This window comes from Bidens hawaiensis, unplaced genomic scaffold, assembly GCF_021521415.1.
Source record: "Bidens hawaiensis isolate Kalapana, Puna unplaced genomic scaffold, B.hawaiensis_p1.1 tig00020895_1, whole genome shotgun sequence".
NCBI classification, from domain to species: domain Eukaryota; kingdom Viridiplantae; phylum Streptophyta; class Magnoliopsida; order Asterales; family Asteraceae; genus Bidens; species Bidens hawaiensis.
The window spans coordinates 159,584-231,672 of NW_027493219.1; the positions used below are offsets into that span (position 1 = coordinate 159,584).

General features: G+C 34.6%; 1 pseudogene; it reads left to right on the plus strand.

The window, feature by feature from the left end:
• Positions 1 to 32,657: 32,657 nt before the first annotated feature.
• LOC143562044 (protein FAR1-RELATED SEQUENCE 5-like) lies at positions 32,658 to 35,090 on the plus strand (annotated as a pseudogene).
• Positions 35,091 to 72,089: the final 36,999 nt, after the last annotated feature.

The following is a 72,089-nucleotide window of genomic DNA, read 5'->3' on the forward strand; positions in this document are numbered from 1 at the left end:
GGTATTGTTTGAATCAGTCTCCTATCATCTTGAATACACCATCTTCACCACAACAAATTTCGAAGCTCAAATATTTAGGGGGCATCGGTTATGTTTCAAGGTTCTGGAAATGTTATTGTTTTTTCGAATAGTAAAAAAGTTCGAAAAAATCACTAACGTAGTCTTTTCTATATCCATGTCAAAACACTCATGTTAGTAACACGACTTACACAAATTAATAACTCTTGCTCATGTATCAAACTTTACTCTCGCTAACACATAAGTAATTATGCATGTACTAGCTCGATGACTATATGTCGCATATCAATCCTCCTTCATTAATCACGAAGTACTTCAATATATATTTGACATCAACTGTGAGTAGAACCCACCAAACTATTCGGACACGAGTAGAGTAAAATGGTTATGGGTGACCGCTAATTTAATATACAATGCATTTATTTATATGTAAATGTAAGTAAAGTCTAATACACGAGTTATATGTTGATAAGCGACTCGAGTATTGTCACGCAACTCATACATGAATTTTATCTAATATGATCATTGAGGTATATAACTCCAAGATAAATAGTTACTTCTGTAATTGTTTTATACAATAAATTATCCCTTCAAAATTCATGAATCATGATAATCTAAAAAAGTTATTATTTCCAAGACGACATAAATACATGACATAGGACAAAAATGTATTAACTTTAGACGCAGAACATATTATGACAAAAGCTTGAATAATAGAGATGGTATAATAGATTTGATTTGAGCAGGCAAAAAGACAAAAGAACGATCTTGGCCGGTCACTTGGGGCAGCAGCATCTGGTTTTGTAGGCTAGTATACATATTGCAATGGTCTAACCATCATAGGGTTCATATATAGCATGCAGTTTGATGACAAGTTTATTCAGAGTGGCTAAATGAGGCCCCCCGGTTGTTTGCCTGGAGAAAATTTAGAGCAGGATTTGGTCAAGTCTTGTCTACGTTGTCTAGTTCACTTTCCAGACCTCAGTTTACTTAGTTCAGTAATAGTACAGCTTATATAAACCATGAGATACATGTGGTTACTGGATGTTTGCTCTGGATATTATCATGTTTAGCTCTGAAAAAAGAATCTGTAAAATGTGTTGTAGGGGGATTTTGGTCAAACATATTGTATCCATCAGAGTTTTTTTTTCAGATAGTCTTTTTTTGAACTTGGATAAAATACAATAACAGAATCAAAGAACTATAGAAGAGTTAAAGTTGTTTAATCGTTGAAAACTAACACATAAAGAAAAAAAAGAAATGAAGCAGGGAAATAAATTTTTTTATCTCAAACTGAAAATTACATCAAAACAACAAAGAACATTATATATAGACAAACATATACGGGTGTATATGTCATACGAAATGTAAGTTACATGCCGTATAACATATACGGCGTATATGTTTCAGCGTATAAGTATATACGCTCACATCCCCCCTGAAGTTAGAGGTTGAGAAAACTCCAACTTGCATAACAGCGAGTGAAAATGATGCCCTTGTAAGCTCTTAGTAAAAATGTCAGCAAGCTGATCCTTCGTGTTCTTATGCACAAAAGTGACCGATCCCTCTTGCAACTTTTCGCGAACAAAATGACAAGTCAATTACAATGTGTTTTGTTCGCTCTTGAAACACAGAATCCTTGGCAATATAAATTGCAGCTTGACTATCACATTTAAGCATGACAGGAGTAATGTTAGGAAATTGAACCCCGAAAGTAATCTTGTCAACCAAGCAAGTTTAGTAGTCACCCGTCGAAGAGAGCGGTACTCGGCTTCAGCCGAGCTCAAAGACACAATTGGTTGTTTTAGATTTCCAAGAAATCGGAGAGGCCCCAAGAGAAAAATTAAACCCACTAACTGATCGACGAGTATTAGGACGAGCTTCCCAGTCTGAATCACATAATGATTGTAGATCAAATGAAGGATTAGTATTGAAGAATAATCCTTGAGATAAAGTTTCTTTGGCATAAGAGAGAGTATGAAGCGCGTGTAAGGCTCCGATCCCGGTGCCCTACTTTGACGTTGAATTTATTCATAAAGACAGTTTTAAATATCAGAGTAAATTAAAACTTTCGCGGAATAAATAAAACTTCAAACATTCATTACCATCATTCGATATTTGTCTTAAAACAAAACATAAATAGTTTATCTGGATCATTATGACAAAACTTCTTTAGATGTCAGTCCCCTCAATCCTGCCATGTGTCCTTCCCTCAAGTCAACTGCTTCAATCTATTCACCTGCGTGCATACTAAAAGTCAGTTACGCTGAGTGAGTTCTAGTTAATACAGGCAACATACAATACATTCACATACTTACATACATACGCATCTTAATATACATCTACATACTTAGCTTTTTACATTTCTTCATACTTTCATACATACATACATACATACATTTCGTCCTATAACATTCGCAGATATTATTAGGGTCTGTTCCCTTCATTCGCAGATATTATTAGGGTATATTCCATACATTCGCAGATATTATTAGGGCATGTTCCCTTCATTCGCATATATTGTTAGGGCATCTTCGCTACATTCGCAGATATTATTAGGGTCTGTTCCCTACCTTCGCTCTACCATACTTTCATACTAACATTCATTCAATTTCATACATAACCTAGCTTTATCATTCATTCATACACAATTAGATATTCTGACACTTACCTCCCTTGGCGATACGTGCAATATCTGAAGATCGTTCACGTACCGACAAGCTTTCATCCATATTCACATTATAATATCTATCACATATATCATCCATGCATACATTTACCACTCAAGGTAAGTATATTAACTAATCACATTGAGTATGCACACAGCCCCGAAAACATAACAAGGAAATGGGGCTAGAAACTCACTTCACCGTTAATGGTTATTCATTTCTTTAGCTGTGCGCGGCTAACTGTATAACAATTACACGCATCAACTAACTAACACTACCCATATCGTGTTTCTAGTTTAATTATAACCCTCAATAAACGGGGGTATGGGGCAGCGCCCCTGGCAGCAGGGTTCTAGGGCGGCAGCCCCTAGCAGGGTCCAAGGGGCAGAGCTCTTGGCTGGGGTCGAGCTGTAGGTCAGCTTGGAAAATTTTTATTTCCATTAACTGCCTTAACACAATTTTAATTAGGATTCTTAATTTATTATATTATTTGCTAACTCATAAAGTTCTAGAGCTTCTTTGTAATTAATCCATTTTATTTCAAGTCCAGGGACCTTTATGTCATTCCTTCAAACTCTAATTCGTTATTCAGTTCCTTTAACGAATGGAGCTCATTCGTTACTTCTTGACGATTGGACCTTTATAACGAATGAACCTTTTTAACGAATAAGGGTCCATTCGTTAGTTCTCCGTTAACGAATGACAGTTCATTCGTTATTCTTTCTTAACGAATTGTCATAGCGAATGATCCTAACGAATGAGGGCTCATTCGTTAATTCTTCATAACTAATTGCTTAACGAATTCGTTACACGCGCTTAGGGTTAGGTCAGAGAATGTCAGAAACATTCTCTGACATTCCCTTACCTCGTACGCCGCCTTTCCGACGCCGCCATGCCGGAAAAACGGGCGGTGGCCGAAAAAACGTGTTTCTACACCGTCTTTCGTCCCGATCGTTCTGGATCCGAGCTAGGGTGACCCCTAAGCTCGTCTTTCGATCGGTTTATACCCGATTCCATCCGGATCTTGTGACTTTAATGGTTGAGGGTGTCGGTTCTTCGTTTCGCGACTAGATCTAACGGGTTTGGATCCATATAAGGTCATACTATCATTAACTCGGGTCGGGATCGGTTCTTCTCCTTGGTTTCGGTTAGAGAAAGAGAGAAATATGAGAGAGAGCTTAAGTGTGTGTTTTGGATGGTGTATGGAATGGGTGAAACATGGATGGATTAATGACAATTATGGTGCCCATGGTCTTTCTTCTTTCCTTATTAATCCAAGTCCATTACCCATTTTTATTTAACCCAACACTAGTCCAACTCATAATAACTCATATTATTATTTTATTAATCGAAACGGGGTGTTGCAGGGCGACATGCCAATGAGGAATTCTCAGATATTGCATGAATTGACTTAAAAACTGAACAACAAAAGCAAGATCAAGTCTTGTGTGAGTGAGGTAATTAAGTTTGCCAACAATCTTCTTGTATTGTAAAAGGCCAGCAAGAACAAGACCCTCAAATGATGAGGCAACGGAGAGATTGTGACAGGAAGATTGGAAGTATCTAATTCAGAAAGCATATCCTTAGCGAACTTCCTTTGGCACATGATAACACCTTTAGGAGTGTAAAGAACTTCCATACCCAATAAATAATTGAGACTTCCCAGATATTTGATATTGAAAGTTGAGTCCAGGAAATTCTTGAGATTGTTGATCTCTTCCAAATTGTTCCCAGTAACTAATATGTCATCACGTATACACCAACATATACCACTGAGGATCCCATTGACTTTAAAAACAAATAATGATCATTCTAAGAACCCACCCTCTTGACTTTAATACATAAGACAATTTTCCATACCATTGTCTAGAAGTCTGTTTTAAACCATATAAGGATTTATGAAGTTTCAGCACTTGATTATTAAGAAGCTGCATAGCAGGTGGTAGCAGCATATAGATATCTTCATCTAAATGCTCATAAAGAAAAACATAAATAACATCAAGCTGAAATAGAGGCAAATTTCTTTTTGCAGCGACAACTACAAGGCTTCTGATAATGGTTATCTTGAAAACAAGAGAAAAAGTTTCATTGTAATCAATCTCTTCTTTTTGAGTATCTCCTCTCACCATCAATCTAGCTGTACAACGTTCAACTGTCCCATTTGCTTTGTGTTTAACTTTAAACACCCATTTGCATTTAATAGCTTTCTTTCCAGGGGAAGATCAATAACAGCCTAGTATTATTGTTTTCTAGAGCTTTAATTCCGCTATTATGGCATCTTGCCATTCAGAAATGCTGGCAGCTTCCTTATAAGAATTAGGCTCACGTAAAACAGAGATTGCTTAGGTGAGAGACTGTCTAGAAGGAAGAAGATGAGAAGGAGAGCAAGAAATAGGAGAGGAACTCGAATTAGTGATAGTGTGGAAACAATTATGAGAAGATTCGAGTTATACAAATATAGTCATCTAAGTATGAGGGTGGAACAAAAGTTCTCGAAGATTGTCAAACATGATGGGGGATAGGAATAGAAGATGAAGGATCGGGAACACGATTAAGAGTGGGAGCAGTGAGAATGTGAAGGATTAGGAGCAGGATTAGTTATGGGAGTAGACAAGGGATCATAAAAAAATGATTGTTGCACCAACGACAATCACATGCTTACATCAAGCACATAAAAAATAGGGTTTAGATTTGGGGATAAGTAGGTTTGTGTGTGTGGTGGTGAACGTCGTTGAAGGTGTGGTGTAGTTAATTGGCGGAAGACAATGGTGGCTGATTTGGTGAAAGAATGGGAGATGGTGGTGGTTTCAGACTTCAGTGGCTGCCAGAGGTCGAATGGTGGCAAGTGGTGGTGGTTGATGAATTGTAGCGAAAGAGAGAATTATTAATATATATATTCTTCTAGTTTTAATTATTAAATTATTTTTAAAATAAATGGGTAAAATTACCAATTTGCTCTCATGTGCAAGGCACGTGACCAGACTTAACGATAAAAACTAACTGGGTTAGGGCCAAAGAACAAACGATGTAGCATTCGGAAACGTAAGGTATAAATTAGGTCCATTTTAAAGATAAAGAACAACTGAAATTAGATACAAACATAAAGAATAACTGTTGTAATTCTGTCAAATATTATCAATGTTAATAATATTTAAATGCTAAATCGTTTTAGGATAGTTAGCTTTATTTAGGATCTTGGTGCATCATAGATCCTTGAGCACCATTGTAAGTAGAGGTGTTCAAAAAAACCGGTTACGGAACCGGTTTGGGCGGTTAACCGGAAAACCGGTTTTTTAAAAACCGGTTTTTTTAAAAACCGGTTTGACCGGTTTACGTAACCGGTTTACGTATCGGTTATACTTTTTGGAGCCAAAACCGGTTTTATAACCGGTTATAAAAAAAACCGGTTTTTTTTAATAACCGGTTATTAAAAAACCGGTTAACCGGTTTTTAAAATAACCGGTTTATAGCCGTTATAAAAAAAACCGGTTAACCGGTTTTTTAATAACCGGTTAACCGGTTAAACCGGTTTTCGAACGTTACCAAACGGCTTTATAGCCGTTTTTTTTTTTTTTTGCCCGTTTTTTTAGCCGTTTTTTTGGTTTTTTTACCCCCACAAACATCTATATATAGTTTAGGTTGGGTATTGGTTAGATCACACTTGATTATACAACTCCAAAAGCTCTAAACGTTTATTTCATACGCGATTATAACTCCAAACGCTCTTCTTTCGTAGTCGTTTATTTCATACTCGAGTATACCACTCTTAATTCGTAGTCGATTATCATGGCCTCCCAAAGTGCTGCTTCATCGGTCAACATGGGTGCCTCGAACACGGGAGAAACCGTCGTTCGGGTCATCCCCACGAAACGAAACCAAGATATTTGGCAACATTTCGACCTATGCGAAATGTCTAACGGAACCCAAAAAGCTAGATGCAAACATTGTTTGAAGTTTTATAACAAAGAAGCAAACTCCAGTTTAAAAGCTCATGTAGAAAGGCCCTCTTGCAAGGTCTTGAAGGACGAATCCGGAAGTAGTTCGCAGCCGGAGATGACGAATCAAGGAACGGTGTTTACGTACGACCTTGAAGCGGTACGTCAACAGTTTGGCAACTTTGTGATTCAACAATCACTTCCTTTCAACCACTTCGACAACCCTCAATTCACGGAGATGATGCAAAAGTATGTTCAACCACGCTACCAACACGTAAGTCGTTCGACCCTTAGAAGAGATATGCTTAAAGCATGGAAAAACGCTAAATCCGAACTAATTTCATACTTTTCAAACTTACAAACTGGTGTGAACTTAACAACGGATGTGTGGTCGGTACCTAATGGTTCGCCCGACTCATACATTTGTGTGACGGCTCATTGGGTTGACCCCCGGTCGTGGCAAATGATGAAACGAACCGTTGCGTTTCAATTGTTTGATTACCCGCACACGGGTAGAAATATTTTTAAACTCTTGGATAAAGTCATTCGACAATACAAGATTGAAGATAAAATCTTTTCAATATCGTTTGATAACGCGTCCAACAATACGGCCGCGGTTGGCCATTTAAAATTAAAGTATAAACCTATTTGTGATGGAGCGTTTTTTCATAGCCGATGCATTGCACATATTATCAACTTGGCCGTGCAAGATGGGTTAAACGTGATCGAAACGCAAAGAAACAATTTTAAAAGAATGTTACGAGATGTTTTTAGCAACAATAAAACATTTTCAAGATACAAAAAATTTTGTGATGAAGCTAATTGTCAATGGTTGGGGCCCAATTGGGATTGTCCAACAAGATGGAACTCGACTTGTGATATGTTTGAGAAAGCCATCCAACAAAAAGAATCACTAGTTGCGTTTCATCAAATAATGTCAAGTAGGGGTAAATGTGCACCGTACGATCCTAGAAACTGGTTATTGATTGAGATCGTTACGGAGGTTCTTCAAATTTTTAAATCTTGCACAACTAGTTTATCCGGGGTTTACTATCCAACAAGCCCCATTGCTTTACCAAAAATTGCTGTCATGTGCACAAAGTTGACTGAAATTCATTGTAGGGGTGCATCTTATTTTGATATGGGTGCAAAAATGAAAGAAAAATTTATAAAATATTTTCAACAACTACCCGCTGTTTTGACCTGTGCGGCTGCGTTAAACCCTTGCATCAATGTTGGTGGTGTTGAAGCTTTAATAGAAAAAATTTGTGATGAGCTAGGGTTAAACGACGATCAAAACCCCTATTATAGCCAAACTTTAAAGAATGATTTCAACACCACATTGGCAAACATGTATGATGTTTACCTTACAAAACACGGGTCGTCTTCCCAAATTCATGACTCGTTAAGAGCTGTTGCCCAATCCCAATCCCAAACCGACCTTGAAATGGGGATGTACTACATGATTTGGGAAGACGCCGGTAAACGTCAAAGGGTAAACACCCCAAGCAGTGAACTTGGAAGGTATGGTGGTACCAACTTTGTGAAACACATGACTCCGGATGAATTTAGAAGTCTTGATTTGCTGGCTTGGTGGAGAGGTAAGGAGGATGAGTTTCCGATCCTCGCCGCCATGGCCAAAGATTTACTAACGGTCCAAGCTTCCACGGTAGCTTCGGAGTCTGCTTTTTCTGTTTCTGGCAGGGTTATATCGATTAGGAGGACTCGACTCACTCCAGCAGCTGTAGAGATGTCGATTTGCTACAAGGATTACTTGGACTCTTTAGACAGGGCACAACATCAACGCTCACTCGAGGGGGAAATGGACTATGAGGCGGCCTTGTATGAAGACGAGGTCAATCAAGGACACATTCAACCAATGACCGATGAAGAAGCCGCGTACGACGATTACCTAAGGAATAGCTCGGGATCGGGTAGCGAAGAAAATGAGTAACAAACATCAACTTGTTAATGTAATCGTGTCTAAGCATTCTTTAATGTTTGTATTTTTGAGTTACGAATATGCGATAACGATTTAATGTTTGTATTTTTAATGTAAAAGCTATAAATGAAAGTTATGTGTTTTTAATCTTCCAAGCAAAGAATGCTAACAACGAAACCCTAAACCCTAAACCCTAAAGAAAAAAAAAAAAAAAAAAAAAAAAAAAAAAAAAAAAAAAAAAACCGGTTAACCGGTTAGACCGGTTATTAAAAACCGGTTATAAAAAACCGGTTTAATAACCGGTTCTAACCGGTTTTTAAACCGGTCCAAACCGGTTTGGCCGGTTTGAGTTTTCAGCAATAAAAACCGGTTAATAACCGGTCCGGTTATTAACCGAACCGGTTTTTTTCTGGATAAAAAAAACCGGTCCGGTTAATAACCGAACCGGTTTTTTCAAAAAAACCGATTTGTGCACCTCTAATTGTAAGGATCCTTAAGTTATTCTCCATATCCTTGAAATTTTGCCCACAATTGTATAGAGGTTGACAAACAACCCCAAAATCTAAATAAGTAACTGTAAATATATCTATTATCATTTTAATGTTCTAAATGAAAAGAATATTATATTACTATTAAAGGAAATCTTACTTATTTAATAATAGAGAGAAATGTTCATAAAGTACAGTGATGAGACAAAAATAGGTATGAATGGAGTGTCTTAATCATGTGCAGAAATACAAGGCAAGGGCAGTTGCTGGAAATAAATAGATACCAACTCAAAATATTCAAAAAACCTAGGACCCCGTTCAATTTTCAATTCATTCAATACCCTTCATCTAAAACACTGCTTGCTTGCCAATTCCATTTGTTTTACTCATTTATTGTACAAATGTACCTTTGTTTTTATTGTTGGCTTTAACATTTTTTTTGTTACAATGAACTTTTTACAATAAAAGGTAACAAAGCAAAACTTTATGGTTTAAGGGTTGTTTGGCACCGGTGGGAACACACTCCCTTTCGGTAACGACACATGATTACACAAAAATCATGTTGTTTATATTATTATAATATCATTCGCTTTGTTATTGTTTGTTTAGTTTATTATTATTTTTATTAACTAAACATGTCAATTCCACTTCTTTATATTATTATATTATTCACTTTATTATTATGTTATTTAGTTTATTATTATTTCTATCGGTATTCATTAGAGTCACTATTGTATCGGTATTGTTGCGAATTAAACGGATTCTAACCAAACAACATTAATACATGCATATGTGACTTAATTTATATATATACTTAGTACAAATATTACATTCTTTTTAACAAACTATTGTATATTATGCTCTAAAATAAGACAATTTGTATTTCTTGGTGAAACGTGTTAACTTCTATCGTTTTTTCTATAAATTCATTAGACTTTTGTAGTTAATGTGTTATTTGATAAATTTGTAGTTATTGGTAAAGATATGGATGGCTTATAAGGAAGTTTGGATGGAAACATGAAGTCGATGGTCAAAACACAACAACACGGGCTGATTACAAACACTAAAAGCATAAAACGAAAATCTCTCGGCTAAAAAAGGAGTTAAGGGGTCCATGATATATGGATTCCACCTATCTCGACAGAAGGAATCCAAATATGAACTTAGTTTCCCGACGGACGACCACGAAACGCAGGACGGACCGTCGGCGCTCCATCGACACTGATTGACATTTTGCGACACCCCTGCGAACCATAGGTAAATCCACAACTATTAGTGGCCAACCAATTGCAACAAGAACCCTAAAAATCAATATAAAATGCATTTTGATAGCTTTATTCACCATTCTTTAACCCGGGACGACTTGGAACACTGAAGAACACCTAGGGGAGCCCCCTAGAACCACGAGATTGATCGAAGGCCCTAGAACTGAATATCAAAGCGTATTCGATTTGTCTATCATTCAGTATATGTTCTTATAATTGTTTATTTGTTCATGAGATGTTTGCTACTGCTATGGATCTTAATTGTGTTTGTTTTATAATTATAAGTAGCTAATATTATTGAACTCCCTATACGAGAATTATTGATTATGTTGTTTGATTAGTTTTCGAGTTTTGACGAGTATCTGACATGTTTGAAATATTTTTATGCCTTACATAATAAAATATAATGTTTACATCAAGACAAAAGGCAAATGGGCAACAAGTTGCGCCGCTAGCCATTTTGAATTGCAAAAATCAATATTTTGAAGACTGCATTGATAGATCTTGGAATAATAACATTACTATGCATTACCTGTTGGACTCGCCTAAGTAGCTCCACAACTTCAGGTGAGAGGAAACCAAAAGTGTCAAAAACAAAAAAGTATAAATACATTTTGATTGTAAAGACAAGTCTTCTCATGTTTAGTCACCTTGCATGAAACAACTTTTAGACCAGCAAGCCCGGTCGTGAAACCACTACTCCCTCAGCCTACCAACGGGGAAACCCCTATTAAATCCACACACACATGTTTCCCCCTACTCCATTCAAAGACCAAAACGCCAGCCGAGCAAAGAGTTAAATGCCCATCCAACGGGCCAGTTTAGAATTCACATGTGCTTCTTTCTTAATAGAAATCCTAGCACGCCTAAATATGTCAAAGAACACATCCATAACCAAATTGTGTCGGTACTTAAACCCGTGGAGCTCTCTACAATGTACCGCATGCTCCCCATACGAGTTCAAACATGCCTTGTGACAAACCGGACATAATTCATCAACCGGGAATAAATGAATCATGAGATGTGTTTGCTATTGAAATTATGAGTTTTTATTAATCTGATATGTGTTTACATGTTGCCTATTATATTGATTTCATATTTGAATTCTATATTTGTTTATTGCATGATTGTGTTCGTGTTGGTTAGGTGACATGTAAATCGATTACTCAGTATTTTTTGTTATTTTGTGGAATGATCAACCATAGGATATGAACTAATTTTCAATTAGGTGGTTAGTGCTTGCACTTTCCTTGTTTGATCAAGTGATACGTGTAACAACTCGGGTTTTCGTATTTGAATTCGTATTAGTTTACCCGAATCGGAAATATATTTCGGATCTTTCAAATTATTAAAATCTTATATTTATTAGTATTTAAATTTCTTAGACTTATTTTATATTCATATAACTTTCAAACTCGTAAATGCTTAAAAACCTTAAATCACTTAAAACGGCTAAAAGTCGCATTTATAGAACTACCTGGACTAGTTTTGCATATTTTTGACTAAATTAAAAAAACTTAAGCTCAAAGATATCTAAATTAATGTTTTAAATCAGCCCAAACCGTTTTCTTGTTGTCCAAGCCAAATTTTGTTAGCTATTATACTCAATTTTCTCATTAATAGCTTATTTTGTTTCCTAATCGAGTGGATTCATTCATAAATGCATTATAATACTCAATATTAAATCAAAACACCTATAAACCCTAAAAACTACTGAAGTCCACCCATCCTCCCTATATCCCACGAAAGTTCCCTTCTACATTGTCGGTTTCTTCAAGATTAATCAAGTTCTTCAAGCTGTCGTTGACTTTCAAGCTTCAAGACCTCGTTGACCACAATTTCTCCTAGTTCCAATCCTCATTTGCGTAAGTTTTCTTCTTCAATATTGTAGGTTTTCATCTCCTTACAAAAGCCCTCAATCAATTCTTGAGATTGAGGGGATTTACCGTGTCAATTGGATACCGACCCGTTTAAGGGCAAAATAGTCAACAAGATTGATTATTTGATTTTTCTATTTTCTGGTCAAAATTAGATTTCGGTCTAGAAAATTTTTTTGTTTGTTTTGAAATTTGAGTGTACTAACCATAACCCGACTCCCAACACGTTGTTCGGATTCTGGTAAGTACCAGCTCGCTTATTTGCTGAAATTCTCATAACCGGAGTTCTATACATCCGTTTGGATTGATTCCAACGGCTATGTTATCGGTTTTGACTCTATTTTCTTATGTATAAGTTTCAGGCCTGTTTGGGTAAGATCACTCATCACTTGAACTATACTCGTTTAATCATTTTCTCGGTTTACTCGCTTAATCATCGAGGTGAGTAATCACTCCCCTTTTTTCCTTATTTTAAATCTTTTGGGGACATATGCGCACTTTATCTATTTACCTATTATTTAAAACTCAACTTGCAGCTGTTAGTCTTGTGTGTTTAACGATTTATACCTAACGTGTTATATGCTTATATGCTTTACTTGAATACATGTCGGAGAGGTTCAACATATTCTCAGTCTAGTATGATCATACGCCCATCGTGTTAGCTATCTTTCAGTTCATCTGACATCGAGCTTACTGGCAACTTATTTTTGGTAACTAATGCCCATCCGCATGGCTACGGTTAACCCTTGCTTTATATTTGTGTGATTTGTTTATATGCTATGGTTTAAATTGCTTATACCACTTGACACAGTTTGTATTTTTCTTTATTTATTATTTATTATATTATATCTCACTTAACTAGTGTTTTACATACTCAACATGTGTTGTTGACAAAACTTTCTATTTTATACGCATATGCAGGTTATCATAGGAATTTAATGCAAGTTGGTGAAGACTTACTGAAGAATTAAGTTAGAAGAATATTTTAATCAATATCATTAGAAATATAAAATTGTACTGTTGTATTTATGGATTATGTACTTGTTTGTATTTGATTTATTTGAAAATTGAATTTAATTAATAGATATTGTCATTTAAATATTACGTGATAGTACCTTGAGAGTTGTGAGCAATCAGCTCAAGCCCCGACATTTCCGTCGTAGGTTGGGGTGTGACAATACGAGGTTTAACTGTCTAGTTTTTTTATCCACCTAAGTGTTCTGTCACGTAACAATCGACCGGTCCTTAGTTCGGTTTAAGATATCCTACTGCTTGGGTTTTTAGAGAGATTTAGGCTTAGTTATCTCAACTATCTTTTTAGTTGCTAAGATCAACTTTAACATGTTAGTTGTGACATTGAGACTGACCATACTAGTTTTGGAGGACTGATGAGTCTGACCATGTGATCTAGTTACCCTTAGCATTGCTGCCTTTAGAAATCCGGTGTCACAGAGTTCGTGAGATTCCCGAGGCTAGTTAGTCGTTTTCAGGATTTCGAGTCTAGATAGTCTCATTCTTATATCTGGAAGTTCGTGTGTGTGTTTCCATTGTTCGTTTAGTTTATAAGTTTGTTGCTACTAGTTTAGTTAATTTAGTTAAATAAATGGTTTTCAAAATAAAAATAAAAAATCAATTGTTGGTAAGGACTTAGCGAGGGTTCAGTAACAAGATCCGTCACAGCATGCCATCGAATTTGATATACGAGCTTACTCTGGGCCACTTTACGTCTAGTACACTTGTCGTTGTGTGAAACATGGTTTGGTGAATCACTTTTTAAAACTTAAGTTGTGAATCGGTTTTAATTTATATATATATATATATATATATATATATATATATATATATATGATTGATTTCTTTTGAGAACCACTTTGAGTGTTTTACACACATGTAATACGTAAGTGTAAGTAACGTAAAAAAATAACAGTATTTTTTTACACACGGAGTGGAGTTATTACACATGTGTAACTAACATTTAAACTTGTGTAATAATCAAAAATATTTATCCTCTCTCCTGATTAATTTTTTAATCAGATTTATTCTTAGCTACATATTCAATACCCATTTAATTGATTGTGTGGCTCATATTGAGTTCTTAAAGTTTTTACAACTCATCAAGTTATCAAAAGATCATTCCCCTATATATATGTGTGTGTGTGTTTGTGTGTGTGTGTGTATAGACACACACACACACACAATTTCACACAACAATATCTTTCGAGTCATTTCACTATTTTTATTTTTTATGTTTTTTTGTTGTTAGAACAAGTGCTAATACTGTAATCAGTGTTGTAAAAGTCGCCCCCTACCTTGAAGACTTTCTTCAAGTTGCCCTGGATTAGTCGGGGGCGGTTATAGTCGGTCAAAACTTGGGCTAGGCGGGAAAAGTCGGGCTAGGATTCTCTAAAAGTCTGTTAAAACTCGTCAAAATTCGGGCCAAGTTGTCAAAATTTGGGTGAAGCGGTTAAAAGTCGGCTAGGCTACCTTTTTGGTAGGAATAATGCTTTTTTTAACATATATAACATCTAAAAAATAATTTTATTGATATTTGTCATGTCCAAGTACTCTTCGTGTTCTCCGACTACTCTCAAATCCCAGTCCACCGCCTAAAGTGTCACACCCCGACTTAGGGCCTAGGCGTGTGACCACAAGTTGGTACTTGCTTTGTAAATGTATCAGAGTTTATGGGTTAATTTTAGCGGAAGACGTTAGGTTTGAATATAATATTAATTTACATTGAAAAAGTTACTCGGGAATTAAATACCCGAGTATTGGTTTACAAAATATAAGTTTCATATTACAAGGATTTTGTTTATAAAAAACGGAGCCATCTTGTACGCGTTTCTATCTTCATTTAAGACTCCAATCCTTGTTACTGCTACTTATGCCTAATTACCTGCAATGGGCTGGAAAAACACATCAGCTATATGCTGGTGAACACGTATGACTCGATAAAACATTTTGAATGACGATTACAATACAAACATAGTTTTCTCGACAACTCAGCGGAAGCATTACTACTTCCGGTATATGTACCACTGCCCTACACACATAACGGTATTCTCCGAGCAAAACGGCTCTGAACAGAGAACTGGTCATGACCATTTCGCCTGTGGCTTCATTGCCTCTGATTGATTGATTGGGCTTAACGATTATGTATGGATCCAGACACATGCGTATTCGGTCTGAGTTGATTTTATTTTCTACTTTGTATTATAACGTTTTAGAGATTACTCGATCTCATGTAGACATTGATTGACTCGTTAAGACAAACACCCGTTCGTCTCATTGAGTATAAATATGTTTTAACTGATTGAAAAGGTTAACGTATTCACCTGTACCATCGGTGTTGAAAACCTTGACTGATTGATTGATTGTGAATGATATTAACCTATACATAAGTAGGTTTGTATGAATGTTTTGAATGATATTAAGCTATGATTGTAAGCTTAACCTTGAAATCGTTTATCTTTGATTGATTGAATGAAAACACTTGTTTTATGTGACGTTTGATATAGCATGCTTTGGCCTAATAGGTTCAACACGTTGGTATGTTTCTCCAGGTAAGTAAACGGGTCCCTCGGTTGATTGGGATTTGTACGAATAACTTTTCCTCAGGCAAGAAACTTACTACTAGTGATATCCCCCTTACAGTTACTACATGCCCGTCAAATATATCTTTTATTTAACATTACTTAATCGGTGAAGTAACGTGTTATGAAAACTTGATTGTGAATGAATGTTTGTAAAATACGATCAAGGTTAAAGACCATAGCCTCGATTGATAGTCTAAGCTATAATGTAAATAACTTAAACGTAACCCCTACCTTAATGCGGATACTTAGATTAATAATAAGAGAAAGGCAGGGTCTTGATCTACTCGATTATATGATTGCTACTTGATTTATAACTTCGTTCCTTACACGAACTTCGAGAAAATGGTACGTCAGCTTGTTACGGTAATGGGGAACGCCTTTCGATGCTAAATGTGTGAATGTAGAGGTGTGTTTGGGATGAATGGAGTTCAATCCCGTCACCTCCCCTTTATAGGCGATTTTGGACCCCGTCGCGGTACGCGAGGGGTTCTTGTGACCCTTCGCGTACCGCGGCGTCGCAATTTTACGCCGCCTTATGCGGTGGTGACACGTGGCCTGTCACAACGTGCCACGTGTTGACACGTGGTTGGACACGTGTCCACTGACTCAGTAATTCCATCGCGCTACGCGATGGGTTGAGTGTTACCCCGTCGCGTACCGCGATGGGAGAAGATTTTTAGAATTTGCAGTTATGGTCCTTATACTTTCTAGGTTGGTGTATAGAGCCTAAATTGAAGAGGGTAAATGATGTGGTGTTACATAAAGGCCGCCTACCGACTTTTGTAACCTTTACTATAATAAACTGAAAAGATACCGACCAATTCCCAAGATATCACACAAAGAATCCCATAAATTCAATGTTAACCTTTATAGAATAAACAAACTATCTTGTTTGTTTCAGTAGCTAAATGTTGTACTTTATAAGGATTAAATTATTGACATCCTATATTATATCATCACCATCTTATCACCTCACCAAAGTCGGAATGACATAAAAACAAATTGCATTCATTAAATCAGTATTTATATAACAAGTTATTCAATAATTATATAATCAATATTTATTCATTTAATTAGTTAGGGGAAAATTCCCAAATAAGCGTTTATGAAAAACGTTTTTCAGGTATTAAGTGTCATTTGCAAGAAATTCTCAAAATTGGTATTATAATATAGTCGTGACGAGTAGTTTGTATAACCAATTAAAATTTGACACGTGTATTTAAACTAACCATAACGAGCAGGTTTACTAACCATTTACTCGTCACGACTAAATAAGTTTTATGCATCGTAATCAACGCTCACGAGTAATTCATAAGTTCTTTAGTCGCGATGAGTAGATTGTAAGGTTAAACTAGTCGCGAAGAGTCAACTACTAATAAACTACTCGTGTAGGGAATGCAACCACGTAAACTAGTCGCCGCGACTAAAGGACTTATGAATTACTTGTGGGTGTTGATTACGAGGCATGGAACTTATTTAGTCGTGACGACTAAATGACTAGTGAACATGCTCGTTGCAGTTAGTTTAAGGGTACGTGGCAAATTTTAACTGGTTCTACAAACTACTAGTGTGTAATCATAAACTATTCGTCACGACTAGTTTATAATACATATCTTGGGAATTTCTTGCAAATGACACATAAAACCTGAAAAACGTTTTCATAAACGCCTATTTTGGGAATTTTCCAATTAGTTAGGTTTGTCAAGAATTTAAATTGTATAATTCTGCCGAGAACAAAATACATGTTGGCTGTTGGGCTAATAACTATTTTGTGGCAGAATGCAGTTGGCCCAAAGAGTAGGCAACTAGGCCCTAAGAGTTTTTTAAACATTATTGTTACTAAATAATAATTGTAACTAATAATAATCATAATAATTATACTTCAACAACCAAGTTAAACCGTCACTAGTTTTAACTTTTTAACATATTCGTATTTGTAAGACAATGGTTAATTTATTGATTTCATTTCATGTTACAATATACAGAAAATACAAAACATAAATACCTAGCAAGCTTGTAGGCTCATAATAATAAACCTAATATCCAATACTTTTCACAGTCAAATCGGCAGATAATCGCTGCAAACAATAAAAAAAGATAGAAACATAAAACAAAGAACAGTAATAATACAAAATATATAAACTAGTCTCAATCTTAGTTCTTGACTTGTAGGTTCAAATCTTTTGTCAACAAATCCAAACTATATTGTTGGTCTTTAAAAGGTTGACCTTCAAAAAAGTATCTCTAAATTCGTTGGGACAATGTGGTTGTAGTTCATTGATTCACAGTTTATGATTTTATATGTGAGTCCACTAAAATGCTTTTATTTCTCAATTCTTGATATACAATTTGAGAACATTAAATCTCAAAGACTTGTTTTTATGTTGTATTTATATTAAGTTATTATTTTGTTTTTCATTATAGTACCATATGTTGTTACTAAAATATCTTTTAAATATAGATTCATATATAGTATATATGAACCTATTTTTTTATAAGAATGATAAGCATAGGCGGTCTCTTAGATCCATAGGTCAAGAAAATAGAATGTATTGTTAGAATGAAAACAATACTGGTGACGTGGTCAGGTGGCTCTTTGATCCGTAGATCAAGAGATGAGGTCAGTCGATCTAATAAGAAAAACCAAAGTTGCAAAAATCGTTAGACGGACCCTAGGCGGTTGATTGGGGAGTTGGGAGTACTCGACCTTAGTCGGTGAAATCTCGGCCCTAGTCGGAGTGTACTCGGGGATGGCTCACCAAGAACTCGGCCTAGACGTGGACTACTCAGGGATTACTAGTTGATTACTTGGCGCCTAGGCACGATTTTTACAACCATGAGAAAAACTAATCTAATAATATAAATGAAAAGAAGAAAATAGAAAGAAATAAACTGACAACTTGCGGTGTGTCAAATTCGAAGGTAGGTAAAGTGAAAATGGTCGGCTTATCAACCATAAGGAGAACCGAGCAAACCGAAAAAAGGAACGATGTCTGACGTTAAATAAACGAAAAAGATCTGTAAAGCCTGTTCGAGTTAGGAGGTGGCAAAGTGATTGATATATTTATGTGGTATGTAAAGGAGATCGAAGCATGAGTTGGTGGCAAATCAAAGAAATTATTTAGTGTAAGGAAAAACTAAAAGCAAAGAATGAGAATGGATAAGGTGGCCGCAACGGTGGCACACGCCACCCTGTATAGGGATTGAACACGGTGATGATGGCTAGGGTTCGTTTGTGAGTAGGTCAGTAAAGTGGTTGAGAGCTTTGGTGGCTCTGATCCCGTGAAGACAATGATGAAACTGACTGATTATTTCATTAGGTACGGTTACAATATATAGAGAAGATAATGCACGCTAAATACTTAACGAGCACGTGACTAATAATGATATTCAATAGTATTGCCTCTTGGATCACAATCACATTTCATGAATTGTTTTTCTTGTTTTGTTTTGTTTTGTTTTGTTAGCTGTAATTTCTTTCTCTCTTTCGATTACATTATCTATCACCTTCATACACCACATCAAAGTATCTCCATTCAAGATATAAATTTTGTAACAACTTAGAATTTTAATTTATTATTTTGTTAACCGTGACCCGACCCGTTTTTGTGCTTGGGTTATTTTATCAATAAAACATCGCAATTAACGGGTATTCTTATTTTATTAATATTGTTATTATATTTAATTGATTTTTAAAAATATAACTTTCAAACTTATGCATTTTTAACCCTAAACTATAATTTAACCCCATATGGTTTCCTCCAAGAAGTCAAAGGATTAGAATGCAAAATCTGTATAATAATTGTATTAATATATTTATACCCCAAACCCACACCAACCCGAACCCGTTCTTAAGCCAACCCGTTTACCGGACCATTTGTTTGCTTGCACCTTAATTCTCGTAACATCATTGGAATTGATTCACTAAATCAATGGTATTGCCTAAAACGAGTTGTATCGGCGTTGTAATTAAAGAAAAATGATCAATAATATACAGATTACATTATTAACTAAGGGTATGTTTGGCAGGAAGCTTTTAAGAGCTTCAAGCTTCAAACTTTTAAGAAAAAGCTCCTACTCAATTAAAAGTCTTGTTTGGTTCAAGGAGCTTACAGATTAACATTATTAACTAAGGGTATTTTGGCAGAAAGCTTTTAGGAGCTTCAAGCTTCAAGCTTTTAAGAAAAAGCTCCTACTCAATTAAAAGTCTTGTTTGGTTCAAGGAGCTTGAAGCTTTTAGGTCAGGAGAAAAAACTAAAGCTTAAAGCTTCTACTAGTAGCGTTTAGAAAAAGTTCAAGCTTTTAGTATTTTAATTTACTTAAATAACCTTCCAACATAAATATATTTACTATTATTGTTTTTAGTTATGCCTATTTTAGCAATCTTATACATTTTATTAAGAGCTCCAGCTACTCTGTCAAACATCTAAATATATCCAAAAAGCTACAGCTACCAGCTACAACTTCCAGCCACTAGCTACCAGCTAGTTTTGCCAAACATACCCTAAGTCTTCAATAACCTAATCTCAATATATCATCTAACATTGTTTAGATACAATCAAACGCTCATGCACCATATTATGAACCCAGCGACCAAACACCGAAGAGGAATAGAATTATTTTGACATGTGGATAGGCGTTCTAATCTCGTTTAGGGCCGTCGGTGTTCATTCGTCGTTCATAATCAATTCGTCATGGTTTGAGGTAATTAAACCATGAATCATGTTCGTTGCAATCCATTTATCAATAGCCCTAACTTTAATTAAACAATTGTAAAGTGGTTTGATCGATTGTGGATTTTAGGGTTCTTAATAAAATATGGGTAATCTGGATATTGCATTTAAGTTATTATTCTCATTGTTTCACCAACTGACACCCCAGCTCAGCTCAGCTCAGCTGGTGGGTGTGTGTGTTCAACCCTTTGAACCGACCAGGAGAGTGGGTTCAAGCCCCATGGACGCCAGTTTGTTCTGTTATTTTTGTAAATTATTTTAAAGGATTAAATGGTTTATAAATTAATAATAATTAATATCAGATATAAAATATACATTATTTTACTCAACCGACATCATCAAGTTTGCATTTCTTGTCAATTAAGCTCGTTACAAATCTTTGTATATGTGTATATATATATGTGTGTGTACGTATTGTAAAAATGTATTAATAATAAACCTTATTTTATAAAACCCGAAACCATCATTGATGGTTTTCGCCGTTGAACGTTTTTACAGGTTCTTATATTTATTAGATATTATATATATATATTATTTTTAAATAAATATAATATAAATGTGTTAAACGTGTTAATCATGTTTTTACCATTTGATTTTCGTTAAAGATTCTAAAATTTATATTTTATGAAAATTATTTATTTAAACGCTCGTATAATAATTATTTAATATTATATATATATGTGTGTGTGTGTGTGTAATACATGTTTTAGTTATCTACGTAAATATTTATCTAATCATTACATATGATGATTAACTATATAAACATTTATTATATTCCAACTCATAATTATTCAATTAAACTAATTATCTATAAATTTGATTATAAAAAAGGTGATTTTGTAAACATTGAAAGATTAACAATAACTTTTGATTTTTGCAATAATAATAACGATAGAAATCCATCGACCAATCAATAAACATTCTAATCACAAAACACAACTCAAATCACATCGAAATCTTAAATCCATTATACGTGTTATCCCATTTATCATCTCATAATATTAACTAGGAATCGTTGACGGTAAATCCCGAAAAGTTTAACTTTCTCACATCGTCACTTGTATTCCGTTCATCTAATCAGGTGAGTAATCACTTCCCAATTTTAATGTTTTCAAATACTTTTGGGAATTTATGTGTACCTTCTATCAAACTTCATTTTTACGTTGTACTATCAAATGCAAACTGTTAATATTTGTATTGTGTATCAATTGAACGACTAATTTCTATTTGTTAACATGTTTATATATTTATTTATCACATTCGGAGAGGTCCATCATTTATCATTATTATCACATCATGTCGTAGTGGCCGGCGTCCGATCGCATGACAATGGTTTCGCCGACAACTCAATTACTCACTCATGGTAACTAATGCCCGATTTTCCTGGTAACGGTTTAGCCCACACATTATTATTTGTTTGAAATATTTAAATGCTATGATTTGATTGGTTATACTCACATACTACGGTTTTGCGGTTTTTTATTTATATATTATCATATTGTAATAAAAAATTGGTGATTTTCTCACTCAACCTCGTGTTGACTAAAATATCTATTTTGTACACATTTGCAGATTATCAGGTTGGATTGTTTAGCAAGATGAATATCACGTAGAGATGCCTTTTAGGATTTAAAATGGATACAAGATGATTTATATTCGTTTTGTAATATTCTATGAATTTATGTACTCATTTGTAAATTGTTTATTTAAATAAATTAATTAGATATTGCATGATAGTACCTTGTGAGCTGTGAACAATCAGTTCGCGCCCCGACATTTCCGCCTTAGTTTGGGGTGTGACGAATTTGAGCTTAAAAATCCAAATGTACGAATTTAATTTCTCGTCAATTTTTGCTTTTAAATCACTTATCTAATTTGAGTTTATACGATTATCAAATTGATTTAGAATGCAACAAATTGATGAAATCAACTCTAAAAAAATAATATATCTCACTTGTGATCTAGTGGTAGGAAGCTTGAGTTTTCTAACGGAGACTCTAAGGGTATGTTTGGTTGAAAGGAATGGAATGAAGGGGGAATGGAATGAGAGAAGGAATAGAATGGACAAAGGAATGAAATAGATCATTACCATTCCTTTGTCTTGTTTGGTTAACATATGGGAATGAAATGAATAATAACTTTATGTTGTTTGTTATCCGAAAAAATTTTTAGGAATGAAATAGAAATAATAAAAATATTCCTATCCCAAAAATATATATTTAAAAAAAAAACTGAAATGGCGACGGTGGTGGTAGCTCTGGAGATGAAAATGGTGGTGGCGGTGGAGACGGTGGTGGTCGTGGTGGTCAGGCGATGGGGGTGGTGGTGGTCAAGCGATGGTAGCATTAGTAGTGATGGCGGTGGTAGGGTGGTGATGACGGTGGTGGTGGCCAGGCAGTGATAGTGGTGGTGGCGGTTATGGTCGGGTGGCGACGGTGACAATGGTTGCCCTGGTTATGGCGACGATGGTGGCGGTGGTAGTGGTGGTGGTGGTGGCGGCGACGGTGGTAGTGGCGGAGGTGGTGGTGGCGGTCAGATGATGGTGGTGGCTAAGATAGTGGTGGTGGTGGTGGTGGTTAATGTTAGGGGATGGTGTTGTTGAGAAAGTAGGTTGAAGGAGGAATTAAATGAAAAAAAAGAAGGGGGATGGGAAGGAATGGTTTTGATGGAATGGGATTCCATATGTAATGGATGATTCCATTTCATTGTGCAACCAAACACCTCTTATTTCATTCTCACGTAATGAATCATTCCATTCCGCCTGTCATTAATGCATAACAAACGTTACCTAAGTTTATTTCTCACTTGTGCCAATTTGGGTGGATATTATCATATTGACAAAGAATTATTTGAATTAGGCCTTTTGCAAAAGTTGTTAGTTTAAACCCCGAGCTCACCCGGGTTTTCGTCTCACCATGTGTTACGTTAGTCAGTTCTGTTATTGTGGTGACACGACTGTCAAGTGGCAGCCGACTGTATGGTTTCTCGGGAGAACGCTCATTTCAAACTCTAAAAGCCAACATGGCTTCAATTAAGACAACATAATCTTGCTAGAGTAGGACAACAGAGCTCTCCAAATTTGGAGATTGCGGTAGCCTAAATACAAGAAAGTCGTCGTTTTAAAAAACCGTAACTAAAATAATCTTAATGAAACATGTGGCTCGACTCGGCCCGAAACAAAACTGTAACGATATGTAGAAGATTAATTAACAAACTGCAACACCTTAGACAAATCACACATGGCGGTGGACATGAGAAATTATCGGTTCATAAGAAATGTTTTGTGTCTTAAATTATAAATGCGTTTTAGGCTTAGGGGCTGTTTGGCAAACCTCTGAATTATTAAGTGCTGAATGGGTAAGAGGTCTGAATGAGTAAGATGATCTGAACCAGTAAGAGCTGAATGAAATGTATCTGTTTGGTTAGGCATCTGAATAACTGTGCAAAATTATTATTTTACCCCTTTGCGTAAATTTGGTATTAATATCATCCAAAAGATCTAAATGATTTTAAACAAAGTAGATTTATATACATATAATATAATACTAACAAAAGTGTAACAAAATTTATATACAAAAAATACATACTGACCCTAATTTCCAAGAAACCCCAATTCAACAACCATATGTTCAACAAGAGAGGCGCCATTTTTCGGCCACCCCTCCCACCACCCTCACAAAATAATTCAGCAACATGAGAGGGTATAGACAAGCGGCGGTGCACGGCGGCTAGTGATGGTGGTGTGTTGGCGGACTCTTGTTGAACAACATAGCCTTTACTCTTCGTCTCTTACCCTTTTTTCTGGTCACCAGTCATCGAATTTCCGGTGACCTTGTTAATGACGGCGTTGGAAGGGTTGATGCAACAATAAATGGTGAAAGGTTGTGGTGGTTGTGTTCGGTTGTGGCTGGGGTCGGTTTTACGGTGAGAATGGGTGACTGCGGTTAGGGTTTCACCTAGAGCCGCATCTCCGGCGAGCCCTTACCGGTTCTCCGGCGACGACCCATCACACATGGTGGCTGGATGATAAATGGAGGGTAATTTGGTCTTGGTTCCATTCAGAAACCATCTATTCTCATTCAGCATCAGTTTCACGCTGAACCATTCAGAGGTTATATATCTGACCGAATCAGATTTAAGGGTTGAACCAAACGTTCTGAATCTGACAGATTCAGACGTTTGCCTCTAAATGGGTCAGATTCAGACTCTACCAAACAACCCCTTTGTTAATTATGGAACACATAAAAACTCCACTACTTATATGAAAATACAGTCGAGTGACACCCGAATATCAAATATTAGTAACTCCATTGAAAAAGAAATTCTAGCTCCCACAGCTTAGTAACACCATTGAAAAAAAATTCTAGCTCCCACAGCTTAGTAACACCATTGAAAAAAAAATTCTAGCTCCTTCATGTTAAAAAAACCGATGAATTAATATAAATGCAAATCCAAAACTATTTTTTATTGGCCCTAGCTTTGTGATATTTTGTGTCCTATCATATCTATGACTGTATATTTCCATGCATTAGTACGTTAGTCTGCAGCTAAAAGACAAGTCTCTCATCTTTGTCCCCTTTTTTAAGTTGGATGGTTTATCTTTTATGTATATAATTCTATAAAACATGAGGGTTTTTTTATTCACTTAAAATTATTCTTTATACAGAAAAAAATATATATACTTCTATAGTGAATTGTCTGTTTGCATGACACTAATTGTCGTATAAAAGCATGTGTCCTTGTTTCCGGGCCGGCTCTATGATAGGACGAGCCAGAGAACCGACCAAGGCATGTAATTTTTGGTGGTAAAAAAATTGTGTTTATATATATATACTAGTTATATTAACGGGGTTGTTTTATATTATTTGTTTCAAATATTTATTTACTTTTTGAATTTTTATTGTTTATTGTATGAAAATTAATAATATACTTATACTTATGGTTTGATAATAAATTGTTTCATAAATAAATGAGATATTATAACCCGGTTTAAAAACTATATGAGTTTGATGAGACCCAAGACCCGTTTATTTTTTTTACTATAAAATTGGGTTTTTTAATTATAAATAATATATCTTTTTTTAAATAAATCAAATATTAATTTTTAGTATATCCCTACTTTATAGTATTTTTATATAAAATATTTGGTGAGATTAGTTCTTAATTTAATGAAATGTTATAACCCGTTTAATAAATATCTGGGCTTAATGAGACCCATACCCGTGAATTCAGGTCAAATGCATGAGAAACCTCCATTTAAAAATCAAGCAAATCTAGTGACTCCGAAAAAGAGAAGCGACCACATCACGACACGTAGGAATTTTGTGTTTTCGTTTATATATATTATATAGATATATAAGCTTAAGTTCATGTGGGAAATAATTTTAATGCAAGAAATAATTTTAACAAATCAAAACTTTTATTTTTATTTTTGTATTTAATTAATCAAAATGGTACCTGTGTCAACATTTCAATTGCTTTTTTTGCAACTAATAAATGGTTTAAAGGTTTCAAATAATATTTGTTTTCTTTTCTTTCAATTTCTTTATATCCTTGTAATTCTTAATTATTTATCATCATTTATATTTACATTTTCATGGGTTATTCGTTAAAATATCAACGCAAATTAAAGTAGCATCAAATGTCAAATTACAATAAATTTCTTCTGGTACGGTACATATTTAAATTATCGTTGTTATTTTATTGATCATGTTTTTTCAATCCAAATCACACGTTTTTATTTTAATTATCTAAATCGATATTTTATCCAAATTATATTTTCGTACTTTACATTAATTTTCAATCAATCTTTGATCGGAAGCTTATAAATTTTTTATTATTATTATTTTAAATATTTTTAATCAATCTTTTATGTGTAAGCATATACGAGTTAGGTGTAGGTGAAAATAATATGAACTAACAATTTTTATGCAAATATGAGTTATGTGTAGATTAATATTAGTTACGTGTTGGTGAAAATGAAATGAAGTAGCAATTTGTAAACCTACCAAGAATTAACAATCTGTGTTGGCAAAAATATATATTTTATATAGATAAAACTAAAACAAAACAGCAAAAGTAGTCCTTTATGTTTGAACGTTTTTCCAGTGGACGTCCTTTGTAAGAAAAAATAGCAGAAAACATACTTCATGTTTCAAATCTCTAGCACGTGACGTCCTTTGGCATTAACTCCGTTAAATTTTCTTGTTAAAACTTGTCATGTGCAAGGCACATGAGGGTAATTATGTAATTTAACAATCAATTTAACAAATTATAATATTTATTACATACACACCTTATATTATTTTTTAATTAAAGTTTTTCAATTTAATTTTGGACCATTGATTACACTTAATCAATGGCTAGATCAGCTTCTCGCACTTCTCCTAATAATCTCACTTCTCGCCTAAACAATCCTCTATTCGGAATTTCATCTCTGATATACTTTTTTTAGCTAAAGAGAATAATGGGGACATTTATTCTATATATTTTGATATTTAAAATCATTTTTTCAGATTGATAATGATCCTTCATTTTGTAGTGAACTAGCAAGTTCTTTTTATCGGAATTATAGTTATCTGAATAATTGTTCTAATAATAAGAATCCCGACAATGATCCTTCCAGGAAGTAATTTACCGAGAAATGATTGTTTTCTCAGCAAGAGGACAAAAATACAAAAATCTTCTTTTCCTAGAACATAACTTAATTGATTTTCTTTAGAACACTCATTCGAGTTAAATCATACCATATGGAACAAGTATTAAAAAAAAAAACTCTTTGGGGTATCTTTAATATGTATCGAAATATACATAACTCAATTAAATATATATATGATTGATTTGAGAATCATTTTGAGATTTAAGAACTCGAAAGAACTCAATGTAACAATTTTTTTTGAATTTTTTTACACACATTTAATACGTAAGTGTAAGTAACGTTAAAAAAATAACAGTATTTTTTACACACCGAATCAACTTATTACACATGTGTAACTAACATTTAAACTTGTGTAATCATAAAAATCTTTATTCTCTCTCCTGATTAATTTTTTAATCAGATTTATGCTCAGCCAGATATTCAATACCTAATTAGTTGATTGGGTGGTCCATATTGAGTTCTTACAATTAATCAAGTTCTCAACATATCCCTCATATATATATATATATATATATATATATATATATATATATATATATATATATATATATATATATATATATTGTTACGTTGAGTTCTTTCGAGTTCTTAAAACTCAAAGTGGTACTCAAAAGAAATCATATATATATATATATATATAGGGAAAGTATAAGAAGAAAACCTATTCCAGTTGAGAAAACCCTGAAAACTCAAATGAGTGGTTGTGGTGTTGTCATGTGTTCACTGGATATATTTAATTGTTTTTTAAGTAGAAGGGTATTTTAGTCTTTTTGTGTTCCGTCTTTTAATAGTTTTATCTTGTCAAATCACCGATTTTTGAGGTGCATTCATATATCTTAACATCATCAGAAAATTTCAAATTGATTCCTTCCAGGTTACCGGTTTTCAAGTATGTCTCCCAAAGCAAAGCGATTCTTAGATTTTTCAGCATTTTCTCCTTCAAAGAGACAACATCAACTAACAGCATTCGATTCTTTAGATATTCATCATTCCAGTGTTGACTCCGTCGTGTGCGTTGATGTTTTTCCTGCTGTTCATCAAATGAATCCAACACCTGACATACCTGTAGTTGTTGAAGTTGTTTCAGTTGTTCATCAAGTTAATCCAACACATGGTGTACCTGTAGCTGTTGACGTTGTTCCAGTTGTTCATCAAGTTAATCCGGTCACCGCAGTCAACCATTTCGATGTTTATTAAGTTTCTAATGAAGTTACAACTTCGGTTATATCTGGTTCTCCAATTCCTGATCCCCAAGAAATTTGTTTTTGTTTTTTATGTGATAATTATCATTCTTATCCAAGTTTGATGGGTGGTGAGGAATGCTTATTCTGGCAGTGTGCTTTAGTCAGTCCTAGTACCTTATAACTTTTTTGGTCATTACACTCATGATATAAACACTTTTGAAATCTGAATGCTTGTTTGTTTTAGTCGTGCTTGTTTTCTAGTTGTTTGTTGTTTTTCTTTGTATTTTTCTGTATTCCCCTATCTGTTGTCACATTTTGCTAGTATGGTCTTTATATGTTGTATGACATTTATATTATGATAACTTGATAACTCATGTTTTTATTAATTATGTTTTTGACTTGTCCTTCAAATGGTAACATATGTCGTCTACATTATAACATATGTTTTAGCACGGTTATTAACAGATGACTTTTTTGTATATTGTTTTATGTTTTTTCTCGTTATGGTAAATTGTTGTTTAATGTAAAACCAGGTTACCAAATAATAAAACAGACCAAACTTTGAGTCGAGTTACATCATTAAACTATTCTTCTACATAATTAAACAAACGTAAATAATTCAACCTACACTAAACAAACGGTAAACCTAAAATAAAAATACAACATAATTAAACATTAAACAACCTATTTTCTCCCCCAATTGTAGTAGTCCCATGACTCTTCAGAATCACTAACATAGTAAAAGGGGTCAGGTTCAGACTCGTAACCATCTGGTTCTGGTTTTGGAGGTGGAGGATAATGGATTGGTGGTTCGTATTCCGCCCCGGGGTCTGTTTCGTACCCTTCTGCCCAATTAGGTACCATTTGTGTGGGTCGAAGAGTAGGAGGAGGTGGAGGTGGAGGGTGGTCGTCTTCATGTGGGTTCCCGTGTACTTGTGGCTGATTGTTAACCCCACCATTCGGTTCAACTTACACGATTCCAGTTTCTACTTGCTGGTTAGCCGGGTCAACCACATTGTTAGTAGGGTTTAGTGCAAAAAAACTTTTGTTTTCAATAACATCATCTGGAGGTGTACTTGGGGCAGGATACATTTTTGTATATGTTTTTGTGTTGTGGTAGAGTAAAAGGTATTACTTGAAATCTGAATGGTATGTTGGTGTGAGTTTGGTTGATGACACCTATTATTTATTTCTACAAACACTTTTGATTGAAGTCCCCCTTTGTACCCCTACCCCATTTATTTTATTGTAGTTGGAAGATATTTTTTATATTTTCTTGTACTTTTTTGTGTTGTCATACTTCTCCCCCTACATTATGTTTACTTTTTCTTCTAAAAACACAATTTTAAGACTAATGTTATCCACCTTCCTTCACCCACTCTTTCTTTTTATTGCGATGGATGTCCCAGCCGGCTACAATGATGATATCACATTAACTACTCCAAGCAGTCATGTTTTTAGCATACCTTTTGATTAGTCTACTTCAAAATAATTTCCTGAACCACTTAGTTAGTCCCATGTAACATCCCGAAATTTCTAACAATAAATAATTAATATATTATTTATTTAAGATGGAAAAGTTTACTTGAGTTAATAGAAAAATAGTTAAATGGTAAAGATGGAAAGATAATTAGGCTAATTAGATGTAATTAATTATGGACCAAAAAGAAAAGATGGGCAAAAGGTCCATGGGCTTACGGGAGTATAAATACCCCTTAAAACTCTAATCCTTTCCATTTTCATGCATCTCCACATCATAACCTACACCATCAAAACACACACTTAACCCAATTCCCGTTTTTGAGAAAACCACCCACAAAGACACAAAGATTCCCGGAGATCTAGCCGTCGGATCAGTCTCAAATTTTAACTGAGTGTTCATGGTATATAAATGAAGATTTCCACTGATTAGATCTTCGATCAGAGGTCTGGAAGTCCGATGTTTATCAGCAAAACCATAGCATCTCAAAAGTGAAGATTCCGGAAACTGTTCAGCTGTTCCGGTGACTGTAGCGGCAGTTTCCGGCGAAGGTGAGCTGATGGATTTGTAGATTGGGACGAGATGGTTTCGTGGCCGCTTGAATCACTCAAATCGAAGTTCGTTTGATATGGTTTTGAGCAACTCGAGTGATTTCAAACAAAAACCTCAAAGGTACGTTTTTGTTAAAAATGTTTACTTTTCATGAACGGATTTACATGAAAATTGGTAGAATGATAGCTAGGGTCTAGACAAATCGTAAAGTTGCAAACTTGAAGATTAAAATGGACTTAACAAACTCATGGTTATAAACGGCTCGTTTAAATAAACCCTAGGTTAAGACTTATCCGTTTTAAGCCAATGGTCCAAACTTTATGGTTCCCCGGGTTAAGACTTATCCGGAAATGTATGTGGGAATGTTTAAGGGAATGGTTAACATCATATCAAGGTTTGAATGTTGTTAAAACCAAACTCGTAGCTGCTGCATGTTAAGTTCGCTTGCTGAATAAGTTTGCCTACTGGTTAAGTTCGCCTGCTGGTTAAGTTCGCCACGTATAGGTTCGCCTGATAACAAGTTCGCTTATATATCTAAGTTCGCTTATATCTAAGTTCGCTTATATTGAGACCCGGATACCCAACGACTTGTAAATGTATACATATAGGTGTATACACTTGATGGCATGCATCGTAAAGACCTAAGGAGATGAAATACATGAACATTAAAATAAAGTAAAACCCTAAATGCTAAGTAAAAGAAAACTAATACTAGACCACTAGATTGGATCAGACGAGTATTGATGCATGCACCCTGTATACAGTTAACAGGGCACCGTTAAAGAAAAGAATTACAATAAATGGAGAAAGGAACATAATCCAGGTGAGTTTCTAGTCCCTTGTTATGTTTTCGGGGCTGTGTGCATACTCGATGTGATAGTTAATACACTTACCTTAAATGGTAAGTGTATGCCATGTATGGTTTATATGTTATTTATGTATGTGAATGAAAGTTTGTCGGTACGTGAACAATCTTCGGATATTGCACGTATTGGCAAGGGAGGTATGTATATGATTGTTGAATGTGTATGTTAGATATACGTATAACATATGAGTATGTATGAATGATAAAAAGGAAGTATATGCATGTTATGGGTATGTAAAGATAGTACGCACGAATATGAAGAAAGAGGGATCAGACCCTAATAATATCTGAGATAGAGAAGAAATGGATCAGACCCTAATAATATCTGAGATTGAGAAGTAAAAAGGGATCAGACCCTAATAATATCTGAGATTGACAAGAAAAGGATCAGACCCTAATAATATCTTAGATAGACAAGAAAGAAATCAGACCCTAATAATATTTGAGATAGACAAAGGAAAGAGGCACCAGACCCTAATAATATCTGAGATTGAATGGACAGTAATTATATAGTATGAAAGTAATAAAGTATAAACGTATGTATGAAATTGTATAATGAAAGTAAATGAGTAAAGTAATTATTATGTATCTTCGGATTCATAAAGGAAGGTAAGTGTATGCATTATATGATATGTGATTAACTAGAACTCACTCAGCGTAGCTGACTTTTAGTATGCACGCTGGTGAGTAGGATGAGACAGCTGGCTTGAGTGGGGGACACATGGCAGAAGAATAAGAGTCTGGCATCTGAAAACTGATGATGTTCTATATTTAATGTTTTAAATTTGAAAGACAAGTATCTTTTAAGACAAGTTATGGTTTATTATTGATATGTTAATGAAAGTTTTATATTCCGCGCAAAGTTTTAATTAACTCTGATATTTAGAACTGTGTTTATTAGTAAATCCAACGTCCAAATGTGAGGCACCGGTAACGGAGCCTTACATCCCACCAGTCAAGGTAGTATTTCATTAAGTCATATTAATGTTTTAAGTCTAGTTTGTAGTACGCTAATCCAGGGACCTCTAATCCATTTGTTTTATAAATGTTTTTTGTTTTAAGGGTTCCAGGTGGTTTCCATTTGTTTTAATGCTTTTATTCCCATGATTTTATAACTTAAAATCCTTTATTTTTGAAGAATTATATTTTCATATGTCTACTATATCTAAATGATTTTTTTATTTTTTTTTAGAGAATGTCTTTAGCAACCAAACATCCTTAGGCCAAAATGATGTGGTATCTCCTGTTTCTATAGAACCAACAATTCTTCAAGAAGAGGATGCCTATTATGTTTATTATTCTCCTAATGGTTCGAAGTTTTGGCGTCCAAAGATTGATAACAATTTAAAACCTGTTGAAGGCACTATTTTTAAATCATGGGAAGATGTTGTTACTATGTATTGTAAGTACGCTGAAGAATCTAGTTTTTCGGTCCGCAAAGGCCAGACTAAGAAATGGAAAGGGGTCGTTACACACAAGTATTTGAGGTGTAATAAGTACGATACCCCCCAAAGCAAATGTTCCTTTGATTCCTTGTCCGAACCGTCAATGTATGTCAGGAAGAAGACATTTACCGTAACTGATTGCAAGGCTCACATAGGTGTTTCATTTTGTCGTGAAACTTGTAACTTTATTTTGTCTAAGTTTGTAGAAGATCACAATCATTGTCTTTTTGACACTTTTAACCGTGACTTGACTAAGATTTCTAGAAAGCTTTCATTCTCAACCAAAAAATTTATCCACCAGATGATCTTAAATAGAGTTGGTCCTACTGTTGCTCATCGTGTTCTTGTCTCAATAAAGGGTGGTCATCATAACGTTAGAGGTACACCTATTGATTTCAAGAACTTTTATAATGGAATGAGGATTTTCATAGGTGATAGGGATTCACAGTTAGTTATTGACCGGTTGAAAGATCGTTATGAGTGTTGCCCCGAATTCTTTTTGATTTTACAGTTGAGAATGGCAAGTTAAGATCTATCTTTTGGGCTGCTGAGATATCCAAATTGAATTATAAAGCTTTTGGTCACGTTTTGGCTTTTGATGCCACCTATCAGACTAATAGGTTAGTCATTTGATTTCAGGTTTTGTTTTTTCACTTATCTTATGTACTTTTATCTATAAAACATATGTTTTAAGTGTTTTTTCACTTTACTTTTCCAGGTACAAAATGATATTTGTTCCTTTTACTGGCGTAGATCACCACAAAAAATGTGTTACTTTTGGAGCTGCCTTGATCAGTAGTGAGACTATCGACTCTTACAAATGGTTGCTTCAATCCTTTCTAATTGTCATGGCCAACAACCCAAGATAGTTTTAAGTGATCAGGATCCTTCTATGCGGCAAGCAGTAGTCCAGGTATTTTCTGAGTCACGTCATAGGCTTTGCATGTGGCACATAATGAACAAATTGCCGGCCAAGGTATTTTCTGAGTCACGTCATAGCCTTTGCATCTGTGTTTTGTTTTTTTGATATGTTTTTGTTTCTTTTTACATTAGGTATCTGGTGATGTTATTGAGAATACTAATGTTCGTTCTAGAATACATCGTTTGGTTTGGAATATGTTTATCACCCCTGATACATGTGAGTCCAGATGGCACTATCTTATTGAGAAGTTTGGTTTACAAGACAAAGAGTGGCTGAATGAAATGTTTGAGATCCGTGATCGTTGGGTTCCTGTTTATTTTCGAGAGATCCCTTTTTGTTGTTTGATGAAGACTACATCTCGTTGTGAAAGCTCTAATGCAACATTTAAAGTCAACTCAACTAGCGCTAACACTCATGTCCAATTTATGCTATGTATGGAGTCTAGACTAGACAGTCAACGTTACTCTCAAAGAAGTTGTGAGTATAAGACTTCATCTGTTTCATTTAAAAGTACTATTGATGGAGAAATAGAGAGACATGCATTTGAGTCGTACACTCAAGCCATCTTTAATGAAGTTAGAAAGGAGATAATGAAAGGGAAGTACTGTTGTTATGTTACACATACTGAATCCGTTGATGCTCATGTTTTATATTCCGTGACTCAGTTGGACAAAAGGAAGGACATAACCAACGTTTTTCTGGTACGTTAAGGATCTTGTTTGGTCACTTTACCATAATTTTTGTTTTTAACATATTTTATACGTTTACCTAAAACATATGTTATAAGTGAAGTCTACGTTAATATATGTTATAATCATACATTTTATTTTTATCGTATAGGTTAACTTTGATCCTGCTAACAACTCAGCCTTTTGTTCTTGTATGAGATTCACTCGTATTGGTTTTTTATGCCGCCATGTGTTTTGTGTTTATAGAATTTAAAAAGTTGACAAGATCCCGTTGAAGTATGTAAGTGATAGGTGGAAACGGGATGTTCTACCTAGAAGTGTTTTCTCAATTTCAAATCGTTTTAGTGTGGATTCCAATCCTCAAAGTGTTTTACGTTTTGAGGTTTTGGAGATGGTAAGTCAGTGTGTTGACATGTTGAGGGTTGACTCTGAAGGTCTAAACTCTTTTGCTATGAAGATAAAAGAGTTAAAGTCTTTGTTCTTTGAAAAAAGTTTTAGAAATGCGGATGCCGTAGATGATAACGAATATGTTTTTGAAGAAATTATTGAGAATGTCAACGAAGGTGATGATTTTATTGAGAATCCGGATGTTGTTCGCACAAAAGGATGTGGCAAGGTTCGTCGAGTGATAGGTGACTCGGAGAAAATTGTCGAGAAGGCAGGTAAAGTCACAAGGTTATGTCGTACTTGTGGTGAGTATGTTCATCATGATTCTCGTAATTGTCCTTTAAATCCGAAGAACAAGAAGAAAAAGTCTTTGGCAGAGCCATAAAGCAGCGACAATGTTTAGGTAGTTCATGGTGGGGTTAATAAATAAATTTCATAGGAAGACATGTTTAGTTTTTGATTCTTATTTTGTTATAATCTTTTAGCATGCTCTTTCCTAATTACTACCTAAGGATCATGTATGACATTTGCAAGTTTGTTTAATGGTTATCCCGTTTTATTTTTATTTTTTGTTTTTTGCAGCTTCCCTTTTTTTACTTTTTCTTTTTTAATAAATTTCTTAAAAAAGGAAGGACATAACCAACATTTGGGACTTAACAACCATTTGACCTTTGGACTTATATTTACCACCATATTTATTAACACATCAAATCTTCATCTAACCTCCCTCACCTTTTTTCATTATATAAAGGATAAGGAGATAGTTAAACTCTTGTTTTCTTCAACATCCCTTTTTCCAATTTTTATCATGCCTGCACCTCGACGTAGATTAGTTCCTCTTTCTAGGATTAAAATAGAGTCATCTTCCATAATGCACTATAAAGCTGTGGTCGAAAGAGAGAACCTACCTTTCTACAAAATTCACCCAAATTTCGTTGAACCTAAAGTTGAAGATTTTAACTACAAAACCCCGAAGGTTGAGAGGCCCAAAGTTGAGCAAAGTTGCATAAGAAATTCAAGTCCATGCGGTCAACATCATGATGACGAATGGATGTTTTACTATAATTTTGACAATCCCCTCCCTAACATCACCACTCTTTTTCCATACCCAACTCCGTCTTTTGACTTCTGTCACTGTTGCGAACGTTTATACTTTGTTCGTTAGTTTGTGACCCCCTCAGTTTAGATATTCACTTTCTAAAAGTATGTACTCTTGTTATGTTGTTTAAGGGATGTTTTTAGTTTTATTTATGTTAAATGTATCTGGGAACGGGATCCCATGTATCTACCACCCTTAAATGTATTAGGTGGTTTTTTATGTGTTTTCCCAATGTATGTGTACTATGGTTAGATTTGGTTAGATTTTATTTTCTTTTTTTAAATGTACTAGTTCACGTGACTTTGTGTTTGGTTGCTACTTATTTTTATTATATTGGGAATTGTGTCAAGGACCCATAGTTCACGTCACAGCTGTGAAGGACCCATTAATTGTCCTACAACTTTCCCCTCCTACCATATTCTCTTGCATTTATTTTCTTGTATTACTTTAACATTTTTTATCTCCACCCGCTGAGTTGTTGTTAAATACCCATCCAACACTCACCAAGTCATTCCACACGGCTGCCTTGAAAAACCATATTCATAAAATCAGTCTCATCAGTATGTATGTCTGCTACTTCCATAAGGTTGCCACCTTACATACGTCTTGGACTGATTTGAATCCTGGACGCCGTTTTTATTCATGTCCTCATATGGTATACAATTATGTTAAATACACTATATTTTTGTAATTTTCATTTTCCTTTTTTGTTTTTTAAAATGCAGGAGAACAAGTGTGGTTATTTTGGTTGGCTATATCAGCCTATGTGTGACCGTTCTAAGCAAATCATTCCTGGGTTGTTGAAATCAAAAAACAAGCTTGAAGATGATGTTAAAGTTTTGCAACGTCAAATACGCGTTAGGGACATTCTTATTGTCATGTTAACTTTTTTTTGGTTGTTTTTGGTTCTCTTATTTTTTATTTAGTTTTTTAGTTTGGTTGGGACCCTAGTTTGGTTTGGTTGCTTAGATAGGTTATTTTATCAAGTATTAAAGTGTATCGTACATGCTTTTAGTTATCATTCCTAGTTGTCTTATCCTACTTAACTAGCTTTATCTTTAGCTGATATGCCTTATCAGGGACCTGTCTTATCATCCTACATAGTATATATTACGAGGTAAATGTGACCCTACCAAGAGTACTAGCTTGAAAATAATATGATCTAACTTATAAAAGTACAACATAGTACAATATGCTTTAAAAAACATTTTTTCTTTTTTAACATCAGGTGTACCTTTTGTAGCATTTATATACGAAGACGAAGACATGTAGCAACATTTATAAAGCGTGTTTTCCTTTTTTTTTCTGTTCGTTATTTTGGATATATATTTTTTTTAACTATGTTTTTGAAATGCAAGGTATATGGTTTTTTACTAATGGGCTGTTAGTAGTTGTTACAATAAATTAATCTTTACTTTCACTTAGCATAAAAACGGATCCCACATAAACTGACCTTTAAGTCTACAACTTTTCTTCTAACTATATGCTTTTAACTATGTTTTCGAAATGCAGGCTATATGCTTTTTAGCTTATTTTTTTCATTCACCACTCGACCATGCCATTTTAGGAGAAAGTGTTAACATATGTTTTGTAACAATAGTTCAAGTTCGAAAACATGGATAAAATATGTTAGGTATGGTATCTTAAAACATATGTTAACATTGATATGTTATGTAAACAGGCTTCACATATTGTATATAATAAATCGTATGGTCATTGTCCCGAAATCGTATTGTCAAACTAGCATACCTGTTGGTCAAACTAACATTTTTATTTTTTTCGAATGTTTTCCAAATTGTCACGTGTTCAAGAAATTAAGTGTACTCCCCCCCCCAACATTTTATTGATTTTATAAATGGTCCCCCGACTTATATATTTGTAACTGTGTTGTTTTCCTGTTCCACGTGTACAATCAACTACAGTACAACTACGCAAGTGTCACAACTACTATTCCACGTAAACAATAAATGGTCCTCCGACTTATACCTTTTGGAGATGCCTTACCCATATATTATATGAATAAATATTTTAACAACATACTAGAATTTTAACAACTAGGTTTTAATGCTTTTTTCACAGTCAAATAAAGGCTTTCGATAACAATGACAACTACTAGGTTAAAAATATTTTAACAACATACTAGAATTTTAACAACTAGGTTACTAATATTTTAATTCTTTTTTCACAATCAAATAAAGGCTTTCTGTAATGATAAATAAACATACTAGAATTTTCAACAACATTTTTTATGATACCTAAATTGTTTAGTCAACCTACCATACCTTTTGGTTAATCCTCACGTGTTCAACTAACGCAAGTCTTTTCCCCCACGTTTGACTGCTTTTGTTTCATTTTCCACTATAGTTGGCTACTTAAGATATTATATTTTGTATCTTTTACACTTTTGTACTGTAGGCTACTTTTAAATATTTTATCTTCCTTGGAATTCCCTACAGGGAGCCACATAATCTCTATTTCCAAAAACACTTTTTGTCCACAAATTAACATAATAATTTAAGGTCCCATAATTATTACATGCCACCGTCATATTCTAAAACAAAAGTATAAGGTCCCACAACATACTTTTTGTCCATACCACAAAACAGAAGTCACATCCGTAACTTCTTTGCCCCAACCACTACCCCCACTTAAATCATGTTCAGACATCACAGTACCCTACCCCATACTAAATTAAAGTTTTACAAAACAAAAACTACAAGTTTAATCAAAAGCACACTGAGTTTGTGGGATCTTTTCACTTACCTCCTACACCTCCTACCTCCATCAGAACTTCTTTCTTTAGAGTGTTTAAGTCAGACAAAAGAATTCTTGATAATATTTTTTTCCTTAAACTTTTAAGCTGACTTTTTTTCTTCATGCCTTGTCTAGCAAACCCGGCTTCGAATTTTTCTCCCCCCCACGAAAGTCTCCATATGCCTCATCAACACCACTCCACCTTCTGTCGTGTGGTTTGTGATTGCCCACTTCACCTGAATTCTTTCAACCTTACTCTTCTTTATCTCCTGACTCTTTGGATGATTCCATGACTCCAAATATCTCACAAGCATGTCCTTCTGTAAATCCGTTAACAAACTAATAAACATATTCGCCATTTTTTGTTTCATTTTACTAAATTAATTATCATATTTACTTTCTAATTAAGCAGATTCTTACCAGTTTGTACGCGGTGTCTTTTAATTCGAACTCGTCATTGTCCCGTACCGTTGCCAACGGAAACAAGTTAGGGAAGTGGTCAATTGTGAAAATTGACGGCTTCTTAAGATTAAACACCACCAAAAAATACTCGTCGTTTTCCATTACTGGGAAAAAGTCCAAGTCTATGTCTTTGAAACTACATATACTCAGGTCTGACCTCATTGAAATGTACACATTCTGGGCAAACTTCGCGTCTCTCACATTCTTGTCCCATTTCTCTGCCCCTATCAAACCCTTCCCCTGTTTTTCATATCATTACGTATTGTTTTAGATTTCCCTATAATTTATTAACCAACATGTAATAAATACCTTTAAACAATTACGCACTTACCATCACCTCTATGTTTAGGAAGTATCATCTCGTTGTTTTTTGTGTTTCCCAAGTTATGTTCTCATTCAATACAGCCGACCACATGTTCACGACATTCTTGTCAACCCTTTACTCGTAGTTCAAACTCCTAATCACCTTCACATCCGCTTTCAGTCCTTGAGTCGTTGAGAATAGTATTTTCCTACATGTTAATAATTTTTTTCAGTACTTACGTTTTTACAAGTTATAAAGAACACAATTAAAAAACCCATTTTATGTAATTCATTAACATTGGAGTTATTAAAACCGACATCACTATTTTGTAGTAACTTACCGATTTGTTTCTTCACTGTTTCTGTCTTCACCCATCACGTACTCCCATATTCTATTTTCCAAATTCGTTGTCGTTCTTTCAATATCCAACGCCCCACTCATTGTTGTAATTTTTTCAGCTTTCCCTCCAACCACCCATGCGTTCACTTTCGTCTTCTTTTTCTCTATTTCCGAAACAACTCCCCTTGGATCTAATTCCCTTTTCATTGGCACAACTACATATAGCACACTATGTCAACAATATATAACATATGTTTTCCTAAAAAAATAACATATGAAAATGACTTTTGTAACGTTTTTTTTATAACTGCTTTTTTAATACCTCTCCTTTGTTCATCTTTCACCGGTTGATGCGATGAGCTTCCTACGTTAACATTTGTCTTTCTTGTTGTTCCTACCACACACATATGCAACACCAAAATTAGGTTGTTTAATACTTTTTCATTTTCCAGTTAACTATAAAACGAAATTTGAAACATATGGACTTTTGTCTTTAATACCTTTTGTTTCTTCATGTGATACTTTATTCGGCGACGGTGCACATCCACAAATTTCTTGGTTTTTTTTTGTGTGTCTACGACATTTGAAACAAATAGTTACTATCACAGTTTACAATTACTCATTACTACAATATATTTTTCAATACCTGTCATGTCATCCTCTTTTTCTCTTTGAGCCGAATAATTCCCCGGATAATCAGTTTTGTTACTGTCTTTTGGTGTTGCTGCAAGACATAATGAAGACGTCAAATATGTTTGTAATATCGTTTTAATTTACACTTTTTACAAAATCACTAACTAACAAATAATTATAATTTATTACCAATCTGTGAAACCCCTAGACTGAAAGAAGGTGCATCGGCTCCAAAATCTTCATTTTCTGCAACATTCAAAAACATTAAAAAAATTTGAAAAATTGAAACTGTAAAATGTAATCAACAGCTATGTATTTTTTGGGCTTTACCTAATGTCTTTGGTTTACGGGCGGCTTCCCTTTTTGTTCTTCCTTCGTTAGCCCGTTGTCGTTCTTTGGTTTCAACTTCCGGCAACCTAACATCGTCATCCCTAGTACTCTCATCTCTTGTTTTTCCATCCTGATTGGCTTCCAAATCTTCGACTTCCACGTTTTCCACATAATTTTTTCCACCTGTCACAATTTTTTAAAAAGTACACAACGTTAATTATTCCTACATTTATGTATCGTGAAGTTACAATTTTTTTTTGTCTTTAACACAAATGACAACTTACTTTCATCTTCCGATTTCTCAAAGATATTCATGTTGTCTCTGTTTTCATCTTCACTCAAACTAATTTCTTTGTTTTCTTCATCAACCTCTACGTATCTTTGGTGTTTGTGTCTTCCAATTCACCGACATCGTCAGTCTTCCCTCCTATCTCATCCTCTCCCATCTCATCCTCTTCGCTTTCCTTATCCTCTTCCTTTTTTTCTTCTGCGATAAATTGATTTGGCAAAGACTATATATATGTGATCACTTATGTTATATGCTAACCTTTTTTTCAATGTATTTTTTTGTTTTCACAAACCTCCACCGCTGACATTATCTTCTTCTTGGTCGTTGTCAAAGCTTACTTCTGTTGCATCTCCTGGATTTCCCTCTTCTTGGACATCTGATTCCTCCTCATAATACTCTTTTTTATTTCAAATGTTTTAAAAAAGAATATTAATATTGATTTTGTAAGCGAATAAATTAATTTTGTTATATCTTACCTTCACAATTTAGGTCATCAAAAACATTATTAATTAACTTACCAGTATCATCTTCATCACCATTTGATCCATGCACTACATTTAACGTTAACGCACTTCTGTAACGGCTGCGTAGTTTTTCAAATTCCTCAGACTCTAGGTTCTTTTTTTCTAGCTTTCTTAACACTTTATCCATTTGTTTCTTTGCACTCTCAAACTCTTCAAGATATTCCACTACTTCATTCAACTTAGCCTTTGTTACAAGGATAACATAATACAAATTAACATACTTTTTTATTTTACAAATAACATATATTTTAAATTTGTATCTTCTCACCTGAAAAACTTCTTCTTTGTCACCTTTCTCCTCCTTGACCCATTTCCTTATTTTCTTTTTCTCCCAAACTCTGAATCCTCCTGCTAACCTTTCTTTTCTATCTCTTGATATAAGCAACTCCTTACTCCAAAACTTGATTGGGTTCGTATTCTCATCTGAACAAACTTCTTTGAAGTCCATGCTTCCAACATATAAAATCTGTAAACAAAAACTAAGAAGTTACTAGCTTCTACTAGTTAATGTGTTTATACTTTCAAACATTATTAAATTAACTAACAAATTACCGTTAAAAGTGTAAGTGGCCCGCAGAAGTATTTGCTTACATTAAATCTTTCCCATTCAAGCTTACATGTTTTCAAGCATTCCATAATGTAAGAACCCCAATCAATTTTCTTGAAATCCGTTTTGCTACTTATGTAGTTCAACGCTTCCTCTCTACATCTTCCTTGGGTTTTGCAGTCCCTCATGATACACAAGAACAACATTAAAAAGTCAAGACGAAACATGAATGTATCTTTGTCCTCAGCTTCCCTTATTTTTGCCACAATTTCTGTTGGCGCAATATGTGGTCCACGATATCTCTTGCTCCATTCTGCCACACTGTTGGTATATTCTTCATGATATTTGAGATTCTCAATTTTCTCACCCTCACATGGTATTCCAAACAATCTCCTTATTGCCTTTTTGGTTACCTTAATACTCCCTGTCTCAACCTCAATTGTCAGTTTTTCTGGATCGAACGTGTCCGCAATGAAATGTGCTAACTTGGCCGGTATCCCGTCAACATTAAAGTGCAGCATTCTCCCAAAACCCATTTTTCTTTACTCCTTTCCTTTGATTCTTTCTTAACTCCTTTATGCACATGTATAATTGAGACGGTGATGACCTTGTTCTTATTTCGTGCCACTTTTGCTTCTTCTCATCATCTGTCGTTTCTGCCCTATCTTTTTTACCCTCTCTTTTTAGTTTCCCAAAAACTTTTGCCTTGACCACTGGATCTTGTCACCTATTTTGTAATTAAGTTTAGTTAATTTTAACAAACATGGCCTACACTTCACAAACTTTTTTTTGTTTGATATCCAACAACACATACCTGTTTCCTCCCCGTCTGAGTATCCCCCCTGTGAATCTGTTTTCTCATACCCTGTTAGTATTAACAAGTTCAGTAATTTATTTTTCAAATTCTGACAAATGCTTACAAACACTTTGTTCAACTACACTTGCTAGAAGTTACCTGTTTTTTTTTCTTCACCACCTTGCGTTGCCTCTTTGTGTCAATCTCCTGGCTGTCTGAATTTGTTGTATTAGCAGCAAATTAGTATCAGATGTATTCTAAACAAAATTTAATAAGTTTTAATTCTACTACAGCAGATCTATATATGTATTTTCTGTCCCCAAAACCTTTTTGTTTCGTTAATGCTATTTTTTGTTAAACAAAAAATATCATCAATTTACATTGTAATTATCAAAAATATATGTTTTAACGTATGTTTTAGTTCATAAATAACATATGTTGTAACTTTATTCTATAAAAACAATTTAACTTTCACCCTCATCAATTTTACAATTTAAGTAAAACATTTTATACTAGACAAGTTCTTTTTTTTTTACCTGAAAGCCTATTTTTCTTCAACTTCCGTTTCCCACCTCTCTTAGTATTGGTTCTTGGATGATTCATCTTTTCGGATCCCTGTTCTTCACTTCCTGCTAAATTTGCTCCAAACGAATATTCCATATTTTATTTACTTCACATATCACATAAAATAAAGGTTTACTCATACCTGATTCCGAATCTTCTTCCCGTTGTTTTTGTTTCTGCCCCTTCCAATTTTTTGGTGTAGTATCCTCTTCGTACTCACTCCCATCAGAATCTGTTCATGCAGTAATACATTTATATTCTATATTTTTTAGTCTATAATCATGAAAAATTTTTGAATACCAGAATTTTTATGCATTCTTGTTTTCCTCTTCTCGTTTCCCTTTCTTTTTAAACATTCCTTGCTTGTCAACTTAGTATCACCCAAATTGTATTCGCTTTCTTCAGACTCTGTATTTAATAAAAATCCACTTAATAGCTTTTTGGCATGAATATCGTTATTAATCTTATACATGCTACTTTTTTAGCTTAAAAGTACTTGTTTCTTTTTCTTCATATTTTATTTTCTTCTGACTCTTCTTCTTGTCGGTTGACTCTATGAAGATCGGATTTCTAATTGTGTTCATAAACCGTTTTTTTGCAGTTTCTGATTTAATACAACAAAACAAAAACTATGATTTACCTAAACTGTAAGTACCCAAAAATAAATGTAACTTATTGTAACCTTAAAATTTTCATTTACCTTTTGTTCCCAGCTCAGCCCTGCCACATTCCCTTTTCTTTGAGCTCTTCACATATATTAGGTTACTTAATGTGTTTTCAAGTTCTTTTTTTGTTTTTTTAGAGATGCTTCTACTCCTTCTGTCAATAACAAAGTACTTCTTCTTGGAAGTGCTTTCTTTCATTTTCTACAAGTAATCCAAAAAAGTATTCAACACATGTGTTCGTTTCAAAACATAGAATAAAATCAAAAGCTATTTTTTACATTAACTGTGTGAGGCCAGTTTATACTGGACCCAAAAAACCCTAATAATTCTTTACAAACATTTTTATGTTGTTTTATTTTTCTGTTTAATCATTTTTTAAACTGGTTACACATTCACATTATCTAACTTATTAAAAATGTTCAAAACCCTCATACTTTTAAACGTAAACCGCATTCTTAAATAGCTTTTTAGCATTAAAAATGTTCAAAAGTTATAAAAAAATGTGTTTTCAAGTTAAAAACATTTACATTCACATTTATGTAACTTACTTCATGTATTTTCAAGTTAAAAATGTAAGTTATTAAAAATGTTCAAACATAAAGCTCATACTTTTAAACCTTAATGAAACCCATCTACATTTTCTTTAACTTTAATATTCTTAAAATTGTAAAAACCCTAAAACTTAGATCGCTATATAAAGATAACCCAAAAATGTTAACAAGCAGATGACCGGAAAATGTTAAAAACCAGATGACTCAATAGATCAACGGAAAATGTTAAAAACGTAAACCTAAGGTTGTTATTAACATCTGTTCAACCAAGAGATACTTTTTGTAACTTCAGTTACGCATATGAAAGAAAGTAAACGTACCGATAATTTAGTCGACGTCAATGGAATAGCCTGATATCTCTCAGTCTTCAATCGATTTCTTACTGTTCATCAGCTGTGGAAGAGGAAGGAGATGAAGCGGTGATGATAATTTGTGTTGGAATATGTGTTTCAAAATTTGAACGATTGTTATTGGTCTAGTGAGATGAAGCAGCTGGTGGTTGATTAGACATAAAGTCGTGATATGTGAAATGTCTTTATTACCCTTTTGCAATTATAATATGTTTTTTTTAACATAAATAATGTGTTAATAATTCATATTTAATCTCAACCATACATTATAAGAGATCAATGGTTTAGAGAGGGTTTACATGGTTTTCTCAACTGAAGTGAGTTGTTATTTTAACATTTCTCTTTATATATATGATTGATTTCTTTTAAGAACCAAAATAAGCTTTAAGAACTTAATAACCATTTAAGCTAATTTGAAAATGTCATGTCGTTTTAAATCTTTTTTTCATTAAGGGCAATTTGAACTCTATTTATTTCTCGCTTCACATGTCAATCAATCCTTTTCTTTTACATATTTTAAGATACTTCATTTTCTCTCTTTAAAAGTAAATATGTACCCATCATCTTCAAACTCACGTACAAATCCAAGAAGATCTAAACTCGAAATTAAAAACCTTGTCGTTTGGTTTTTGTATGTCTTTGAATATAGCGAAATGATTCACTTTCGACCATTTGGGTTTAGATAGTCCCGGGCGTTATTCATATTCTTCTTTATGCTTATTCTTGGTTTTACAAAAGCAATATATTTTTCGAAAACCAATCTTTATAATAAAATAAGATTCCTTGCAACTTTTGAAAATATAAACATGGTTAAAGGCTGACTTGTTTTTTGATTGATTTATTTACGTCATATGTGTATTTTTTTGTAATATATATAATTGGTAATTTATTTAATATATGTATTGTACGTGACTTGTATAATCTATATAGTTTTTGTAATTTGTAATATATTTAATTTATATAATTTATGTATTTTTGTGGTGTTTGTAACATATATAATTTTGTAATTTGAATAATTTGTGTACATTACACAATATGTGTATTTTATGTTGTAACACCCCGACTTAAGTGGAAACGCCCGAGTGTGACGTACAGATTGCTCCAAACAAATGTGACACTATTAAGTAACAATATTATCATTAATTCATTAGAATGCATCAAGTACAAAAGTTCATAATAAAGAAAAATACAAGGTTGTGAAACATTTCAAACATTTATTATAAATAGCCTAAGTCTAGTGTCTTCATCCATGTCATCTTCTAATAATGGTACATGTAGCATATGAATAAAATTATGTCAACTAACTACATAGTTGGTGAGTTCACACAGTTTAACATAAATACGTAAAAACCATACAATTCCATTAGACAAGTGTAATAATCACGCAAGCAAGGTCCTTTCCAGTTGGTAACAACCAACGACTCGGATAATGAGGCTCTTTTCCACTTATAATGTAACAACTCGGGTTTTCAAACTCATAAACTATATCCGTAACCCGACCCGTTTTACATTCGGGAAATTCTATCACAAAAATTATCGCGTTTGTCGAGTAAACTAATTATTATAATATTATTATTTATTTACTTATCTAATATATATGTATAACTTTCAAATTTTGTCAAATATAACCCTAAACTAAGTTTTGCCTCGATATGCTTCCACCTTCAAACTACAAGGACCATAATTCCATTTCTGTTATTATTATTATATTATAAACAACCCAAACCCGTTTATGTCCAAACCCTAACCCGAAATCGTTTAGTTACTTGTAGCTCAATTCTCGCGATAATCATTGAAATCAAATCAAAAGGATTGTTGACCTTGCCTAATTCAACCCACCGACAGTACGAATTTAGAAACAAAGATCATTTGTATACGCTATTAACAAAACCGTCTAATATGTGATCCTTGATACACGAGTTAGGGCTGATAATAACACAATTATTTCTGGCTGCACAACCCTGGGCACATCGCAATCATAAGCCCCATAACGAATTTTATTATCGAAGTCTGGTCATAGGGATGCTGGAGCGCGTCGAGCCGTCGGGTTCAATATCATCGTTCACCATCCATACCACATCGTATCTGGTAATTTATTCATGTATCCTACTCGTTATAACTCGTACAACAATAACCCTAAACTTTATTCAATCAATATGCAACGGATTAATCGATTTCGGAAATTAGGGTTCATAATCAAGGTGGGTTTCCAGCAGGATCATTTTTAACTTAAAGTTTTCATATGCTAACCATCTAGCACCCTAGTGCAGCTGGCTAGGGTGTGTGTGTGTTAAGTTTGAGCCGGCTGACTGCAAGGGTTCGAGACTCAGCAGTCCACCTTTTGCTTCTTTATTTTTGTTTTATGTTTTAAGCATTTAAATGAATTTTTTTAACAATTATAATTATTATTAAATATAAAATAAGCATTATCTTGTTAAACGGACATCATAAAGTTAACGTTTCGTGACAACTAATTTTGTTACAAGGATTTAGTATATATATATATATATTATGTATTTGTATTATTCTTTTAAACGAATATATAATAAAACGTATTAAACGTGTTATATGAATTAACTATATTTTACCTTTGGGTTTCGTTAAAGATTATAAAATATAAATCTTTTTATAATTAACTATTTCAATGTTTATTACTATAATATATCGTAACTCATAATTATTTAAACTAATTATGTATAAATTAGATTGTATGATAAACAAACGATTCTTTTAAATTAAAAATAAAATGATTAATAATATTGTTTTCATAATAAGATATTATCCGTATAAATCAATCGTTCAAATTCATAATATTATAATCCCATACTTAACTCAAATCACCGAAATCTTAATTTATTAAATCATGTTATCTCATTATTAATTAATTTATAATATTATGTTATTAGGAATCCTTGACGGTAAATCCCGAAGGGTTCATCATTCTCACATACTCACTTGTGTTTTATTCTACTAATCAGGTGAGTAATCACTCCCCTATTTTACTTGTTTTCAAATGTTTTGGGGACACTTGCGTACCATTTATCGAATTATTTATCTTATTATTTCTCAAATGCAAACTATGATCTTTGTGTTGTGTATCAATTGAATGACTACATGTTACTTATTATTTGCTTACTTGCTTACTTGAATCGCATTCGGAGAGGTCCAACATAATCTCATTATAGTATGATCATACGACCGTCATAGTGGCTGGAGCCCGATCGCATTGGCAATGGTTTCGCCGACACTCATTACTTGCTTAACGATTTCATTGTTTATACTCACAGATAACAGTTTTGCTTATGTTTATTCTATTATTTATATCATTATATATATTACCATTTTTTGTGTCAAAACTGGTGATCTACTCACTCAACATGTGTTGTTGACAAATATATATTTTGTACGCATTTGCAGGTTATAGAATTGGAATGCTTATCAAACTAAAGCTCATGTAGAGATAACTTTAGGATAATTAACATATAAAAGCATAGTTGTTTTTGTATTTGTAATTTTCTTTATTTTTGTTGTATTTAAATGTTGTTTGATAATAAATAAACTAATTAGATATTGTCGTATTATAATTTCATGATAGTACTTTGAAAGCTGTGACAATCAGCTCGCGCCCCGACATTTCCGCCGTAGGTTGGGGTGTGACATATAATAAAATGGTCCTGAGTGCAAAGGGGTGGGGGGGGGGGGGCGTATGATCATACTTATTGAGGCTACCATGGGCAAGTAAATTCGAGCAAGTAATCAAGTAAACGCACAAGTTCATGTAATGAATTGTAGTTTGTAAACGAAATCGTAAATCATTGAGTTTATAAGATACATATGCTACCCCAAACATAGTAAAAGAGTAAAAAGGGAGTGTGAGAAACTCATCTTTGAATTAGATGATAACTTGAAATAAAAATCTGAAAGCGCATTAAAAGAACCGAAGGGGTCAACCTCACAAACTATATATAAAAAGAAGGTACAAATGTAAAGGCTAACTATTGGGATTCTAGAAGTTAAATGATTTAGTTTTATTTTAGAGATTATGAATTATTTTAGTATATTTTTACGGTATTTTATAATATAATATCTATTTTAAGCTTTAAAGGTATGTTAACGGTTTTTAATATTATCTAACTGTTATAAATTTAATATTTATATGAGAATTATAATGTTTATAACATACTGATTTTTTATTGGAAATTGACTTGAAAACAATTATGTTAGATTGATATATACTTAACAATATGATTTTTAATATTAAATTATTAATCGGGTTTGTACAAGAATTTAATGGAAATAAAGTTGAATTTTAGATAAAAACTTGATTAATATTATTTATAACTTAAAAAGATTTTATTTGATTTAATTTCGATTCTTTTTCTTAATTTTGTTTGATTTTTAAATAATAAAGGAAAGGTTTTAAAAAGAATAAAACTATAAAATGCACGGAACAGGGTTCTTACCCGGGACCCCACGTTCACAACACCCAGACCCTACCACTGGACCAGCTTGTTTGTTTGGTAAAAATAACAAAAATAAAATATAACTATTAACATTTAGTTGCATCAACTTCCCCAAATAACCCTACATTTCAATTCGATTAATCCATTCCATGTCTGCTTAATATATGTTAGGGTTTTGTTAGACGGATTAAAATGATCAAAAACCATATAATACTTACTTGATTTGGTGCCGGATTGGTAGTGAACGGAGATTGGCCGGAGTTTAACTTTTACCAATCAAGACGAGATTATAGAGAGTGTTTTGATTTGAGTTGATGTTTGTAACAAGATTAGTTGATGATTTACGTCTTATTTATAGTACTTATTGGAGTGTATAGTGTTTTAATACTTGTTATTGCGTTTTGATTAAAAGCCGACCGTTTCGCGATTTGTTTCGCACAAATTAGTGGGTTATTACGCGATATTATTTGATGATTAAGGTTTCCTGTTATTGACTACGGGCGTTAAAAGTTTTTATTGGGTCAAACGCGCATGATTAACGGGTTTTGGATCTCACCGATGCCGGTTTCCGGCCGCTGGATTGTTTGCCGGAAAATCGTGACAGGGGAAACAGGGAGGAGGGGCTGGATTATTATTTATATTATTTTTTAAAGGAAAATTGGTTTTAAATACTCCAAACTATGCCCTATTGGCAAATAACTGGCCTAACTTTGCACTTGGCTGGTGGCGGTCCCAACTAAAGGGGTATTTGTTTTTAACGATCCGCGACTAATGGATGACTAACTCTGTTGCTGAGTAGGCACGGCTAGTTGTCAAAATATTGCTTATGTGGAAGCTTATGTGGCAATGAAATTAATATATAAAAAGTAATATATAATATTTATGCATACATTTATACATGTGTATTGACTTCCTCCTCCCTGAGCAACCAATACACCACCATGTCATTGCCACTAGTAGCCACCGCCATAGTCATCACCTGCAACCATCGCTGAAAATATTGGAACATGAAATCATTCTCTAAGTCAATAATGGTTCACCGGTGGAGAAAATCATGGGTGGTGATAGCGAGTTTTTCGGCTTGTTTGATTTTCCGGTGGCTAGCATTAGGGTTTTCTCACCAGTAAAGAAGATTAAGGCCTGGGTAGGTTTTTGAAGTTGGAGTACGATGACACGGTGGATGCGGCCGTGGTGGTGCTGCAGGTGTTCCGGCTTCTCCCTCCCACTACATATCCCTACCCGCACCCACGTTTTTCCGACTAATAAACGATCACCACCACCATCAGTGGGTTGTTTGAATCCAAAAAATTAGAATCGTTTTTCCGGTGGTTTGTTTGAATTCCGGCAACACTCTGTGGGCTATCAATTCAAACAGAATTGAGGTAATAAATATATCATTTAACTCGTTTTTATCAACCAAAATAAAGCCCTAAGATATTAATTGCAATCTGTAATCAACTAACACAAATTTTGGGTTCGAATTAGAGTCTGTTTCTAGAACTCTGATGAAAAACCTCACCATTGGAAACCTAGAAATAAATGGTCATGAATTTCATCGTGAAGACATGGTGATGACAGATTAGCGGCAACAGTGGTGCTAGTGAATGGTGGTGGTAAAAGTTCATGAGACGGATCGAAATCACGTTACGATGTAAACGAAACTGATTCAGTTCTTTATTGTATCGAGCCAAAATCGATACAAGATGAAAAACACGATAATATCTCGTTTAAGCCCAAAGTTTATTAATTAATCACACGATTACAAAAGATATGAAAGTAAACGCTTATGAGACTAAATGGATCTACAGATACAACAATAACAAAAAATGATCCAAAGGCCTAACAAACTAACATACAAAATATTTATTTATAGACATAACAGTAACAGTCCTAGCGTATAACATGCATCAGCTCACGTATATGTTCCAAGTGTCATATAACCATGTAGCCACAGCATGTAAGTCCATAGCTATATCAATCAATATGCGACTTAACAAAAACGTGTCCATCCATTCCAGCCGCCATATATGTCAGTCAATCTATATGTGGAAATTAGAAAATGTAAGTCAACAAGCTTAGCTGCCATCTTTGACCAGATTATGTATGAGCCGCATTAAGATGGGAATACAGTAGCCATGCATGTCCATTAGTCACCAACATATACGTATACCCTCATTCAACTTATACGTCCACTATCTTCCCATGCACAACCTTACGTATATGTCCAACAGTAGCCTCAAGTAACAACCCGTATAACATTAACTAAGCGTATAAGTGTGATTAACGCATAACCAGATATCCATGAGCTGTATATGTCTATGTTTAAACACATAAGTCAACAACAATCTTATACGCTTAAACATGCATCCAAGACTTATACGGTTGATAGTAACCAAGTATACGTTCTTTGCAAAACCCGTTTGCTACCACTTCAATCAAACCGACCACAAGAAGAAAGCTAAAGACGTTCGTGTATCAACAGACCCCCCTAGGATTTTGCTTCGTCTTGTTTGTTTAAACGCTTGTCGTTCTCGAACCTTCAATAATATCGGTTTAAAATCGGTCATCCAAAACAAAAATCATCAACCGCACTACTATCGCATTCCGATTATCGAACTTCAAGTTCTTATCTTCAACATGAATCGTTAAATCATCAATATATAGGTAAGGACAACATATACGTACACGTTTACGTCTATGTTCTCATTAACTTGAACGCTCGTATATGTCCGATTTCATATAAGTATGTGAAACCAAATAACGCATACAATTTATACTTACTTATATATGGATGATATGCTATTGTAATATCACATGTTAAGATAAGGTATAAACGTTTTAAGACTTTCATATTCAACCTCCATTGATGACATTATCAAGCTTCAACATCCATTAAAATGACATCATCAAGCTTCGGTTTGCATCGACACGAAATGCATCATTCTTGATAAGAATAAGATAAAAATCGAGTTTCTCGAGTAGAATCGGAGCCACACTGCTCTGATACCACTTGAAAGACCTTGTTCCGGATCATATACATCATCATATATGTGTAAAAGGATACGATACAGATAGATAATATTGTGTTTACTATACTATATAATATCTCGGAAACTTATCATAAAGGAATTGCTAACACATTCACTCATAAACATCATTAGATTGATATAACATTCAAAGTACAAACTTGTGTCTCTCTCTAATCAGATTCTGAAAAACTGTTACAAATATGGCATGAAAGCATCTATTTATACATGCAGCCTATGGAATGCATATGTCTCATGGCGTATAAGACTTATACGCCGCGTATAAGTCTTATACGTTGGTCTGACTTATACGGTCCTTAACAGAAAACTAATATTGACATTTTAGCCACTTAACTATACTATAATGACAGATTAAGCACATAAGACCTAGCATTAGACACTAATGCACCAACAGGTGGCGACGTCTATGAACACATTAGTCCATGATAGATTATATATTTATATATATATATATATATAGAGAGAGAGAGAGAGAATGAAAATGAAGAGACTATCCCATGCAAGTTGCCACATATTCATTATTTTGACAACTAGGCGTGCCAACTCAGCAACAAACTAACGGAATTAGTCACCCGTTAGTCGCGGACCATTAAAAACAAATACCCCTTTAGTTGGGAACGTCACCAACAAAATGCAAAGTTGGGTCTATTATTTGCCAATGATGCATAGTTGGGAGTATTTAAAACCAATTTTCCTATTTATATCATATTTACTCTTTTGGCCCTTAAACTTTCAATATATATTAAAACATGTTTTAAACTATATTTACAATTTGAACCTTATCCTTTGGAATGTTATGTAAGCTTGGAATAAGTTATTATCTTTGGATTATTTTTAAATTATGCCCGCATAGTTTGAAGCTTGTTTATTTAAACAAAACTTTAAACCCCGAAGTTTCGTTATTTGAATAAAATAAATAGAAAATTAACGAATAATATCTTTAAATCATTAGGAATATTTTATTAATGATGAATGATGAACAAGAATACATCGAAGCAGGTTGGTTTAACGAATACAAATAGTAATACGGATAAAATTGACAAATGACACATATGTTGTGTACTTAATAATTTATCTAATTTGTATTTTATGGTTGGGTAATTTATGAAATTTAGGTAATTGGTGTAGATGTAATTTGGGTAATTCATGTCAATTGTGTATTGTTTAGTAATTTGGACAATTTATATAATTTGTGTAGTTTGGTTAAGTTATGTGTTTGTGTATGTAATACATGTGTGTAGAGAGCAAAAAGAAAAAAATAAAACGCCCAAAACCTTTTGAAACGGTTTCAAAAAGAATGAAAAGGGTTAATGAACAATGCGTTGATAATTATAAGTACTTATGGTTAGAAATAGATTACTGATTTTATAAAAACGAATTATTACATATACGTAGTTATTAAACAAAAACTAGGTAACATCCGCCGCGTTGCGGCGTTAGTTCAATTTCATTAATTCGGTCGGTATTATTTAATTTCGTAATGACAACAACACTAAGTTCAAAAAATATTTTTGTGAGCACCTAAAATAGTATCTTCACACTAGGGCTGTTACTTTTACCCGAAACCCGAAACCCGACCCGAAAAAAACCCGTAGCCGAACCCGAACTAACCCGACTCGAAGAACCCGAACCCGAGAAAAGACTAACCCGAACCAAAGTAATTCGGGTTGGTTCTCGGGTTTGATTTATAAGATTTAGGTCAACCCGAAAAACCCGAATAAACTTTTATTTTTTAAATTAAATATATTTTTATGTATAATAGGCTAAGTCTTATAGACTGTTGTCATTCTAATTATTATGGATCGATTGCTTATTATTAATTTATGTTTTCTGTTTATTACTAATAGCAACCGTAATCGAACAACCAAATCACGCCAGATCGAATACAATTATGGTTCGAGTTAGTTTTACTCTTTTTTTGAATTGTTTTATTAAGTTAGGTTAGTTTATTATTTGATTATTTGTGTTATAAGCAAAGAAGAATATGTTGTTTTAATTTTAACATTGTAGTTTTTAAAAAATTTTGGTTTTGTGTTTTTCTTTTCTAGGATACTCGAAACCCAATTAACTCAACCCGAAAAAACCCGAACCCGAAAAACCCGTGAAAGATTTGGGTTGGGTTTCGGGTCAAGATTTGAAACTTTGAAACCCGAGGAACCCGACCCGAAAAACCCGAAACCCGAAAAACGAACCCGAAGAACACCCCTACTTCACACTTATAACTTATGATCAATGTGTCACAAATAAGCTTTGTATCGGTTAGCTTCGTTACGGTGCTAGCACTAAACTTAACAATTAAATTAGTAATTACCCAAAAAAGTCATATAGCTTACGATACAAAAAAGTAACATATTTAAAACGACGTTTATTCGGCCGGTAAAATCCAAGCGTTGTGCGACGAGTCGACGTGAATTCCCTCAGTTTTGGTTATGTTCACTACGGTACCGAAACTAAAAAACTCGTATAACTTATGATACAACAAAACATATCTAAAATGATGTTTATAAGGTTGTAACACTCAAGCGTTGCAGTTGCGAGCCAATGTAGATTTTTTCGGTTTAATAACCTTCGTTACTACACCGGAACTACAAAAACAAAAAAAAAACATATATTATATACTATAGATAAATATCAAGTTGTCGGTGCCATATAATTCAGTGTATCCAAGCTTCACTATTTATCTATACAATGTAGCAAACCATCCGCATTGCGGCGGCGGGACAGAATTTCCTGTTGGTGTCGCTTAAGTTTGTTACGACACCAAGACTAAATATATATTAAGATTGTAAACACTAAAAAGAGCATCGTAACACACAGAACTTATAATCAAAGTGACAAATTTGATCACCATCGACTAAGTTCGTGCATTAAACCCTAAAAGTAAATTAATAGACGCCCAAAATAAAACTAAAATTCATATACCCTATGATACGAAAAAAAACCATATTTAAAACCGCTCGAATTCGAACTGACTCGTCGCTGCAACATCCATCTTTTGTCGACCGAATAAGCATTGTTTTAATAAAACGATGCTTATTCGGTCGGTAAAATATGAACATTGCAGCGGCGAGTCAATGCAAATTCGAGCGGCATCAGCTACGTTTGTTATGGTACCGAAACTAAACCCAAAAACGAATTTCGTCAAGTAAAGATATTGAAAAAATCACGGGCATTGCGTCAGCGTGTTGATGCGAATTCGTTCGGTATCAGTTAGGTTCATTACAAGTATAGAACTAAACCTAAATAAACATACTTTTATGTATAAATAGATAATAAAAAGTACATAAAAAACAACTAAAAACTTGTAGCCAAAGGAAGAAGCGATATTATAACAATTAGAAGATAACTAAAAAACAAAACATTGTCGAGGTGGTTCGAACTCATACAGAAACCCTTTAGAAGGGTTACCAAAAATTGGTAAAGCCATCCAATCAAACTATCAACTTTCTTTTATGATGTAATTAATTGTAAAAAAAGGTCAAAAAATTGATGCTAAAAGGGATTCTTGTGGCAACGACATCTTGATATTAATATAGTATATAATATATAATATATAATAGATTGATGATTTTATAAAAGCGTGTGGCTTGGATTAATTAATATAACTCTAATACTAAAGTTCAAAAATATCTTTAAAAAAAACTAATATCCTTTTTTCCCATTGTTAAAACAAATATTAAGAATTAATAACCATCTTCACGTGTGTAAAATTAGAATTTTTTTATAAATATATGCTTTTTTTATACTTAAAAAATAGAATATAGTTTTTTCAAAAGATAAAAAGAAGGGAAAATCCGAAAATGTCCATTTTAAATAATATGGTTAAGCTTTTGTCTATCATCATATATTTCTCAAATGTTAATTACCAATAACCTTGGTTTTTTCTTTAAACTTCTTTAGACTCAGTTATTTTAAACTAGTAGGTACTTGTCACGTGTGGTATATACCGTCGACCATACTTATATACCGCCGGAAGATTGTATATAATGTCGGTCTCACAAATATACAGTCAGATCTTAACTTAATAATTTCTTTTGTATAAGAATTTATATTTTTAAATCATATCCTAAATTTTTGCAAGGCCGGCGGTATTTACCGTCTTCCGACAATATATATTTAAGGACAACGGTATACATGAAAGTCCAGCGGTATGTATGACACATGACAAGTAGCTACTGGTTTAAACTAAGTGAGTCTGAAAAGTTTAAGATAGGGAATTTATGATACTTATGGAGATCACATTTTTAGGAAGTTTTCTAATAAAGAAAAGGAAAAAAAAAAAAACATGATTACAATAATGATATGTCTTGGAATTTGAAAAATGTAGTTGATGTATTTTTACCAAAATGACCTTTAATTATTTTATATTATTTATTTATCTTTCATCTCCCAATTTTATATTTAGTTTAATCTAAACTAAAAAAACCAATGAATTAAATGAATGTGTGGCCTAGATTTAGTTATTATGCTTAGCGTAGTGGAGAGGCTACAAATTGAGGCGAATTGCGACACGTGACGTCCAGTCAGTAAGTGTAGGTTCCCTGGACGGATCACACGAGATATCTCGGTCTACTCAGGTGCGGAATCCCTGCGTAGATCGTTACGAGCGTAGAAAGCAAATCAAACAAACACACACGAACAAACCGAAACACGTTATATATTAATAACTGAACTCACGTGATATGAATCACTGATACAGACTCTCGACCTCACGTTACAATGAACTCAGATCAACTCGATTAACTACAAAACGACTAAATGCAAACCAAGCCGTAAGCTGGTATATAAATACACGACAACTTCGCCTGATATGTTCAGGCGAAGTTGTCCATAACTTCGCTTGTTCAACAAGTTCGCCTAGGCGGACTTGTTAACAACTTCGCTTAAACAAAAACATAAATAACATTACAGACTCGATTACAGACACTAGACTATGAACTACTGACATTTATGCACCAGCAGACTCCCCCTTGGCAGTAGCTTCATATCTTGATCTTTAAGCACTTGTCTCGTAATCTTCACGCATGCACTCCTTCTTTAACACATACCGTGACTACTCGCTGATACTTCCTCGCTTCGTCTTTCCAAGCAGGAATATAGAATATCTTCTTTTCATTCAACACTTGCAGATCAGCTTTCGATAAGTTAACAAGATGCATCGAATCATACACCCTCAGCACTTCTTGTTCGTCTTCGTCTTCCATCACGGCTTCAGTAGTCTGGCAATCAACATACCACCATTTAAGATTCTTCAACACATCTTGAGGCATAATCTTCATTGGAACCTCCTTAATGCATCGAATCGGTTTGTAATTCATTACCATCCATGGCTTGCCATCTGCTCTCATTCCCCTTTCTATATCTTCCACTAGCTTTCCCTTCTGTGGCTTTAACAACTCAAACTTCTTCTCTTTTATGCTTTCTTTCCACACGATCTTCCCAATAACCCTTGCCATGTTGTCGTCGCTTCTATTGATCAGCCCCAATCTAGCCAAATCCTTCACCTCACATTCAAGAAATGTATTGAGAGATATCAACGTTCTTTTAAAATACTGAATCCCATCAAAACGTTTCACCACAAACAACTTTATCTGTTCATCATATAGCCAACAAATAATTCCTTTCTTCGACTCAGCATAGCCTTTGATATTATAACTCTTCTTGAACATGGTTGGAACAGCAGGCTTCTTAGTTTTAATAAACCAATGAGCACAGCCTTCCTTCCACCTAGGCTGCTCCTCCCACTCAGTCTCATCATTTTCCATCTCAGCACCCATATCGGCTTTCTCAACATCTGGGATCTCGTGTTCAACATTTTCTTCAATTATTTCACCTTCTTCAATCCCATCTTCAATCACAATCTGTGCTCCAATCTTCTCAATCTCCTCAATAGGCAGCACATCATCATCATCCTCTAGCATATCATCATCCAATTCTTTCAACGCATCGATCACATCATCATCATCATCAACCATCACCACCTCATCACCACCAACTGCACCTGCAGACTCCCCCTGAGCTGTGGAAGTCCCAAGAGCTTGAGTAGTTCTTGGCAACTCACCACCTGCACCTTTCGGTGCATTGGGATCATCGCCTATGTCATTTCTCTTCTTCGTCCTTAACTCGTCGCCTCTACAGCCTGTCTCCCCCTGAGATGCCAAGAACTCCTTCATAGCATCTATAATTCGCCCATGTTCAATCAGGAGGGACGACTGTAGTTGATTATCTGCTACAAGGCGCTGAATAGCCTGGGTCTGGATAAAGTTTATCCTCGATTGCTCTGCCACGACCAGTTCAAGTGCAGCTATTCTCTCCGAGTCTGAGAGGGTTGCATCGAAATCAAACCTCATGTTAGATGTGTCTTGAGTATACTCAGCAGGGATCTCGAATGTAACCGGGACATCAGAAGCAGTTGTGGACGTAACCGCAGGTGGTATCGTGACCGACAACCCTGCAGTTGCAACGACGGTAGACTCTACAAATTGTGCCACCACCTCTGAAGGAGTAAGCGTTGGAGGTGGTAACGACACAATCTCCGGAGTCGTCGTCTGTAGTGTGATGGATGGGATGCCGACAGCTGAATTAGCCACCACGGGAACATCCGCGGCGCTTGTAACCTGTACAGAAGTAGGAACAATCGACATACCTGACAGTGCGGATGGAGCGAACCGTACAACTCTTGAAGTCTCTCCAGCTCCCATACCTGCACCTGTCCTTTCACGTCTTGATCGTCTAATCAGCTTGTGAATATCCTCTTCTTCTTCTTCTGACTCAGTATCATAAACTGTCCTCTTCCTCTTCCCCAACGTCCTCTCTCGAGTCACTAACATCCTTCTCGCCTCATCCATAACGTCATCAAGATCTGAGTCAGCCACCGCCGTAGCTGCTCTAGTAACACGCACTTCCCTAACCTGTGCAGCAGAGACCTGCACATCTTCTTGTGGATCAAAACGGTCCATGTCGAAGAATCCTTGGCCGCCAAATGCAGCATCAAGGTCTACATCCTCCTCAGCCGACACCACAGGCACAGTAGGTACATCTCGAGTTGCTCCTGCCTGTTGTGGTTGAGGGTCTCTGAACTCATCCCCCCGAGCTGGCACATACCCCGGGTTTATTAAGAACCCAAAGAGTGGAGTATGCCTTGGACGACGTTCAGGCTTGCTCCTCGCACTCGAAGTACGGCATTGAGCAAAGATACGTTTGCTCACACTCTCCACGTATCGTATTGGGCGTCGTTGAGGCAAATTTGGAGCCACATGTTTCAAGATCATCTGGATGAATCTTGGATACATTATGAACCGCTCACGAGCCATCGCCCTCCTCTGTCTGTCGATCTCGTAAAAGACCATCTGACTAAAGCTATAACGTTTGTTATAAGTCAGTGCAGTCATTGCAGACTGCATGGTCGCACCCATTCCGTCAGTACCCGCCTTCCTCCCAGACATACACACAATCATGCCGTGCATGAGGAAGCGCACTGATCGAGCAGGAACCCCTTCCGTCTCTGGGTATCGCCCAAGGGACCAGAATATCCCATTCGTAGGAATGCTCAATCACGAAACGGAGCCACAAAGTCAGTTGGGTCGTTCCGAGTCTCCTCTCCAAAACGTAACGCCACCCGTATTTGTTCAGACGAGAACTGAACTTCTTGGTTGTTGACGGTTGCTCGCATAACCGGGGGCTCAACGCAGCAATCGTACTCCACAGTTTGCCAGAAATCCTCGATATTGGGTAAGATATCGGCAGAGTCGTCGTGATTGCGTGGAATATCCTCGAGCGAAGGAGGAATGTGATTATCTCGCGGTAATCCTCCACACCACTCGCTTCCGGGTCTAAGGTGATGAACATGTTGTGACCCGGGAAGAATTGTCTCTGATTATCTCTATCGTCACCTCCAGCACCTGCTACTGCAGCCATATCTGCAACAAACGAACCAAGTTAGATATACGTTAAGGTTTAAAACAAGTTCGCCTATTACCATGAGCGAAGTTGTGATAACTTCTGTATAGGCGAAGTTAAAGTTGGGGCGAAGTTGGGAACAACTTCGCTTCATCTTTAAGTTCGTCTAATAATTAAAAAATTAAAAGGTCCAGGCGAAGTTAATGATAACTTCGCCTCACCACAACATCGCCTCAGGCGAAGTTTAGACTCAGGCGAAGTTACGGATAACTTCGCCCAAACCTTAAGTTCGCCTGAATTTGAATCGGCGACAGTGAGATCGATTCAAACATCGAAAATCTGGTGTTTCGGCCAATTTAGACGATTAAGGAGACTAAAACACATGATAGTAAAGTAATCCGGACGATCAGTTTGTTCATGAACACGTAAAACAAGTTTTGAAATCGGGTATAGGTTTCGAACATCCGAGGTCGCTAACAGGGTGTCGAAACAACCTAGGATTAACAACATTGAACATCGAGTATAAGATATAGAACCCAAACACACCTTGAATACTGATTGAAATCGGAAAAAAGATAGTCGGATGAAAAACGGATTAAGTTCGCTGTGATAATCGAGGATAAGTTCGCTGATATTGAAAGTTATGAACAGTTTGACCTTAAAAATTCTTTATATAGGGTCAGAGATTATACAGGCGAAGTTATTCATAAGTTCGCCTGTTTAACAACATCGCCTATATTTACAAAATCAACCCTTATAATTTGAACATTTTGCAATTAACTTTTAAAACTTCCCTTTAAGAATTAAATAACACGATCAAGTCCAAGTAACCATTTATAAAAGCATACGACTACATAAAAAGAAAACTTTTAACAATTAAAGTATAAGGGATCAAATTTCAGTCTCGATAGGGACTACTACGTTTTAGAAAAGATCCGAACAGGAATCATACTAATTACGTGACTGTCACATGGATCCGTGTTTAGCTGTATTATGACATATAGAGACAGGTTGTAACCAGGTAAATAACTTAAGATGGTTTTCATCGTTTCTGTGATACGAGTTAAGTTCAATTAAGCTCAAAAATTAAGTGGGCAACAACTCAGAGATTATGATGCCTCCTATCTATTCTCAAGGCGTATTTGGCTTTCCCCAAGTCACCCCGAATTGACTTCGACCCTTAGTGTCTGATTAAGTTTGTAATTACTCTTCATCTCCTTCCCGTTCTCTTTCTTACTCCATGATTAAGAAGTCTTGATATGTTGAACTCTAGAATGTTTCAATAACTCATAAGTTTTTTTTTTTTTTTTTTTTTTTTTTTTTTTTTTTATGATAAACATTTACATAGACTTCAGAGTAGTAACCAACTGCAAGTCCCGAATCTGGATCACTGCAGTTTCTTGAAATGCTATCTTCACGGGAATCAGAACACTTACGGGCTCGTGTATGACTGGGTAATCGCTTTTCTACCTATCATTCGGAAAGATATATATGAAGACATGTAAAAACTCGTAAGGAGTTTCCACGTAAAATCAAGTAGTTTTAGTTTGTATCACATCTACTTCTACGCACCATAAAAAGTTACCATGACATACAATGACTGTCCTAAAGCCTTTTAAGCCTAATAACTTTACTAGTTAAGCACACAGAATCAGTATATATATCATTTTCCAAGGTTGGATCAATTTTCTGTTAAACATAGCTAACGAACTTCTTACGAAGTAGTAGACTTGAAAAATAATTTCATTTCCCTTAAAGAAAATTTTTTGACTTCAATCGCCCCGATCAAGTCAAGTCGTCAGGTTAACGGCTATCCCGAAGATCCAATGGATCAGCTAGACCGACCACATACAAGTATGTGTCCCTCTAACTAAGTATGATCGACTAATTTTAAGCGAAAGAAAGAAAACCCATCATAAACCGCCCCGGTCACTTTCAGTCCGTTGGTTAATGGCTATCCGCAAAATCTACAAGTAGAAAATGAGGACCAAAACATATCCGAAGACAAGTCCTTCAAACTGAGGTAACCGACATAATTTAAGCGATAGTGACGTTTTTTTTTTTTTTTTTTTTTAAATATAACATGAAAAGCATGGTTACTCGGGATTGATCATCCCATTCAGCTCGATAAGGTTTTGAAATCTTGTTTTGTCAAACGCTTTAGTATAAAGATCAGCGAAATTATCAAGCGTATCCACCTTTTCAAGCACAATCAGTTTCTTCTCAGCACAATCCCGTATAAAATGATGACGTATGTCAATATGTTTAGTTTTACTATGCTTCACGGGATTGTTAGTTACTGAGATAGCAGCTGTGTTATCAATGCAAATAGGTGTAAGTAAGAAATTCAGACAATAGTCGCGCAACTGTTGTTGAATCCAAAGAACCTGGGAGCAGCAGTTGGATGCTGCCATGTATTCTGCTTCACAGGTTGAAATTGCGACTGAAGTCTGCTTCTTGCATTGCCACGACACCAATCTGCCACCAAGAAACTGACATCCTCCAGTTGTTGACTTCCGACTCTGATTGCACCCTCCATAATCAGAATCTGTGTAAGCGACTAGCTCCAAGTCTCCTCCTCTCGGGTACCACAACCCCAGCTTCGGTTTGCCCTTGAGATACCGCAAGATCCTCTTCACACCCTCCATGTGAGATTCCTTTGGGTTTGCCTGAAAACGAGCACAAAGACAAACATCAAACATTATATCAGGCCTAGAAGCAGTTAAGTACATTAAAGAACCTATAATAGCCCGATACTGAGTTGGGTCCACATCTGCATCACCGTCTGACTCAGCACCCAATTTGTGATTGACGCAGATTGGAGTGTCGAATGGAGTGATGTCCTCCATCTTGAAGCGTTTGAGCACATCATGGACATACTTGGTCTGATGAATGAACATCCCATCCTCTGGTATCTGAAAACCAGGTTTCAACACAATCGCCTCATTCTTTGTAAAATGAACGGTGTACTCCTTATCACAGATCTGCGACACGCTCAGCAGATTGTGCTTCAATTCTTCTACAAAGTTAACCTTCTCCAAAGTCATCTTTCCGTTTGACACCGTTCCCATTCCAGTAATCTTGCCACCACTTTCACCGGCAAAGCTCACTCTCCCTCCTTGAACAGGTTTCAAATCGTGTAACAAGTATTTGTTACCCGTCATGTGCCGGGAACAGCCGCTATCTACAACCCAAAGATTGTTGGCAGCCCTGTTCAACTGTTCCTGCACAATAAAGCAAAAGATTAGAATTTAGGGACCCAAGACCAATTGGTCTTGGATCTATACATCCCAAACTTTGGCTTTCCAAAGTTAGTATCTCGAAAATTCCTGTAAGTCCCATTAGGATATCTCATTGAAGATTGATTGTGAGGCCTTCCAAACCTTTGTGAATTGAAAGAATTATAGCTTGTGGTTTGGTTATTAGCAGTGTAAAACTAAGATTTGTCTCTATGAAAACCTGAATTATTCACATTTTTGAATTTTAAGTGGTTTTCATTTTTAGCAGCATGATAATTACTATTAGGTTTATTCTCAGCTTTTGTAGGCCTTACACCTCTGAATCGCTGCTTCAGAGGGCAATTTGCAACAAGATGTCCTAATTGATTACATCTAAAACAACACCTATGCTCAATTTTTTATCAACCGGTGTTTTAGATGTCAAGGCTATATTACCGCCCGTTCGTCTCACATATGGTGGGATGTACGGGTTTAGTGGAGTACTCCTTTTATTTGTTTTATCTTTTTCTCCACTCTTGGGTAACACAACCTCCTCTTTTGCCTTACCAGACTCGGATGACTTATCCGAATCTGACGAGACTGGACTTTGATCAGAAATTTCAACACTTGAAACAGGCGAACTTGTTTCGCCTCTACTAACATTTGGTTCTTTAACAGTTACTTTAACTGGTACTGTCTGAGCAACCTCAAAATCAACAGATTTCTGAACACTAGGGTTAAAAGTGTAATTGTGATTGTACGGTGGTGGAACCTCATGATAACCGATTCCTCCCCTCTTGGCAGAGGAACCTTGATCACTAACAAGGTGATCAAGAATAGCAGAGGAATTTCTGAACTGCTCCAGTTTTCGATTCAGTTCCACCACTTTCACCTGGTGGTCAGCAATCTGTTTTTCTCTCTCAGCAATTAGTTTGGTCTTTTCTTCCAAAACTTCATAGCTTAAATCAATCACTTCAATTTTTTCAGCAAGTTTTGTTTTTAGACTTTTAACATCTTTTTCACAAGCTTTTATTTTAATTTTATAATTATTTTCTCTTGATTTAATAAAGTGATGATCTTCTTTTAAAGTTTTAAACTCAGCATCCAAACTAACATACTGATCAGTTATGGTTGCTAGTTGCTCAGACAAGTTCTCACATTTTGAACAAGTTGGTTTAGAACATACCTCGGAGAGCTGATCTTTAACATCTGCCATGAAAGCTTTTTCTTCTCCGGTAACCTTCTCACTTTCTTCAGCTTCAACCTTCGCCAAATTTGCCTGCTCAAAAGTTTCTTTAGACAGCAGGTTCCAGTTGTATTCACCATCTTCTCTAGACATCATCGCACTATAATCTTTAGAACCTCCACTTTGCTGTGTAGACCTGCCCTGACTTCGTTCTACACGCTCATTCCTGCATTCCTTTGCAAAGTGACTGTTTTGTTGACAATTGTAGCATCTCACCTTTGCCTTGTCAAACCCCTGCTTTCCACCGACAAAATTCCTTCCCGTCTTTCTCATAAACCTTTTTACTCTTCTCACGATCATGGCCATTTGCCATTGTAAATCCATTTCTTCCATGTCGTCAGCATCAATCTGATCGTAATCTTCATCCAACATAGCTGGATCAACAATCTTCCCTTGAATGTAGTTCTCATAGGAAGCAATGAAAGAAGCATAGAGACCAAACTGCTCTTCAGTAGACTTGACACTCATAGGCATCTTGGAGTAGTTGTTGCTGGGAGAACTTGGAGAGCAACTACTCTTGCTTACCTGGGGTTGAGAACCACTCGATCCAGCTGCTACATAGCAAACATCCCTATTTGTGTTAACTGACACATGCCCCTCATGTGATGAGTTGGGGCCCGACTCTCCCTTTGTGTAGTAGGCAGCAGATTCAGTCTTCGATCCTGAGCTAGTGTTGACTTTAGCTCCATACATACCTGGATCTTGGACCTGATCCATAGGTGTCTCTTTTCTGACCATGTTAAGCTCAAAGGTTCTGAGCTTGTTGACTGCCGTTTCAAGATCATATGTGGGAATGTCCTTGTCTTCCCTCATCAGCACAGTGTACATCTCCCATTTTGGTGGGAGAGCATCTAGAAGCTTCTCAACTATTTCATCTTCTCGGTAGGAAATTGAATAGTTGCTCAATTCAGTCATCAGATGGTAATATCGAGTGATAATATCATCTAAAGATTCATTCTTCAAATACTTGAAGACTGAGAACTGGGTTTTGAGCAATTTTATCTTTGAAGCACGGATTCCTACATTCCCTTCGAATCTGTTCTCAAGAGCTTCCCAAAGCTCTCTTGCTGACGTATACTTTCTGAACGTATGAAGGATCTCTTGAGGAAGAGCCATAGTAATAGCAGCATGAGCCTTGCTCTCGGCCTCATACATCTTTTTCTCTTCTTCTTCCATTTTACAATACTTTTTAATTTGATCATGACCTTCATACTCCATAACTGGTGGAATATAACCATCCTGGATGCATACCCACATCTTCGCATCCTGGTATTTGACGTATTGTATGAACCGATCCTTCCATGCAACGAAATCGGTTCCCTTCAGCAATCTTGGGGCCTTGGTAGCTGACCCTGCTTCAACTTCCATCTTTACTAACTCAGAGATGTTGATCGACGACATCTTTCCCGAAAAGTAAGAAACCTGAAAGATTAAGAATTTTTTTTTTTATTAAAGTACTGTAGGCGAAGTTACGGATAACTTCGCTTGAAGTAGGCGAAGTTGTAGAGAACTTCGCTGAAGAACTTCGCTGATAACACTGCTGATTAACTTCGCGGATTCTTAACTTTGCTTGAGGTAAGCAAACTTAAGAGGTAGGCGAAGTTGTAGAGAACTTCGCTTGAGTTAGGCGAACTTGAGAAGGTAGGCGAAGTTGTGGATAACTTCGCTTAACCTTATATCTTCGCCGAAACCCTACGTACAGTGACGGCAACTTCGCCTGATGAACACGGAAGATTTGCAGATCTGTAAATCGGATTTTAACGAGGTTTTTGACGGTGTAAAGGCTTGAACACGATGGTAGGAGGTAAGAATGATCAAAAACACAGAAAACACGTCCCGCGAATAGTCGAAACGGGACGATTTCTACACCCGCGTGAATATCCCGAACCACACAATCGAGCAAATGCTCTGATACCAATTGTAGGTTCCCTGGACGGATCACACGAGATATCTCGGTCTACTCAGGTGCGGAATCCCTGCGTAGATCGTTACGAGCGTAGAAAGCAAATCAAACAAACACACACGAACAAACCGAAACACGTTATATATTAATAACTGAACTCACGTGATATGAATCACTGATACAGACTCTCGACCTCACGTTACAATGAACTCAGATCAACTCGATTAACTACAAAACGACTAACTGCAAACCAAGCCGTAAGCTGGTATATAAATACACGACAACTTCGCCTGATATGTTCAGGCGAAGTTGTCCATAACTTCGCTTGTTCAACAAGTTCGCTTAGGCGGACTTGTTAACAACTTCGCTTAAACAAAAACATAAATAACATTACAGACTCGATTACAGACACTAGACTATGAACTACTGACATTTATGTACCAACAGTAAGGTGTTTGAATTTTTTTTGGGGTGTAATGGTGTATGGGCTACAAACTGGGCCCATAGTCCCTTTTTTATTATTTTCTTTTTATAATTAAACTAAACAAATAAAAACATAGAAAATTAAATAATAAAATAAAAAATGTATTAAAATTAAAAAGAAATACAAAAAAAAGACATAACTAAAAAAAAGCATAACTAAAAAAATGATACATAACTAAAAAAAATACTAATATCCATAATATTCGCGCATTTTTTCAACTCGTCGCCGTTGCAACAATGCGGTCTCTTCGTGTGACCCGTCCGCTTTGAGGGATTCGTATTCTTTACTCATTTCTCGCAATTCCATCATAGCGACAATCTTTTCGTGTTGTTTGTTGGTTTCTCTTATGGTATCGTTGAGTTCCTCGGCAAACTCTTCGTGTTTTTTGATGATTTCTGTCATGGTAGCGGTGAGTTCCACGGGATTCGGTTGGTTCGGGTTGTTTGTAGGATTCATTTTGCTAGATTTTTTGAAAAATTTGGATATGAATTGTGTAAGAAATGAATATGAAATGGAGAAGGTGTATGTTATATATATATACATATATATATATATTGTTTTAATTAATTTTTTTTTATATTTTTGACCGTTATCAAACGGTATTATTTAATAAAATAATAATATTCTTCACCCTCTCCGGCGACAAAAGGCTCTTGCCCCCGCCCCAATTCTCCTTAAAATCGCCCAGGGGGCGGTGTCCCCCCCCCCCCAAATCACCCCATCTCACCATTTTGTCGCCACATTACACGTTGCCTTAAAATTATAACAACTCACATAGTTATCAAATTATCTCATATATATATATATATACACTTAATTTTTTTTAATAATTCTTAATAAATTAGGTATTGATCTAAATCATTATATTATATATTGAGCCCAATTTTATTATCCATAATTCAATTAATCTATTGGCCCCAACTAAATTTAAAATAAAAAAATTAAAATAATAAAAGCATGACTAAAGAAATTGAATTCTACCTTTCCAGATCTAATCCTTCTTTGATGAAGATTGACAATCGACCAAAACCTATCGCCATTTTGGTTAACAGCATGTCAAGGTAGGTTTTTTGTGTATTGATTGTTAATTTGTGATGTATTAATGCATAATAACCATAGTTTATGTTAATATAGCCTTGAATTTTTATATTTTACTCTCTACGTCTCATTAAAAGTGTCTACATTTCCTTTTTAATTTGTCATATTATAAATGTCCACTTTCAAAATTAATAGTCGATTTTCAAGTTTACCCTTAAACACACACAACTACATTAATAAACAATATTTATGGACCCAATTTTTCAGGACATTATTGTCATTTGGTAAGCAAAGAAAACAATAATTTAATCTACCTTAAACTTTGTGTTTTTCAAACTAAGACATTTTGACCGGGACGGATGGAGTATTTGTTTTTTTTAGTCAATAATGCTAAGAGAACTTCATAAATCATTGTTAATCGTTAGTTATTAAGATATTTAATTTTATTACTATATTATATTTTCGCTATGTTTATTGTTACAACATTGATGTCGTTTATTACTATACTAGTTTGAGGACCGTGTATTACATGGGTAAATGATGAAAATTTTGTACTTTAACCATTAAGTGAAATATTGTTAACAAAATGATCATATATTTTATGCAGTTACAATTTGCATTAAAATTATAGAAATTACATAACTAAGATTACACAAATAAGTAAAATAGTCCTTGTACACTACATTTGTGAATGTATTGGTTGGTATACATTGTTTATCACAAATCAAATCTTTAGTCCATTCCTGCTTGTAACTCTTGATAAGGTAATATATAAGTATGTTTATAACTTTTGATATAGCCACGTATAATTGTCCGTGTGATACTTAAGATTTTTCAAGTACATACCAACCCTAGATAAATGATAATATATCCATGAAACTAACAAAAAAATTATTCATACACATAAAATATTATACATGTTAATCAGTTAATATATATAATGTCATTTGAGATTATGTGCTCATGTTTATCCCAAAAACATGATTATCCAAAAAACTAGATTACCTGAACTTTGATGATATAGTCATTCTTATAAGTTTTAGAATTTGAAATTAATTGATCATGATAAATTTGGTGTCATTAATATTCTGTGTATGACAAATTTTACTTGCTTTTATATTTTACAATTAAAAATTGTACAATCAAGTAACATATAAAACCGGAAATTAAAATATAACAAAATGATTTTTTTCATTTCATATTAATGGAAAATGACAAAGACATACTAACCTTAAAGTCATGTTCAAATAAAAGTGATTATTCTGAGTTAGTATAATAATAGAAGATTTAAAGTTGCATAAAGTGAAGGTATTTGTTCTTATTTATAATAATTGAAAGTATTGTATAAGGAAATGCTAATCCCCTATTATTTGTTAACTTTATGAGAGTTGTTGGAATATTTAATTAATTGATATATATATTTTAAAAATTTATAGAGAAAAAAAAAAGCAAAGATTTTGGATTTGTTGGAAGCATGGTAAATGACTTTTAACCGGATTACTATTTTTTTTTAAATTAATGTGAAAATATATGTTCTGAAACATTTTGGTCTGAATTATAGAAGAAAATATTGAAAACTAAATATTGATTTTCTTATTACTAAAATCCTTTATACTACACAAAAAATTCATATAAATAAATGACATATACTTCATATAGTAAATCGGTATACATATAGATTATAAATATATAATTCAACTTAATAATTTAATGCTGAACACCAAGATATATAATATGTATTCTCTATGCTTGCAATATTTATACAAAACGTTCGGAGAAAATTAAGAAGTATCGATACTCCATATATTGGCTTCCATACTGTATGATCTATCCAACACTTTCAGTGCAACATAGTACGCACTTCCAACTATTTCATTAAGCCTTTCTTCTGCATCAACAATAACAACCCCAATTTAATAATAATAATAATAATAATAATAATAATAACAATAATTAAAATTACACACATTTGAAGCAAAGATTGTTTCAACAACCACCACAATAATAATACTAATAATAAGAACAATAATTGGAATAGTTAATGAAATAAAAGAAAATGAATATTTTGATATTGAGTGATGATGAAAATTGTAAAGTAGAGATTACAGTTTAGCAATTGAACTGTTATTAATAAGTTGTTTTTCTAGCGTTTTTTTTTATTAGAGTTAGTTGTTGAATGTTGTAGGATGGTTGAAGAGGTACCTTTTAGGCCAAGTGAGAAGCTAATTGAGAGACAAAGATTGTTTCAAATCATCCATAAACACACGCATTTGAATCAAAGATTGTTTCAAATCATAATGATCTTGGACCTGCAACATTAAATAATGAATATTTGATGATTATAAATATCAGCCACCATAAAAGATTTTTGATGGAAAAACCACATTATAAGAACATTTATGTACAACATAGCTCTAAAACCAAACCAAAGTTATAGATTTTCACGTTTTGTTTTTATTTTAAGTAACAAAACAAATTAGACCCGAATTCATTATTTTGAGCCAGTTGTTTTTCAGTCCAAAAATTTTAAGCTCAAATTGGAAAAACAATAAAAACCAATACCAAACCAAACCCAAACTGAAAATCAAAAAAACCGAAACCATGTGGATTTCACAAATTCAAAAACCGAAGTTTTGCTTTTTGGTTTGGTTTTAGCCCAAAACTGACCCAAACCGAACCATGCACACCACTTATTAACATCATACTTAATGAGATATGAAGTGAATACAATTACCAAGCAATAATCTTTTTAAAACACGAATATGAAATGACAGATGAATAAGCATAAATAGCTTTCCCACAATTAATAAAACTTTAACCGGGGTGTTTGCTAATATGGTGTGAAATCAAAGAGTAAAGTGACGTCTATAGAATCTATAATAATAATAATAACAATAATAAATATTAACTTTCCAAAATCCTTAACTTCATCCACAATCATGTCAGAAAAAACTATAATAATAATAATATCAAATAATCAATCAACAACGATTAACCTATCACTATTATCATAACAAATCAGCTAATTAATACACAAATCACAAATTGTACATACTAAGCCTAAACCTTCAATCAATCTAATATAAAAATTCAATCAAAACATACAAAAAGATGAAATCGACATGATTTGAGAAATTGAAGACAATTGAATAATATTATTAGATGAAGAAAAGAGTTAATAATAATAATAATATTATTACCAGGTGAAGATGAGAGAAAGAGATTTAGGGGTTTTGAGGTTGCCGGCTGCTGCGAATGAATGGGTACTGTGTAGATATAGTGGAGAGGGGCAATAGTAGCGGTGGTGGCGGCAGTGGAGAGGGGCTATTTCGTTGTCGGCACTGGTGGTGGTGGAGGCCATGTAGAGGGTCTATAGTATGATGTAGTTGGGAAAATTTTAGGATTTGAGGTTATTGGAATAAAAGATAGAAGTTTGAATAACAATACACTGGGTGGGTAATAACCTATATAGGACCCATCTTTTAGAAAAAAAGGTTAAAAGTATGAGAATGAATGAGAGTGTGACAAGTGGCATGTAGTAGTAGTTATTTATTAGAGTAGTAAGATTTTCGCTATTTTATTACTATATTATAGTTCTATTTCAAATTAGTATACATTAAATTAGTATCTTGATTTGTGAAACTTTATGAAATTGAATATCTGATGAATCTATCTATTCTAACAAAAGAAAATAACTGCGACACATGTTAGTTTGTGGTTAAACCTCACAACATTTTTCCCTCAAAAACCAAGATCTTAATTGACCCTAATATATGTCATATATACTTTCATTTTACGTTATATTTATATTATATATATACATTTTTGTAAAAAATAAATATTAGTAACATATTATTTAATATATATTCTAAAATACTT